Source organism: Mastacembelus armatus, chromosome 11 (assembly GCF_900324485.2).
Source record: "Mastacembelus armatus chromosome 11, fMasArm1.2, whole genome shotgun sequence".
NCBI lineage: Eukaryota > Metazoa > Chordata > Actinopteri > Synbranchiformes > Mastacembelidae > Mastacembelus > Mastacembelus armatus.
The window spans coordinates 20,205,721-20,274,062 of record NC_046643.1 but is presented as its reverse complement, the minus strand read 5'-3'; the positions used below and the strand labels follow the sequence as shown (position 1 = coordinate 20,274,062).

Below are 68,342 nucleotides of genomic sequence, written 5' to 3'. Positions count from 1 at the left end.
TGTTCTACCTACTGATCGTCTCATTCTTAACCCAAAGTGCCTCCACCTATAAATTCTGTCTTTTGTATGGTACAGGTGTTTAGGTGTAGTACAGTTATCTTCTCGGGCAGTGATTTTAAAAACATGATTAGAGGAGCTGTGAGCGCTTAGTCACAATATGTATGGTGGAAAATTTGGATTTAACTCTGTTTACCCATTTTCTTTTTGTTTCCTCTGTTTACATGAAACCAACCACAGTCATAGGAGCCATTCAGCCTCTGTTAAATTAGATACAGGCTAAATCAGTGTTCGTTCCTGTCTGTTCCTATACACCTGCTGCCTCAGATGTCAGTTGTGGTGGACCCCTCCATCAAAAGGAGACTAAAATGTTGTCGCTGTGATTCACAGAGGGGGGATGCGACCTCTCAACAGTCCTTGTATGAAACCTGGTCTGTTTGATGTAATTCCCCATGCAGGGCTGCAGAAAGGACACTAAGGGCTTCTTTGTCTGCAGCCTGCAGCCAGGGAGAAGCACTGAGATAATTTGACCTTACAGGAGGGCAGTAAACAAGAGAGAGGCAGGAGATGGTGAGGACATGAGACAAGTGGCGAGAGAAGAGAAAGATGGAAGTAAAAAGAGGCTTGGAAAACCTGGGGAGCAAGAGGAAGATGGGCGGAAAGAGAAAAAAAAGAATAGGAGGTGAAAGATGAAATGGAGAAAGTGAAGGAGTGGAAGAGACAAAGGAACAAACAGAAGGAGAGGAGAAAGGAGGGGATGAGACCTGACAGAGAGAAGAGTGAAGGCGTGAGGGGAGGAAGAGGAGGCAGAGAGGTGGCTGGTTAAAGGTCAGGTTTAAATTGGCTCTTGGGAAGCTGCTTCCATGGAAATGCTTTGAAGATTAAAGCGGCCTCAGTCTCTGCAGCAGAAAGCACAGAAACACTCTTCCACTATTAATGAACCGCACTAACTCTTCCATCCACGCCTTTCTTCTCCCTTTACTGTGTCTCTGTTGCTTTATTTTCCCATCATTCATGTCACCCCACCTCATTCTTCTCTCACCAACTTTCTTACCTCCCTGACCTCTATTACAGCTCTTTCTCTTTAGCCTTGAGCTTTATTCTTTCATGCCTCATGCAGTATACAGCGCCTCTGTCTTTCACCCCCCGTCCGTCCGTCTCTCTTTTTGCATTATCCATTCCTGCCACCTTCACTTCCAGTCCTCCTCTGAGTCACTCATCTCCATTTCACCTTTCACTGCATGTCTTCTACTGACATCTGTACCTTTTCACCTCTATTTTCTCCTTCGTACTCTTCTGTCTGTTTTCAAGGTATTTCCCCTCTTTCATGACACATGCGTGTGATATTTTCTTTGTTTGCAGATTTTTTTTATGCTTGATGTAATCTCTCTTTCTCTCTCATCTTTTTATTTTTGCCTCATTTCTTTGCCTTTTTATTTCTCATTTCTCTAAAGGTTCAAACTTCATCTTTGACTGAGAAAACATTCTCACCACCAGGTCCCTGTTAGTAGCCGTTGCCAAACGTTTGTTTCCATTGCATGGTGTTCATCAGCAGGTGGTTGTTTTATCTGAGCACTTTTAGAAGTTAGACCAACACTGATAGAAAGTGGCAGAGAGAAAGTCATCTACACTTTATCCACTGATGAAACTCATATATCATGACCGCAGCTCCAGGAGTTACTAAAATGGACTCTGCATGTGGTCAGACTGGAAAAGTCAATTTACGATTTTCATTTTTTTTCTCCAAGTCATTATCACAATCTGTCTGTCTCTCTCTCTCTCTCTCCAGCTTCTCTAATTTGCAAATTTACATCTTTTTTTATTTCTCGACTGTTGGTCAGGAATCGAAATCATCTAATTTCTTGAAGCATCTTACAGACATCACACAAAGTGTGTTTTAATACACACCTTATACCTTGTAGGCACAACAGTTGGGTTCTTTGTAATTTAATGTGAGACAAGATGTCGTTATACTAAACCTGCAGGTTGTGACTGAACCAAAATGATTTTGGTTTTTTTTTATGCAGCAGTCATTTTATTGAAATAACGAACTGACTTGTTAATTGATAAGAGAATCAACATAACTTGCAGCCCCATTTAAATATTGCACATTTCTTTTTCTCTGGTCAGAGAAAGAACTGGATGAGTACTACATCTCCAAACGTCGCTCCAACAACGCTCCACCCTCCTTCCATTCCTCCCAACACCACCTGCCCTGGGCGGGCGACTACACACTGGGATCCAGAGGCACGCTGCCTCTCAACGGCTCCAGGCCCCGGCTCCACATCCCCGCCTCCACCCCAAACCCGTACCCGCTGCCCACCCAGATGCAGTACGCCAGCTCCTCCTTCGACAGGCCACCGCGCCGAGTCCGTTCCCAGGACCAGCTGCTGGCACTCGGGGAGGGCAACACGCTGTCCCGCCTGTCTAAGAACCAGCAACACCAGTACTATAAAGCCATGATGAGCACCAGCAGGAGTTCCACTTCGCAGACGCTCCGCAGGTGAGATGTGAGATGAGAGAAGACAGCAGAGGTGAAGAGAGGAGAGAGAAAAAAATCAGAAAAGGCGAGAAGATGATATGCAAGATCAGAGAATATGAAAGGAGAGCAGAGATCACAGTATCAGGTGACGGGAGAAGATGGAGGAGAGATGAGAAGAAGAAATAAGAGTAAAGCAAAACAGAGAATATAATATTAAATCAATGTCAAGAGAAGAATAGTTTTATTAGAATATAAAGAGTCTGACAAGGTGAAGGTACAGTATTAAATTTGCATGATATGGAGACTCTCCAGTAGAATTTAAAACCTTTTACCTTATTTGACTCCGAGTCAAATAAGTAAAACAATGAGCTCCATAGGTGGAAACAGCAGTTCAGTCTTTGATGCTGTTGTTTGTCTTTGGATTAGGACAGAACAAACATCTGAGGGTGTCACCTTCTTATGTGGGAAATAATAAAAGGTTTTCTTTGTTTTTTTACTTCTCTGGAATTTTTTTGGCAAAAAATACACTGAAATATATTTAAAGGTAATTTAAAGGAATGATAAATAACCAAATAAATACTGTATTGTATTGCAAAAGTGTTACAGTCATAGTAATGTCAACCTTTGCAAAACTTTAACAACCACATATTCAGGCTGTTATCAACTTTCCTGATTGAGCAGCAGAGCAGATAAATGGGTCTGTGGTTCCAGGTCCCATGAGAGGCTCCTGGTCTCACCTGACCGTCTGGAAGACCGGATGATGGCGATGGGGCTGATGGTGGGTGGAGGTGAAAGAAGCGGGTTGGTGCCTACCATGGGCCGGCTCAGCCACCACCAAAAGGCCCAGTCACAGCAGAACATCTGTGTCACACCGTCCATGGACCGACACCACATGATAAAGATGAACTCCCACCCGACATCAGGCCACGACCGCAGCTCTGCCGCCGTGCCCGGGATGGGCATGCACGGCGGCTGGGACCACGGAGGCCACGGCGGAGGGGGAACGGGAACGGCCGGAGGCCACCCCAATGCCCGACGAATGGCTTTCGCCAGCAAGAGGCAGAACACCATTGAACAGCTGCACTTCATCCCTGGAGGAGGCGGAGGGCAGGGACTGCGGACTGGGAGTAAGAATGAGGTGACGGTGTGAGTGAAGGAGGGAGAGAGGAAGAGAGAGGCAGGAGAGGTGAAAGCTGAGGTTGTAATGAAGCTGAGAAATGATGAGATGAAACGGAGACATGAGCACGGAAACAAGGAACAAGTTTCATCCCCAGCCGGCTGCCTCACAGGGCCGCACTCCGCCCTGGAAACGAGCAGCAAACCCCCACCCCATAAAACTAGGTAAGATATGAGATGCCATGTGTCACCTGGGTGACAACGTTAATCTCATCGTGAGTATACCCAACTCGTCTTCTCCTCGTCACTTTGTGTGTTGAAGAAGAATATTCAGCCATTCTTTGTAAAGGGAAGACAGAAATGTCCACTTAAAAAGAGCAAAAAATATCATGACTGCGGTTTAAAGCCTGCTGGGTATTCGCTGTGACTTTTATTGAAGGATACCTGCCGAGTCAAATTTGTTGAATTGTCCTTGAGTTTTATTACACTGTCCTGTGAATCCTCAAGAGCTCTGACAGATTCATCTGTCTTTGAATCCACTGTGGAGGATAGAGCGCACCGAGGCGGAGACAGACGGGTTTGCTTGTCTTTGTATTTATAAGAAGTATTTAAACCCAGACATGTTGCTTTTGTATGACATTAACCTGACTACTAATAATAACAATAACAATAATAATGATAGTATTAACATTACTGAGCCCTGTAGGACTTTTGTGTGTACTTGGTTGAAAACATATTTATCCCTTAGCCAGCCAGTTTGTAACCTAAAGGCAGGACCTGCCGTCATTTCTTTCTCTAGTTGTGATTGGACGAAGGTAAAACTACTAAAATAATCCAGCCGAGTACAGTTAGCTGTCACATGATCGCTTTATGGCTTGATTCACTCTAGGTAGATAGAAACGCCATTTAAAGGAAGAAAAAAAAAAAAAAAAAGAACTGTACCTACATCGACACCAACCTCAGCCATAAAGGCCTAGTCACATCAACATTTAAAGTGGCAATGGGCAAAACAGATGCTGAGACATTGATTACACAGTGATATTAGCTTTTTCCAAACCACTGCCGTCCTTATTTAAACTTATGAAGGGAGACGCACGACATGGAGAAAGACTGTGTTCCAAGTCTGGATGTTTAGTTATTGTCAGTGGGATTTGGACTGGGATCTTCTTCATACTGGGGCAGAACCTGGAAATTCTGATTTTAAATAAATATCGTTAGCATATCCCACCTGGTGAGCGTGTTGGCAACTGGCTCACAAGCTACACAACAGTTCCAGTCACTCAGAATTGCTATTCCCAGTCAGAGGCCATTCAGTTGCCAGCCAGTGCCCAGATGCTTCCCAGATTCTTCCCAGTCGGCTTCCGGTCACATCCTGTTTATTGTTGAGTATAAATACAGATTATACCCTCAGATTTAACCTTAAGGACATGGAAGTTGCAAAAAAGAAGCTTTCCTGTATAATAAAAACTGTACTGTGTATAATCTTGTTCCAAGTCTTTGAAGTTAAGCCGTAGTTCACCAGCTAACCGTCAGCAGGCCCCTAGCTTTCTAAATTTAAATATTTCACAGACATTCATTTTGCTGTGCCACTTTCTGATGTGACCAGGCCTCAAAATCCACAGAAAAATGATTTGAGCTTGAACTTAAAGCCTTTGTACAGTGAACTCTAGTGGGTGTATATCATCTATAAAACATTGTGCTGTGACCCTTTGCGTAATAATCAGTGAATTGTTTTTAAATTAGAAGAATCAGCCTCACGCAGACTCTGTATGGATGAAACATTTTAATATCAAGCCCAACAAAGCAAACATCCCACAAACACTGTTTTAACCTTTTCATTGTGAGTTTGTAGAGAGTCAAGGGTTTTTCGCTCTGCGACTGGGATTCAGACAAACCCTCCTGTACGTCCAAGACACCACATGTGACCTGCAAGTTCAGCTGCTCACCTCGTATGAAGGGAGGGGGGCAGACGGGTTCAAGGCGGGGGACAATGGACACTTCACACCAAGGGCTATACCGATTTATCTTTGTGTGTCTGTGCTCTGTACAGTGTCTGCTTCTCACTTTCATTTCTTCTGCGTCGGTGTCGGAAGGCATGCTTGTGCTTATGCTCACTGATTTCTTTATTTTATTTTATTTTTCTTGTGTAAACAAAATATAAATGTAAGGAAATTCTGCAGAGGAAGTTTTGTGTAACATGTAAAAATCACACAAAGATGAGATGAGATACTTTTTTTTTTGGAATAGCGGCATTATCACAGGAGAAGTGGTGGCCATGTTGATGCCATATTTTGTAAAGGACCTTCAGCCTTCCTGGCTGGATTTGCCCTTTTTGGATGCATTTTAAAGGACTCATGAGGTCTCGCTTTAAGTTTTCAACTTCTCCTCTGAGCTGTATTTTAATACAGACATGTTTGCTGCCAGCCATTTTTGGTCATTTATGTGTTCACGTTAAATCGGTTTATGATCATGTGTGTATTCTCCCTCAGTCGGACGACGAGTGCTCTTAACGATCATTTTTCTCGTCTGAACATGTATTTATTTTTTTAATCTGTGAATTTTAACATGTAATCTTGGATTTTCGATATTCAGAGTTTCTAGTGGAGTTTAAAAAAAAAAAAAAGAAGAAAAGAACATTATTTGTATTCTTGAGAATTAAAAAGAGCCAATCAGACAAAAGAACGAACCGCATGACGATGTCAGAAGCCAGTGTTGATGATGTCATAGTGCTGACTGATGATGTCACGGTGTGTGTGTGTGTGTGTGTGTGTGTTTAAATCTACATGCGTCCGGTTTAGTTTGTGTGTAACTCTCGCGGTGTCTTCTACTTAGGAATGCCGAACCTCATTTTTGACCAAACTCGGGCCGTGTCTTCGGCACACGAAGACGATTTTTAACACTCGAGTCATGATCATTACTTGTTCATATCAACTTGTAATGACATTTTAAAGTCCTGCCACTGTATTTGTCTTTAATCTTTATGTTTTAAAGGGACATTGATTGAATCACAGCTTTTCTTGTCGAACTATATTCACCAAAGTGAGGATTTTTTTTCAAACATTTAAAAATGTAAATTATCGAAGGCTCATATTGTGTCAAATTTAGAATAGAGGTGAAACAACAGTGTGTTAATGTATCACTTGGTCTTGCTGCTGTGTGACTTAAATACAGTTTGTATCTGCTGCCAACAAAACTTTAAGGGCACAGAAGTGACTCAACTACAGCGTTTCAGAGCTGCAACACATGTGAAAGGGAAGAACAAACTGCATCCGGGTGTTTTTTTAGCGACAGCGGTTGTTGCATAAGGCTGGATTCACACAAACATTTGCTTTATGTCGGTGGGGTTTGGAGTTTCATGCACCTGAAGTCACTGGAATAGGATCCAGGAGGGTCCAGTTGGAGGAACAGATTGATGCGTTTAGTTTATTAGGCACCACAGCACAGTAGTTTGTATTCCTCACGCACAGTTGTACAGCTCTGGAAAGTTTTCACGCAGCAGCTGTTTTTGTCTGTGTGGGGTGAACGGCAGAACCGTCCACATCACAGACAAATCCACCAAGAATGCACGCTTGCATGTACGTGACTGGCCAATGCAGCGATTTTGCAGGATTACATCATGTTGCATTGCAGAAAAAGTTGAACAACCTCCGACTCCTGCTGCGTAAACGTACTTCCCCCTATTCAAATGAGAAGTGCTGCGGTTTTTCACACCGAGTGAGTGAAAGTCTGTGTGGGTCCAGCCTGAGTGGGCTTGTGAAGGAGGGATGCATTTGTGACTCGCCTTTTTGCTGACAGGACTGGAAAAGCTCTGTGGTTTTTACAATGCAAACATCTCAACTTTCAAAAGAGAGAAGCAAAAACGGGAGGGGAAACGTAAACGACACGTGAAAATGTAAGATTTTCAATGTCGCTCTCATTTCTCCTCATACCTTCAAAGGTCTGAGAGAGATGTAATCCACGTTCAGTTGATTGCTCCCCTGATAAAACTGTGCGCCTGTATGTGTGTGTGTGTGTGTGTGTGTGTGACCTCTGGGGGAGGCATGGGCATATTTGTATTCTCAAAGCTACTCTGCATACCTCAAATTGTAAGATAAATTTATTTATTACATCCCCTTATTTGTCTGTTTTCAAGAATATCCAAGCAAAGGTCTCACAGATGTGCAACCCTTTTGTTATTGGTGATCAATTCTTGCGTTTGTAGAAATCATACTGTTTAATTGATAATAACAATAAAAAAAACCCACTAAATCTTGTTTGAGTCTTGTGATTTAGTTTCGTTTTAGATCACCGGTGCATACTAGTGTGAAAATAATGAGTTATTAGTTGATCAATTGACAGAAAATGATTTCGCTCCAGTTTTGATCGATCAGTCAGAAATGCCTAACATTTGCTGGTTTCCTTTTTTTTTCTATATTATTGTAAATTATTATTTTGGACCATCTGGTTATTATTTGAAGACTTTGTGACATTTTGACAGTTACATCCCTGCAGCCATGAAGAATCGTGTGTTGTATTAACATTTCTATTAAGGTGGTGCAGATTTTTTTCAAATATTGGCAAAACTCGCAAGTTGTTTTCTGTGTATTTCAATCCCGTTTTAGAAGAACTGTCCCTTTAAATGTCACCATCAGCCTGTATAATTAAACAATAGCTTATTTTTATACAGATTATTATCAATTGTTAATATTTACACAACAGGGATGTTTTTTATTTCTTGCTTTGTGCACAACGATGTGCAAAACATGGATCCAGTAACACACTCGTGTAGAAATGCAGCCATTTTTCACCATTATTGTCTGTAACACACACACACACACACACACAGAGTGTAAACAGACAGATGCACACTTTCAAACACCCACACGGCAGAAATACTTTAACTGAATGCAAATTAGGTCCCAGGCACACAGCAATACATGCATGACACACTCACACACACACACACACACACATTCCAATGTTATGCAGCTCGCGCCGTAATGATATCTTTAATTGACTAATTAACATTTCACACACTCAGTGTGAAAACGAACACATTCACACACAGACGCACAGCCGTGTCTCACTGTAGTTGTGAGGACACTCATAGACATAATGCGTTCCCTAGACCCTAAAACCAAGTGTTAACCCTCAAACCATTTAAAATTCTGAGGACCGGCCAAAATGTCCTCACAAGGCAAAATGGTATCAGAGTAAAACGTGTCCACACAACCATAGGAAGATGTGTACACACACACACACACACACACACACACACAGGGCTTAATGACATGTAACGATGTCAGAATGCACAGTGATATATATATATATATATATATTTTTAATGGAGTGCAAACATGCATGCACACGCAAATACGTGCACGCGCACACACACGCGGTTTATTTATTCACGAGCATCATGCTGGATAGGATCCATATTTTGCAAACGGACGTGCAGGGGTGGATGTGAGCAGAGCGCGGCGGCGGCGGCGGGGTCGCGGCCGGACAGACCGACCTGTGCCTGGGTCTACCCGGAACCATTATGCAGACAGGAAACTACCATTTTACCGCTGGCAGCATCGGAGGAGCCGTCGTCTGCACGGGGGGACACCTCAATCTGACACGGGGCGGAAAACAGCCAGCCGAGGCGAGAAGAAGGAAAAACACGACGGAAACAAAACAAAGGCTTCGTTTGGGCGAGGACGAGCAGTGAGCCGGCAGACAATGGACACATCGGGCCGGGACGACGGAAACCGTTTTTGTTAGCGAGAGAAGCGCAGCCCTCCCGGGCCGATGGAGAACCAGGCCCTTCGCAGTGTTTTTCCATGGATGAAGGAAAAGGCCCCGCTAGCAGGTTGTAGGGACCCCGCTGTCCCGGAGCACGTCTACCTCGATGCTTTCTCACGTTTATCCCCGTGTGTCTGAGCTTTTGTTGCAGCCACGCCACAAGGTAAACAAACAAACAAACAAACAAACAAAATGTGTTTGGTGTGTTGGCTAATTTGTTAGCTGCCAGGCTAACTGCTGTGCTAAGCTACTAGCGGTGCTAGCGCCATGCTATTAAGCCAGTTAGTTAGTTTTTCTCATTAAAACACTGGCGCACACATTTAACCTTTAACCCACATTTAACCTTTAACCCACGAGTGTTGAGATGCGACTCGAGCGATGTGATTTTTTTAAAATCAGTTTTCGATCCTTTTTAAAAAGTCGCGTTTCTGCAGTTAAGCTAACGTGACGGTGGCTAGCTGGGTGACGATGGATGCTAGCAGGAGCTGAGTGGTCTCTGGTATCCGTTTAACCTGCTCGGTCATCGGTGCACCTGTTTCAGATTGTCCACCTGGAGTCACCGGAGAAAGCGGACTGTTCCCCTGCCTCAGCTGCGGTCCAGCACGGAGCTTCAGACCCGCGGATGAGCCGGTGAGATGCGAACAACACGCAGCCACACCGCAAATTGTGTCAGACCAAGTGTTGGTTTAATAAACCTCAGCTCGGCACTTCTGCTCTGCGCACAGACCGAAACGATCCACATTGAAACCGCAGGCTCTGGGACAGATAAGTAAGTGTGGGCTGTTTTCGGACTGTGCACACATTTTTGAGCAGCTGTTGCTTTTTGCACAAACTGATGCTGAGTTTGCTGATGTTGTGTGTCTGCCCTTTGCAAAGCACCAGCTTTTTAAAGACATTTTTATCAGACATTCACCAGCACCGCTTCATTAAAGCACTGCAACTAAATGACTCAAGTAAAATAAAAATAATAATAATAACAATCAGCCATTTTTATTTATTGTTTTTATTCCTTTGTACGTCTTAAGTAAAAATACTAAACACTAGTTCCAGCTTCTCCTTTGGTTTTCAACTTAAATACACAAAACCCTCTGAAGGTAGTCACCTGGGCCTCTGGGAAGTTACTCTACCTGTTTCTCCCCTATTTTCTAATATTTTTGCAAGTGATCAGTTAATTGAAAAATAATGATGAATAGATTAAGTAACTAATCATTGGTCCAGGTCTTTATCAGTCCTTCATGACGATGCATCATAGAGTCGAGTGTGGTTTTAAAGACTGTTATACACAGTGAAATTCAGTCCAGTTGATTTCTCGAATCATTAAATACTGAAAGAAAAAAGTAAATATGTCGTAACTATATTTTTATTGCACTACAATCTGTTATGGTCGGTGATTTTGAAAGTAGAATAAGGTGTTTACACCCACATTTTTGAGGTGCATCAGTAAATGCAGGATATTAGGAAGCTGATAGTGAAGCTGCAGAATCGTGTTGGTGTATCTGAAATTGCTGCTAAGCCAAAGGGTTAAAAGCTTTTTTTCCTCGAATGTTTAAATGTCTCTCTTCCGAGTGGCTCCATTGGCTTTTTAACATATAACAAATTCCCTGTCACTGGTAGAAAGGCATGCAACAGTTTACTGATCAACAGATAATTGAACTGTTCTGATAATCAGATAATCCAGTTAGCCTTTTTTTGAAATATTCTAAAATGTTAAGATGGTGATTGTTTTTAGAAAAGCTTATGGACGATGTTTCACTCTGAGGATGTGTGAAGAACAGAAGCGCCTTGCTTATCAGGGCCACTTCCTGTTTGTTCAGCGGTTAATCAGTTTTTACACGTACAGACGTTGATGATTTAAGTGACAGGAGGCCCAGCTCAGGAGGAAATCAGCATTACGTCTTGGGTTTCGTGCTATTTATCACTGCTCTATTTTGACGATTTCTCAGGATCCTCGGTTGTGACGGTGTGCACGAGGATGTTTGGCTTCTCTGGTTTCTGTCTCAGGATGATCGTTCATGTTGAGTGTCAGTGGAAAATCAGAGAAACTTTAGAATTAACCTCAATTTTTAAGAAGATAAATTGCTCAGGAATAAAGAGCAGCAGATCAGTGAGAAAGAGAATAGAAGTATTGTAATCAGAATAAAATTGCTGCGTTTTTATTAGAGATGTCATCTTTGGTTTTTGCAGAAGAGCTGACAGTTTTAAAAATAGGGAGATGGTACTAACCAGTTAGAAGTTATACTTAGCACAGTGAAGTTTAGAGCTAAAAAAGTGTAGGACACTTGCTTCTGTAAATGTGACTGTGGAGTGGAGCTGCAGCAATGAGTCCATCAACAAAAATGTCATGTTTGTCAGACATGTTGATTTGATACTTTTGTGTCGCACATGGGAGTAAATGGTGTTTTTTTTTTTTGTATTTGTGGGAAATTGTACTAATTTTACCACAACAAAGCAATTAACTGGGAAAAAATGCTACGTCTTGTTAATGTAAATTAAAACTCTGTCCTGGTCATGTTGCACAGCTGTTTTTAACAATGTTGGTTAAAAAAAAAAGCTTCACGTGTTAAAGCTATACAGAACACCAGAAGTAACACCAGGGAGTATCCATGTCTGTACCTGTAATAAAGTACTGCGGTCCAGGATGGAGTCCTAGTATCGAGTGGCTGTTTGTTGTTTTGTTTGTTGCTTGTTTATGAAAAACCAACCAGGAGGATTTGTACAGCTTGAAAGTTGATTCTCACCAGCTCCTGTTTCCATTTTTTTTTTTTTTTTTTTTTTGCGTTTAGTGTTATATGTGTGCGAGTGTGCGAGTGTGCGAGTGTGCGTGTGTTAGAGGCAGCGAGCAGCCATGTTTTCCTGCAGGAGCTCCACAAGAGTCTTGTGGCATTTTGAGCCAATACTCTTCTCTCCCTTTCCAGGCTCCGTTGTATTTATTGTGTTAAGCGATTCACTAGTGTCTCCATTGAGTGTCTCCCTCAATAAGGCACCCACCCACAGTTTTTTTTTTTTTTTTTTTGGTCTGTATAATGTCAGGAAATTGTCCAAGTTGAAGGTGATATCTCCAAATGTTTTCCTTCCTGGCAGTCTGCAGATATCAGCTATTTAAGGATCAAAAACACCCTCACAAATAGTTTTGCATTTCTTTAAAAAAAAAAAACAAACATCATGGGCAACTAATTTATTAACACAAAGTTTTTGCTCTGGTGTTGAAATACAATATTTCACTGGTGTTTAACTTCACACTATTAAAAAAAACAGAACTGTGGATCTGGAAACAGATTTGGAAACTAGTGGATAAATGTTTAATTTATGTCTTATTGTTTAACATTTGGTGGGCAGAGACACAGTTTATATAAAAAGTTATATCATCCTCTTTAAAACACCCAGAACAATGATAGTTTAATTACTTAATTAAATGCATCTGAAGTTAGTTTGTCTTTTGGAAGCTTTTGTGTAATGATTTTTTTCAAACTCAACCACTAAAACTGAAACTTGCACTTAAAAACAGGGACACATTTCAATAAAGATGCAGTTTGCCCATAACGAAGATCAAAATTAAAACACTGTGGAAAACAACTTGCACAAAGTCAAGTAGCAAGTTTGAAGCAGCCTTTTTTTTTTTAGCAGTTGGGTCATTGGGTTCATGCTCTCTGAAAGCCAGCTGAAGAATTTTACCAGACTGAACAAACAAATGCAGAAGATTTTACAAGGTTTAGAGTTCTATAAAAATCATTGTGCAACAGCCGAGTGCCCATGAAAAGGGTAGGCAGTGGTGCAATTTGCACTTGGATATCTTCAACATGTTTGGAGCCACAAATATTAGTTGTGGTCGCCAAAGCTATGCCTAATTTTCTTTGGGAGAATGTGTAAACTTGCTATATATATATATATATATATATCACAAATATTCTAGGAATATTTGGTACAGCATCAAGAAGAACTGCAGGCTCCTTGATGTTCTGCATCACGAAACATTTTTATCAACTTTATCAGTTTAGGTCTTTCGGGTTTCGGGTTGAGTTAAATCATTTGTGTTTAAACAGATGTGTTTATTTGTTGGGAGAATTTTTTTTTTTTTTTTTTGGTTTTGTTTTTTAAGGCTTTCGGCATCCGGCTTCAAGCACTGCAGATTGAACTCACTGTGCCAAAACTCTTCAGTTCCTCTGCCTAGTGTCAAGTCTCCAAATAAGTTGCTGACATTTTTTTTTTCTTCTTTTTCCCACAGGCTCTTCGAAGAACTCCACGAAGAGAGGTGGTTCATCCTCCACTGAAATAACAGTCACACTCTGACCGGACTGGACTGGACTGCTGACCTGATTTGAAGAATCTGCAAACGGTTATGGAACACTTTGAAGAAACACTACAGACTGTTTTTTAGTATAATTTAGTATATTTCTTATTTATGACCTTTTTCATATTATCCCACGAGAAGCACTTGAAGGCTTCACTCTCGAATGGAGAGTACAAGTATTAGTGATACATATATGTGAAAACTAAAAGACAAGCATCAGCTTTTTGTGGATTATTGTGGCTTGTTGCACGTTTGGGGTAGAAATCACAGCAGGTCTACCTCTTAAAACTGGACATTAGCTTCATACAGGGCTGACTTGGTGAACTGGGTAGTTGTGGACCCAGGACACTTTGCAACAGCTGTATTGGGAGATGTTCCAGTTCAGCAAGTACCCCATGGACATTTTAGAGATGCTAAGTGGACACCAAGCTCATCAATTCAAAGGCCTTGGATTGGAACGACAACTGAGCCACCAACAACAAGTCCAACTGCAGCATCAGCAGCAGCTCCAGCAGCAGCACCAGCCCTCCGCTGACACCTCGGGCAGCCTCCTGTCTGGTCTTGGGCTCGGATCCCTGCAGAGCTCTCGGAGTAACGCATTTGCTGACTCCTCATCATTATTTGCCAAAATGAGTGCCCCTCCCCCATCCATCTCCCATCAGAGCCAATCGTCCTCTTCGTCTCACAGCTCCAGGAAGTCCAGTAAGATGAGCAGTAGTAGCAGCAGCAGTAGTGGGAGTTCCTCGTCAGGGTACCCCCAGTTTCTGCGGCCTTTTCATCCAGCTGAGGCAGCGCTGGCCCAGGAGCAGCTCCACTCTGGAATGGGACGATTTGACTTTGGTGGGAGCAGCAGTGGAGGGGGTGCAGGGGTGATTGGGGGGGTTGTCACGCCTGCACCTCCACCTCCTCCGCTTCATCCAGGTCTCTCTGTACCCCAGCCCTCTCCTGGTCCCTCCTCTTCTTCACCCTCTCCCTCCACCTCTGCTTCAGCCTCCAACAATCCCTCTAGCAGCACGGCAGTGCCCTTAGTGGGTCAGTCTGATCCCCGCAGCCTCCACCAGCAGTTCAGCTGCATGCTTGCTGCCAACCAGTATTTTCTATCTGGAGTCCCCACCAACAGCAGCCTGGAGCAGTTTCTCGTCCAGCAAGGCACTCACAACCACTTGGGCTTAGGCCTTAGCCAGGGGGCCACTGAGTCAAACTCAGCCCTGGCACCTCCCCCTGCCCTGCACTCCTCCCACGGCCACAGCCACACAGCTCCACAGCCTCAGCAGCAACAGCAGCAGCTGACCCCTCATGCCTTATCTCATCCACACAGCCACACTCACCACCCACACCCTCTCCACCCGGCCCCCCAGCCTGCCCCACTAGGTGGCTTTGATTTCCAAGGTATTCCAGTCCTTTCCTCCAACCAGATAGCATCACTAATGCAGCAAGAGGCTGGCCTTCCCCTCCCCCTTCCCCTCCACTTGTCCATTCCTAAAGATGATGTATCAAAGTCAGGAGACAGCTCATCTACATCAGTTTCAAGTGGAGGAAGCAGGAGAAAGAAAGCAATGGCAGGCTACCTGCCCCAGAGGAAAACAGACAGTACTAGCCACAGCAGCAGTAGTGTTAGTAACTGCCATAACAGCAGCTCGAGTGGGCACAGTCAGAGCTCCTCATCAGGCCTTGTGGGAGGAGGGTCTGGGGGTGTTGGGATAAGTGGCATCAGAAATGAGCCACAGCATTCCTCTCTCCTCTCATCGTCCTCCCAGCAGTCATCTTCCACTGTCGCCTCCTCTTCATCTGCCTCTGCTTCCTCAAACTCCACCTCTGTGCTTGTGGCCAATGGTAACCAACAGTTGTCCAAATCCCAAGAGAGCCATAGTAATAGTTCATCTGGCCAGCCCGAACCCGAACCCCTTTACCACTGTGGTGAATGCGGTAAAACTTTCACCCACCTCTCCAGCCTTCGACGGCATCTACGCAGCCACGGTTTGACACCAGAAAGCCAAAGCAGGAAGTCGGACTGTAACTCCCCCAGCCCGGAGAGAATATTCTGCTGTGGCGAGTGTGGGAAAAGGTTTAAAAAGAGGGGTCACCTCATCCAACACAGTGTCACCCACTCAGAAAACCGGCCTTTTGTCTGCAGCATCTGCCAAAAGTCCTTTAACCGCCGAGAGTCACTTACAAGACATGAGAAGATCCACGACGAGAAGCCTTTTCGCTGTCCAGCTTGTGGGCGTTGTTTCCGTGAAAGCACCTCTTTGCTGAACCATGCTGCTTCAGGTGCCTGTGGCAAACCTCCCCGAAGTTCAAAAAACAGGCCCAGCCCCGGAGGAAGTCGATCATCCAACCCAAGCAGCAGTAAAATGGGAGGCAGTGAAGACAGGGTAGGAATTTCTAATGATGGGGCAGGGCTGACTAATGACAAGTATGCAACAGATTATTCAAGAAGTCGCTACCCGAACCCATCATCCTACAATAGTGGGGTTGTCGACTACAGGCGATCACAGTCCTCATCTCTGTATTCCTCAGATAGTACACTACCCAGTGAAATGACCAGCCAAACCCTCCGTAAAGCCCCTTTAGCTCCAACACTCCATCCCCACCCTCAAAGTCAGCAGCAGCAGCAGCAGCAGCAACAACAACAGCAGCAGCAGCACCACCACCACCAACAGCAGCAGCCACACCTCCCCCTTTCCTCCCTATTGGACGACTCGGAGGATGAGGTCACCAGCAGTGCGATGTCGGCCATTGCTGCTGCAGCTGCAGCCTCTTGTGATATAAACACAGAAAGCAGGGAAGGGGAGAGAAGAGATATTATCGGTGGCCTGCTGGGGGGGTTGGGGTTTGGTAACATGGGTGGACCATCATCCACGTCGAGCCTCAATGGTTCCACCATGCCTTTAACCCACCCCAGTCAGCCCCACGCAAAGCCTAGGAGGCCGAGAAAGCCAAGAGAGAAGAGGGACCCAAGCACCATCATCAGGAGGAGGAGAAGTCCCGCACCTCCTGGTGATGGCTCAGAGAGACCGTATGGATGTCAGATTTGTGGTAAACGTTTCAGAAGGGCAGAGACCCTGCGACGCCACAATCGAGTCCACACAGGGGAGAAGCCTCACGCCTGCGATGTGTGTGGCAAAATGTTCCGTGAGCCTTTCCACCTTACCAAGCATCTGACGGTGCACTCGGGTCAAAAGAACTACAAATGCAATCTGTGTGGGAAGATGTTTGCCTATGCACAGAGCCTGGTCAGACATGGCAAGCTGCACAGAAAAGGGGAGATCGACAACCAGGGGAGAAGAATAAAAGGTGCTGCTGCTGCTATCAGTCAAGTCGGCAACTCTGGAAACTCTGACTACTTCTCATCCTGCTCCCAAGGAGAGAAGTCTCCAACATCTGGCACTCCCTCCCAACGGCTTTATACCTGCACAGTTTGCTGGAAATCGTTCCGCCACTATTTCCACCTGACGGCACATCAACAGACTGTCCATGGTGGTGGGGTAGGGCTGGAAAAGTCCTTTCGTTGTGAAGTATGTGGTAAAGCTTTTGCCTACTCCAACAGTTTGGTGCGACACAAACTGTCGCAGCATGGCATCGATCGCAACGGCCAGCGTGTCAACCAAGCCCAACCTTCTGGATACTCTCCCCTCTTCTATGATTCAGCATCAGGTTCTAACTATGCTGGGTCGTCTCACATGCAGCAAGGGAGCTCGGGGCAGCAACATCAGCAGCAGCAGCAACAGCAGCAACAACAACAGCAGCAACAGCAGCAGCAACAACAGCAGCAGCAACAACAACAACAACAACAACAACAACAGCAACAGCAACAGCAACTGCAGCACCCTTTTCACTACCGCGCAAAAAACTTCCAAAAGCGGCATGGGCAGACAAGAAAGCATCGAAAGAAAAAAAGACGAGTGGTAATCCACAGCATTATGAGAGATGGAAAGCTGGTGGGTGTACCTCTGAGTGAAGACACTCGCAGGAAGCTGATGATCCTGAGGAAAAAGAGGGGCAAACTGCAGGCACAACTGAACAGAAAAAAGCTCCTGGCCCAGCTAAGGATAAAGGGCGGTGTAATGAAAGTGAAGTCCTGGTGCGGAGGTGCGGTTAGAGTCACAGGCCTCAGCTCAATGGATGTCCCTATCAAGCGTTTCCCCTGCCCAATCTGCCCCAGCACCACATATGCCAAGCAGGGTTCTTTGCTGGTCCACCACGCCGTCCGGCACCCACCTAGAAACTCAGGCCGCCACGCCCGACTGCGGTGCCAGGTGTGTGGAAGACGCACCAGCTCCTTACACAAAGCCTTGAAACACAGGGGCCAGCATCTTAAACAAGCTGCATTCCAATGCCACAAATGCCGACACCGCTTCTGGAACCCTCGGCTCCTGGCCCGGCACAAGTTCTCCTGTCGTGCTATGGCCATGGGCAGTGGGGGAGGGAACTGGGGACTGATGAAGATGAAATCTCCAGCATCTCATGACCAGTCAGATAGTGACCATTCATCAGGCCAACTAACGGTTCCAGCTCTGGTCCAGCCTGAGAGATCAACTGCTCTTACTGAGTACAGTCAGTAAAAAAAAAAAAAAAGTTTTCTAGACTAGATTGTTTTAATGTTTTTTTTAAATAATCCAGGAAGCAAGCAAGAGCTAGCAAGTTTATAACAAAGAGGAGGCACGGGAACAGGGAGGGTTAAGTGAAACTGCCCTAATATCCCCACGCCCATCCCTGGATAATGATCCACACAGTCCTAACTTACTACAGCAGAGGTGGTTGATAAATTAATGTGGACTTCAAAAGACCCAAAATCAAAACCACCTCAGTTTTCTCTCCCCTTACCTAAAGGTGAAGGAAGTCTAGATAATTTGACACATTTAGTAGCACCTGTCTGCAAAATTCATTCATCCAGTTTTTCTTTTCCATAATTTTCTGTTTTTTGGTTTTTAATTTTCCCATGAACAGTATTTGCACATAAATATGGATTTGGATGCCTGTTGTAGAAGTAAGGTACCTTTAGTACCAGATTATTTTTTCAAATTGAGTTTGCATTACTCACAGTTGAACAGTATAGTCTGTGTCTCTTGTTCTGTGTTTGTTACCCCAGTGGAGAATCTCTCCATTTTTTTTATACTGAGACATCTGCCCGTCAGATAAATTTATCTAAGAAACAAAAATCCTGAGTTGACAGAACTTCATGAAAATGACTTGGCAATACTAGTTTTTGCTAAAGTGACTGAAAAGGAAAAAATGATGTGAGGACGAAACAGAAGTCTTGGTGACCATGTTTTTAATGTACACTACTTTTGTCATTTTTGAAGAGTCGTGGATGGAGAGACAACATGACTCAAACTGTTAATGCGTTCAGGATTTGAAAAGGACATCACAAATAACCGGAGTGTACTGTACAATTCGTATTATATTTTATTATATATTGTTTATTTGCTGTTTTTTACTCCAAGTATCATTTCTTTTATCATTGTTGGTATTTTATGGGTGGGAGGGAATGAGTTGGGGACTATCTTTGTAAAACAGTGGGATGAGTACATGTATCGATGTGATAATTTTTTTTTTTTCCCCTTCCCTGAGCCTCTTTTATCTACTCCCTCATCGCCACAGTTATGCCCAATTTTTGTAACAAAAGTGTGTACACATAGTTCATTGCTTAGGTCCTGTCCAGACGTGTTATTTGTTTTTTCTGTAAAACTAAAACATGTAATATTATTACTAAATTACTATCATTTTCTTGGCCTAAAAGTGAGTTGTTGAAAACCCTCAAATCAAATAAAAAAAAAAAAAATCTGAAATAGTACGTCTGTTTGGTTTCAGGTTATGTTGAAAGTTTACGTCAAAGACTTATGTCATGTTTTACAGGTTTATAATCAGAACCCAAAAAGTTTCAAGAAAATTTCTACAAGTGAATATTCCTAGAATGTTTTTTTTTTTTTTTTTTCCCAATTCTTTGTGCATGTTGAATTGTATGCTGTCCTGAAGACACAATGACCTGAACTCTGATGACAGATGACATGGGTATTTTAAGGAAATTTGGTAGAAATTATAAAATACTAAGATAAGTCTGTTAAATGTGTTACCAAGACAGTGAAAAGAGTAATCGAAACTGGCCTAAATTTAAAAAACTCACTTTCCTTGGAGGTGGTAGAGGACTGTCTGATTGTACCTCAAGATGAGGCCAAACTGAGAACCTAAAGTTTTAAAAACAGTTAATTTAGTCCCACAAATGAAGAACTTCCAATTCTATGCTAAAATATATACAGCCCCAGTTAACTGCATTTTTGAAATGTTATTGTTCATCGGGCCTGTGCCTGGAATTAAAACAGGAACTCTCCTGCCTTAATCATCAGGACCATCACACCAGTAAATTGACAGAAACGTTGTGGTGCATTACAGGTATATGGCCACTAGATAGCGCCAGTTAGGTGTATTATAAACGATGGCTGCTGCCCAAGTCTGCAGGGAAGAATCAAGAGGAAATAATTTCATTTGGAAATGGATCATGAAACTGGAATCGCACATTAATGGAGTCAAGCTGCTGCTCTACACATTCCCTGATGCATGTCAGCATGTGCACACTCTCATTTTGGCCTCTCACTACAAGCACATGCTTGTCATGTATATTTGACAGTATTCTGACACCAGATAGGACTTGTAGAACTTCCAGGTCCTTCTAGGAACTGCTGTTCCCACAGTGCTGCAGCTGCATCTGATTTAGTGAAATTAGTATCAACAGGAAACGTGATGAGGCTTGTTTATGTAGGATATACACTTCTAGTTTCTTCATAGGCTATTAGTATTATTAGTAATATTATTTATTGTCTCAAGAATAGCAATGTATCTATTAGACAACTCTGTGTGAAAAATAAGCTTTAATATTATTCCCTTATATTTATTTTGAGATATATAATCATATATATTTTTGTAATTTTGTGGCAGCAATTTTTATGTACAGTTTTAAAAATTATTCTATTTTATTATTTGTAACGGTATTCAGTGTAGTAATATGATTAATATATCTAACATCCCTAAAACCAAGTCTTAACTCTCACACATGAGATTGAAAAAGTAAGGACACGCCAAATGGGCCTCACAAAGACAGAAGTACAAGTACACACACACGCACGCACCTCCCCCCCCCCCCCCCCTGGTCTGTCACGCTCACGCGGCAGTGGCATGGGGAAACTTGTGGGCGGAGATTGTGACCTATTTTTAGCCAATAGAAAACCGAGAGAGGCAGCGAGTGACCTAGTTTCAGCCAATCGCGGCGCGGCACAATCGCCGGTAGGCAACAGTCGGCGCGTGCCGGGGCCATGTGCTTCCTTGGTGTTGTGAGCGCGAGAGGCAGATAGGGACAGCGAGAACAACAACCGCGGGTCCTGTCCCGGGTTTTATCGACGTAAACATCATTTAACCGGTTCAAACGTGACGATGGCCAAACTGTAGGAGGCACAGCTGCCCTATAAGTGCAGCGCCGCATGAAGAATCGGTAGTAAATACTGTTTTCCTGCGCAGGTTCCAGACAAGTCACAACATGGCGGTTGTATCAACACCTGTAAATGCAGCAGCGTTACATTGTGCGAGAAAATGGAGTAGATAAGGTGTGACAGGAACACCTGCCGCACGTGTGTGCTTTGTACCAGCTGCTTGTTGTTGATTCTTTGGACCCTGACGCGTCGTGGGTAAAAATAATCACATTTTCCCACGTTTGTCAGATAAGAATGGTGGAAACAGCCCTGACAAACAAACATCCTCAGAGCATCTCGTTCTGCTGGACTCAGTCACTGGTCCTCCCTGTTGTGTTGGCCTCTGTTTAAATAACAGGGGCGGGCTGCGTTCACGGTCCGTCCTGGAACGACTTCAGAAAAGGGGGGTATGTGCTTTGGTGTGCAACAGTCCCAGCAGCCATTGGATAATATCATAACAAGGGGGCGTGTGGAAATGTGTTGTGTGTTCACGAACTATGGAAGCAGACATGTTGGATTATAGAACAGGAGGCTTTGAATCCATTAGGACTAAATCTAAATTGAAGTTTTAATTAAGAATTGCTTTCTTTTGTTAAATCAAAACATTAAGTGCCAACATTATGGCCTAGTCACTTTGGTGACATTTACAAGCAGTAGCCTGAATAATATCAATATGTGTATCATTTCTGCTGCATGGAAAAGCACATACACAATACTACTACTACAATACTACTACTACAATACTTTTGCACAAGGACAGCTCTTGCACTTTTGGTGAGGGAGAAACATGTGACCCAGTACAACAGTGTGACTCGCTGCTGTACTTTTAATAGTTTGTCAACAACAATGGAGGTCCACAGCAGAGACCAATAAGATAAACCAGGTTCTGGACTGAGGAGACGTAACAGTGATAATAGCCTACACTAGGACTGCCACGGTCCCGCTTGTACCCCTACTATACCTATTGATTACGTGGATTAGGTGTGTTCGGTCAATCAGAACCTGGAACATACCATCTAAGGGGAGCGAAGCCAGAGTGAAATGGTTCTGGTGCCCCAGCAGCACATAAGGTTATGTGGTATTTTTGTCAGCTAGACCCTGTTTTCATGTTGGTTTTTCTCATGAGTTCATAATCAATGTCTGATATTCACATGAGACCAGACTAGGAAATAAATAGTATGCAGTTAATTTTAAATAAGTATGTAGTAAAAATGTAGGATCTTTATCCTTCAGTCAACACGTCCAAATATTTCCACAGGCCCCCCTCACTATTAATTATTAACTATATAACCTTTTAAACTTGGGAACTCATTTTTACCAGTTTTCTCATGCGCCCTGAACGCAGTTAAGAGTGGCTGTGGGAGAAGGGGGCGTCGCCGGCGGGCGTGGCTTGTGTATGCAAACGAGCCACGCCCCCAAGCCCTTTCCCCCGTGAGCGGTGACGTCACACGCGCGGCCCGTGTTGGTTCCAGCTGACTGGGAGAGAGGGAGGGAGGGAGAGAGAGAGAGGGGGAGGAAGAGACGAGCCATCAGCCCCATCTGACTCTCATACTATTGGATATTATTATTTTGGGGGAATCTCTTTATTTCCTTCATCTGTTTTTTCGCTTGTTTGTTTTTGGTCGTTTTTTCTGTCTCAGAGACTCGCAGCGCCGCCGCTCCGATTTATTTCTAATCCGCCTGCTCCACTCATTGCATGGGACTACAGATATCCGCGTTTATCTCTGCTTTGATTTTGTTTTTTTTTCTTATTCCCCCCACTCTGGAGTAAAAATCCCCCGGGGGATCGACCAACCGAGCCACGGACCGGACGGAGCCGTGAGCCGCCGTTTTATCCCCGCAAACTTCCCGTGTGCGTCTATCAGTGCGGAGTTTGTTAAATGAGACAGGAGGGCGACAGCAGCTCCTGGAGGCTCGGACACCCTGACAGGATGAACTAGGCTCCTTCAACATGATGCCACTTTGGAGATAAACCCCCCCATCAGTTTTATTTCATATACGCGTCTCTCTTCATGGGACGGGCGGGAAAGCGGGACATCAAGTGGAGATATTGAGCGCACACACGCGTCAACTCTCCGCGCACCGTTTGACAGCGCGCCTGTCAATTACTGTCACTAATTGGATTGATTTGATCTTGAAGGTAGAGTCTGCAGGTCTCGGTACTCCACCTCCTCTCCCCCCCGGGCCTCCCCCACCTCCCCCTTCTCTCCCCTGTGGAAGTTATGTCAAGGCCTCTGGCCCAGCTCTTACCGCCGGATCTCCCTGCCGGGGCCACCAGCCCGCAGTTCGGGGCCAGCAACCCGGCTGGAAGTGCCCCCCAAGGTGGACACCTGACCTCCATGACCAACCTGAAGTCCCTGCTCCAGCTGCCGATCAAGGCCGACCAGAGAAGCACGAAGGACTGCTGCGAGATGAAAGGTGCGTGCGTGTGCGCGTGCGTGAGTGCGTGAGAGGGACCCTTTAGGCAAGACACGTCTTAAAGTGACACTGGTAGAAATAGTCCAGCCAACAAGTCTCTGCATAGAAACATCAGAGAAATAAGCCTTTTATGCTCTTATGTTGGATTTTAATCTGCTGTTAGTCCAACTTCAACTGTAACTGCACTTTGGGCAGAAACTACTAATGGACTAACCACAAAATGATTTTCAGACTTTAAAGTAAAAAAGCTCAGACCTGTTCTAGTCCCAGCAGCTTAAATGTGAGGACGCTCTGCTTTTCTTTGCCACATGTGATATTAAATAGATTCTCATTATGGACCGGTTTGGATTGTTAAACCTCACGTTGTGCTAATGATTGGATGCATTGAAAACCAAAATAGATATTGATTAAACAGCCTCCTATCAGGAATATTCATTGTGTGTGTGTGTGTGTGTGTGTGTGTGTGACTGAGTGGGTAGGTGTGATTGTTAAAGACACACATGCACACTCTGTTTTCACTTCAGTCTTGCTCCTGGCTCAGTGTCGTAGGTTTTTATATGAAACGTTTCCTTTTTGCATTTGCTGCTGAAGTGATGAGGTGGAGGAGGATGAGGAGGGGAAGATGAAGGAGTAAAAAAAAAAAAAAAAAAGGCAACACAGTCTGGCATGGATGCCATCAAAATGCAGCCGGAGCAGGAGCAGCAGTCGTTTGTGTTGAATCAGATTTGCTGGGTTGTTTAAAAAAAAAAAGGTGACTGAGTGGGATTGAATTGTTTCCCATCCACCAGCTGCCATGACAAATATTAACCAGCCTGCTTCTCCTTGCTCTCTCTGCTGCCGTCAGCTGCCGTGTGCACACACTCTGCTTTCAGTGGACGTGCAGAGACATTTTATTGACTTATCTTTATGTGCTCGTGCTATTTTAACCCTAGAATCTGCCTTTTTGTTACTGGGGGGGGGGGCAGACTAAAATGCCCCCTGAGGACCCTGCTCTGCCAGGAGTCAGTCCTCACAGTTATAGGTGATGGTGATCACTGAGAAGGGTCTTCTTGGTCCAGTCGCTCCCAGCTGGTTAGTGGACCCTGGTGGTCTCTTGGTGCAACTGCAGCTCCTTTCTCCTCAGTGTTTTTGGTTGGTTTGCATGAAGAGGAGGAAGATGCTGAGTCCAGCTGACAGGCTTGTCTGCGCAGGCCCCGTGCTACAGGCTCGCTGTCAGCGCCCATAGAGCACATGCTCTGCTAATGATAGGTGATGCATTCAGGGGTGTAAAAGAAAAAAAAAGATGTTTGTGTGATGCGTTTGCAGTGGCCATGGTTCTCTTTGCTGCGTTCCCTCTTCCACAGTCCAGAGTGGATGCTTTTCCCTGGCTGGCTTTGTTTCACGCCTTCGCAAACACCCACTCTCGCTTCACTGTCGTTCTCTCACACGTCTGAGTTTTTCCCTCTCGCACTTTCCTGTTTTGCTCTCTTCCCATCAGATCACGCCGTCACCACATCTTCCACGTTCCTCTGCGGTCCCTCTGCTCATTTGCATTTTCTCAGGCTTTGTCTTCCATCCTTTGCGGCACACGAACATCTCACTGTCTGCTCCTAACTCAGTGTTTGCATTCAGCTCTTCACCTGCCCTCTAACATCAGCGCTGATCCTCTTCCTGTTCCTGTAACGTTACCTGTCCTCTTTTCTCTGCTTCCTTCCGTCGATCACTCTAATCATTTGTCCACTTCAACTGAAAGTGTCACCATCACTTTTATTAAACTGTGTCACTTCCAATTCTTCCTGCTGCCCATTTGCCCTCTCTCACTTTTATTCTCTCCCCTTCTGCTTCTTTACACCCATTTTCCTTTCCTCTCATTTCCTTTCTTCTCATTCCTTTCCTTTCCTCTCATTTCCTTTCCTTTCCTTTTTTCCTTTCCTCTTATTTCCTTTCTTCTCATTTCCTTTCCTCTCATTTCCTTTCCTTTCTTCTCATTCCTTTCCTTTCCTTTTTTCCTTTCCTCTCATTTCCTCTTCTCATTTCCTTTCCTCTCATTCCTTTCCTTTTCTCTCATTTCCTTTCCTTTCTTCTCATTTCCTTTCCTTTCTTCTCATTCCTTTCCTTTTCTCTCATTTCCTTTCCTTTCTTCTCATTTCCTTTCCTTTCTTCTCATTCCTTTCCTTTCCCTTTTTCCTTTCCTCTCATTTCCTTTCCTCTCATTTCCTTTCCTCTCATTTCCTTTCCTTTCTTCTCATTCCTTTCCTTTCCTTTTCCTTTCCTCTCATTTCCTTTCCTCTCATTTCCTTTCCTCTCATTTCCTTTCCTTTCTTCTCATTCCTTTCCTTTCCTCTCTTTTCCTTTCCTCTCATTTCCTTTCCTTTCTTCTCATTCCTTTCCTTTCCCTTTTTCCTTTCCTCTCATTTCCTTTCCTCTCATTTCCTTTCCTGTCATTTCCTTTCCTCTCATTTCCTTTCCTTTCTTCTCATTCCTTTCCTTTCCTTTTTTCCTTTCCTCTCATTTCCTTTCTTCTCATTTCCTTTCCTTTCTTCTCATTCCTTTCCTTTCCTCTCATTTCCTTTCTTCTCATTTCCTTTCCTTTTCTCTCATTTCCTTTCCTTTCCTTTTTTCCTTTCCTCTCATTTTCTTTCTTCTCATTTTCTTTCCTCTCCTTTGCTTCCCTTTCCTCTCATTTTCTCCCATTTCCTTTCCTACCAGAAGAAGGAGACAGGAGATATCATATTTATTTTTTGCTCAGAATTATTCATGTGCTGTTTCTCATGTGTCTCTGCTGGTTTCTTGATTAATTCTCGGTGGATTGTTGATGCATTTAGTTCTGCATTAGTTTGGGGACATTTTAATTAAGATAGATTAATGAGATCATTGCATGAGATTATTAGCTTTTCACTGCAGTGTTTTTGCAGCACAAAATACTAAACCTCTCTCTAAACACATTTTATTTCCACATTTCTGGTTTGCACAATTTCAGCTTTACTTGATCTGGTCAGGATTCGGACTAATTGTTATCGGCTCTTATCTCCACTTCTGCCCTTTAACACAAACACAAGACGAGGGTGGTCTGAGGTTCCTCACGTCTTTGGTCTGGACGGTGAACATGTTGGCGATAGTTCAATGTGACAAACCTCGTGTTCTTCCTTCTCTCCAGACAAAGACAAACCCCTAGACTCTGATGAAGACTCGCTGGGTGTCAGTGCTGGAGGGCCCGGTGGGGTCGGAGGAGCCCCGGGCTCCGGAGCTCTACGGCCCAACTCCCAGTCGGCCTTCCTGGGCCCCCTGCTGTGGGAGAGGACCCTGCCCTGCGACGGAGGCCTGTTCCAGCTACAGTACATGGACCTGGAGGAGTTTCTGACTGAGAATGGGATGGGGATGCACAGCAACGGGCCCAGCTCCACCAGCGCCCAGATCCCCTCCCAGGTGAGACAGATCGGACCAGACCAGTCACCAGGCTACAAGAACAAGTCTTCTTAATGAAGCTGTAGCTGTGGTTGTCAGTATTTTCACTGATGCTGCATCAGGAAACATTACAAATAAAACTAAATCTCACTACTGCGTATAGATATGTCTTATTAAGTTTTTTTTATATGTCTTGTCTCCTCTGCTCCCAGAGCTCCCAGTCTGCGGTGCCCAGCCAGAGCTCCCAGTGCCCTCCCACCTCTCCTCCACCCTGCTCCTCCTCTTCCTCCTCCATGTCCTCTTCATCTTCCTCTTCCTCGCTGCTGGGACTGGAGACTGTGCAGCCACAGCCGCCTCCGCCACCACCTCAGCAGCAGCAGCAGCAGCAGCAGCAGCAGCCGCAAGGCATGATGGGAGGACCTGAGTGTCTACATGGTGAGTGAGTGAACATCACAGGAGTGAGCCAGGAGGAAATATGGAGGACGCGGGGGTTTGATTCTGTTTTGACGTATTAAAACGGATCTTTGAGGAAACTTGTCCGTGGGTTATTTGTTTTATCCGTCGCTCCGAAGATGTTTGAGCAGAAAGAGGCTGTAAGACGAAAATCTTTGATATCAATAACATCCTAAATTGAACGATAATAAAAAACAAAGCTTTTCTCACTGTAGCTGCTGAGAGTCAACAATGAGATTAAAACTGACATCTTCATGTGAGAAGATGCTTAAGTCTCAATATGAACCGGCACTAATAAAGACACAGACGCCTCATACCTTAATCCCACTTCAACACTTTCAACAATAACCAGAGTGGGATTTTCTCTAATTATATCTGTGTGTGATAAATGGCTGCTGCTCTGTTCTCCAGCCCTCCTCCACGCTCTCTGACAGCCTGTTTTCATCTGCTGTATATTCATAATTTAGTGTTTCCTCCCTCTGCTGCTTTTTGATGTGAACCAGAGCTGCCAGAACATCAGCAGAGTCTTTCTGTCTGTTCTGTCTGTTCTGTCTGTCTTTTATTTTATCCATTTATTTATTGGAGATTTCACAAGTCTGACAACTTTCAATTTGGGCTGATTGAAACCACAAAACCATTCTTTATGACGCTGACACTCACGTTTTTCATCGTGTGAGCCAACGAGTGAATCATCACAGCTGATTTGTGGATGATTTATCGATGACAGGTTGTCACATCTTTGGAAATGTTCAGTGGTTGTACAGACGTTTGAAGGAGTGAGACAATGTGTGAGTAAAGTAGACGATTAGAGACGGAGCGAGTCTTTGTGATCTGTGTTGGAAATAGTTAGTTTTTACTTTTTCACGTGTCACAAGTAGCTCCATCATTTTATCTTGCTATCGAAATTCCACTGAAATGAATTATCATCAAATCATTTCACGTATTTAAGCGAAGGGTGGTGCTGGTTACTTTACATACCAGCAGACCAGGTTAATGTTCTGGGCTGTTAAATGTGCACAGGAGATATTTTGTGTGAGGCTTTAAGGCGGTTCCTTGGTGAGCTTACCACGCTAAGCTGGGAGACAAACACTTGATTAGTGATAAACTTACATGACACAAGTTCCCTCCTTTCGCTGTCGTTCCAGAACCTGCAAACTTTGCAGAGGAGCATGGGATGATGGGATAGGATGGGGCACAGCTCTGGGAACAGCTGGTCAATAATTTGCTGTGGTTCGATCGGTCTGAGGAACATGTTTCATTTTACAGAATAAAACTTTTTTTGATTTATTTTTGAATATACAGTGAGTGTGCAGTATTACCACTAAGCACCAGTATAAGACGGAGAAAACTCATATTCTAAGAAATCTAACTGGGACAGTGTTTGTGTCTTTTCATTCTGAGCCACAAACTGTTGTGCTGTGTCAAAGAGCTGCAGAGAAGGTCGTAGACAAAATGAAAACCACTAAAAAAACAGTAATGTGAACAAGTGATGGATGGAAAAAAGCAAAGCCCCAGCCCGGGTAGAGCTGCTACAGAGGAGAATACCACTGGATACTGCTGCAAGACTCTGAGTGTGTGGGCACGTTCAGGTCTGAGTGCTTCTGCAAGTGTCTATGAATACACACCATCAGTGTGTGTGCACATGCATGCCTTTATGGCCTTTATATGAGTGTGCGTGTGTGTGTGTGTGTGTGTTTGCAGTATGCTGAACTTCGAACAGGCATATGAGTGTCCTCTTTGTTTTGGCATTGGCATGCAACTGTGTAGGCTTTAATGCTTTCATCTGTGTGTGTGTGTGTGTGTGTGTGTCTGTGTGCACTTTATTCTGAATTATAAACACGTGACTGGGTTGAGCATGAAGCATCCATCCAGAAATCCCTCAGGTCGTGGTGGAGCTGAAGTGTTACTACAGAGCTGCAGCAAGAGAGACTCAAGCTGAGATACATGGAAAATAGACTGGAAATAATAGTCCCGTCCACATGCATATGTTTTAGTTTGATTTGAATTCATCCTGGAACAAGAAGAGCTCAAAGGAAGCGAAAACAAACACTAAATGTGGAAGCAGCTGTGGTTTTCTGAAGCGCTTTGATAACGTTTTTCACCGGTTTAGTCCGTAAATGTAATGAACAGTGATGTTGGTGAGGACACTGACTGAGGTCAAATGGGATCAGCCGATAACGAACGGGGACTAAACCAGACTAAACCTCGTGAGCTCAGTTTTACAACATGGTTGTGGACGTTGTAGATTTCTATCGGTTTTTTTTAATACGTGAAAGCATTTTAACCCGTCACGTGCATGTCCCACCTGCTGAAAATAGATTCCAGCGGTGGAGAAATTTTCTTGATCACAAGCTGTCAGACAAAGTCGAGGTCTGCCTTTGTCCCATCAGGTGTAGGAGCATTTTTTAAAACCTTAGCAAAGCCAAGACTTTTTCAGATTGAACTAAACGTCTACACCCACTGAAAATGACCTTTAAATTGTGGTTTAAACGAGGCTGCAGCTTCGACACCTTCACGTACCTTATTAACCAAAAACTGATTTTTAACCTTAGGTTCCCGTGTGCCTGTGCAGGCTTGAGGATGCGTGAACTCATTGAACTGAAAGCATCTGCTGCACAAATTCTTTAGAGCTATTATACACACAGTGCCTTCACAGCACAGAGAGCTTTCTGCACTTCAGTGTGCACGAGACACAGTTTGATGAATAAACACAAAATTTAAATTTGACAAAAACTAAATGAGGCATCTGGAGTCCCTAATGTGAAAAGTCACCTAAGTTTAATCAGGTTTGCCGGAGGCTGTTGGGTTTTCCAGAGACATAAAGAGACTGAGGGTGAAAGCAGAAGTGCTGAAGCTTCAGTGGGAAGTACAGATAAAAACGAACACGCTGATCAGAGAATATTTCCATACTTCTATACGTTTATAGTAGATAAAGTGGCCAGAAAAAAAACAATGTTTCCACACAGCGGCATAAATTGGGAACTAGAAACTTAACTGACGGTTTATATTTGATGTGGTTTTACTTATTATGGACTAGATTTGATCATGTTTCATGCCAAACGGGAACTTTAAAGCGGGAATACGCAGGATGTGTTTGTTTTTGTCACCTACTGATATTCTCAGCACTTAGAGCCTTGTTTTTGTTTGTTTTTGCAGTGAATCACGTCTTTACTAAACCAAACTATGTCGTTAGCTTAGCTGGTTTAGCTGCTGCCATGTTATGGCTAATAAAATGCAAATACTGCTGTTTGTTTGTTGTTATTTTTAATACAAAACAGCAAATAGTAGTGAAATGCGAACAGCAGCATTATTTTAACAACACAATCTCATCTTATCTTCAGCTTTTAACATAAACACGTCGTCATCATCAGCAGGTGGAGTTTGTTCAGTTGCTGCTGAAGTGGATCTGTGGACTCAGCAGCTTTAAATCAACACTTGAAGTCGTAAAACTGCGATGGATGGAAATCAAGGCCTTTACCCGTCGCTGTCCATCCATCTCAGTGACAGCACAGCAAACTCCACCTGCTGAGGAAAACCAGAGTTCAGTCAGAACTGTGACCAGAATACACACTGAGTGTGATGTTTTACACTGTAAACACTTGTCACTGCTGCTGTTCGCTGTTTTATAAATTCTCCTAAACCTGGTTTGGCACATTCGTCCAACTCATGACGAGGTGCTGTAGCTGCATAGCTAATAATCAACTCTGGGATTTCTTTGTTTTTTTTTTTTGTTTTTTTTTGTCAAACTACTTTTCCTAAAGTCTAAAACGAACCAACTCCTTAGCTCATTAACAGTGACACGTGCACATAGGTGAGCTGGGTGAGTCCTTCATCCTTCAGTTTGATCAGGAATAATGAACAGTGGCAGAGTTAATGCAGATATTAGTGCAGATGTTAGTGCAGATGTGCACTAATATCTGAATTTAAGCAAACTATTTGTTGCACTGCTCCTTCATGTGTTGGTTTTGTGGCCCATAAACCAGAGCTAAATATTAGATTTTTCTCTCTTGAATCTCCGTGGTCAAACTGCTATGCCGACTGCTTATCACAGCAATCAGTGTCTCTTACAGGCGGACAGTCTGATCACTGATTAAACCGTCCTTGACCTTAGAACGACATAAATTGTGTAGCTCATTTTTCTTCTGAGTTGATCTGGACTGGAATCAGATAAATCTTCCAGTAATCATGAAGTGACATGAGACACGTGGAGTTTATTTCTGATATACGTGCATTCAGAGTGAAATCAGATGAATCTCTGATGTGCATTGTCGAGGATGTTCTGCCTCTTTAACAGAAGAGAGAGTGCAGGATAACGCAACGCTGAGGCAGGGGCAGATTTAACATTGAGGCCTGTGATTAATCCCGGTGAGGGAAGGGTTAAAGCAGACACTGACTCTGCACTCTAACACTGCACACAGGGAGAGAGAGCAGCGCCCAGTCAACAGTGTTCGCTTTGCATGTTCTGAGATCGCTCTCTCCGTCTCTCACACGCTCGGGCCATGTGCGGCCGCCACGTCACGTGCCTCTGCAGAAAGCATCAGGGAGAGAGGGGAAGGGAGGGGCTGGAGGAGGAAAGAGCGAGCGAGGTAGCAGCAAAGTGGATGGAGAGAGAGGAAACGGTGAAGATTACAGAGCGAATAAACACCGAGCACAAAGAGAAAAACAAAGCCTTAAAGTGAGCAAGGTTCAGAGAAGGGCAGAGTGAGCGGTGATTCAGACAAAAGTGATTTTTATTGTCAGCGTATATGTTGTTAAAGTGGACATGACAGATTACAAATGTGCACAGAGAAACCACCACAGTCCTGAATCTAACAAAAAGCCCATATGAGGGTTTTTCTGACGCCCTGCACCTCATTTGTTTGTGACTTCCAAAACTGCAAATGACCTTTAGAGAAATGACCTTTAGAAGAATGACCAAAAACATTTGAGCCCCCAGAACTTTCTCCTGACTCTGTCAGTCCTGTAATGATGTGTCTGGGTCCCATCTGTATTTGTATTATATTTTAGATTCCCAGGAATCTGCAGGTCCTGGAAAAGCTTCAGACACTGAGTAAAGAAAAAGAAGGCTTCAGAAAGTATTGAAGTCTTGTCTCGTGCCTCTTTTCTGCAGCAAAGACTTAGAAACTTAAATCAGTCAGTCATTCTAATTGGTTAATCAATATCTCAGTTTTTCCTGTTCAATAAAAAAAATTAATTAAAACTGGAGTTTAAATCATTTCTATGGTCCCTTGTGGTTTTATTTTCACTACCAGTGTGAAACAGGTATTGAATTGCACTTAATATGGTTTCATGTATGGTTTAACTTGCTGAACAAGCACAGAGTCCACATTTAACAAGTTCAGTGCTTTGAAAATATTCACAGCGGGAGAGAAATCTAAACGAGCAGCGTTTCTCCTGTGGTTTTCTGTTTTCTGTGTTTTTATGAGCATCGTCAGTGTCGTATTTAAAGAACAAACAAACAAAATGCAGAAATTCAGATGCAGCTTTCAAACAGCAGCAGCAGCAGCGACATGTGTGTGTTACCTGCAAGATTTCATCGTACACGGTGTGTGTGTGTGTGTGTGTGTGTGTGTGTGTGTGTGTGTGTGTGTGCGCGCACTGGCACAGGGCGTGCAGAGATTCAGAAAGACAAGAGCGAGTGGGAGGAGGTCACTACTCTCCACACTGGTGACATAACTCACACACAGTTTGTTGACATAAGGAACAAGTCACCTGGGGTGTGTCACCCGGTGTCACCTGGTGTGTGTGTGTGTGTGAATGTATCTACTGGTGGTGTCACACTCTCATGTGACTGTGCACGTGCCTGACGGTGTGTTTGTTGATTTTGCAGAGGCGAGACAGCCAATTTCTGTACATGGACATCCGTCTGTGTGTGTGTGTGTGTGTGTGTTCAGTGTGAAACTGAAATTACACAAAGACAAAAACCAGATGTTACAGATGCTAAAAATAATATCCAAACCATGTTTTAAATTATATGTATTTATAAAAATGAATAGAATTAAAGATTTTTACTTTGAAAAATGAGGTTTGTGTTACACTTTAGATTCAAACGCAGTATTTGTACAAGAGAAGTACAAATATTAGGCAAACGTGCTTATTTCCAGTCGTTTGTACTTATTTGTGAGCATCATTTTTAAACGCACCCAGAGAAAGCGCTTCCCGCCGAGGAAGGACTGGACATGTGTGAGGCCGAGAGGAAGCGGCCAGAAACTTCAGGGAGCGGCTGGAGGAGCCGCCTCAGTGTTTGGGTTACAGGGGGCGGAGTCCTCGGTGTGTCACGCACGTTCCCACATCACACACAAACAGCTGCTCACATTTCACGCTGAAAGACACAATAGACCTACACATGGTTGCAGCATCAATGCAACTGTTGGTCTCTGATCCCGGATGCAGTTTTCCACTAGAATAGAGAAACACATCAAGTCCAACACAAGCTATAGTTTGTGATATCAATCCAACTCAACTTAAAGTCTCTTTAAAGTGTGTATTTTTTAGCAGTTTATTAGTTTTTCCATGGATGTTATGATGCACGGGACAGAAAAGTGTTGACTAGCTAACACCCATCCCTTCACCCGTGGGTTACAGTGTCGTTCTGTCGTTCGTCCTCTATCTGCTTTTTGCAAAGTGCTTCAAGTGACCAGGGATCTGGTAAAGCCAGTATCAGGGTTGTGTAGTAACAGTCTGTCGGCTTCTAACATGGAAGAAATGAGAGAATATCTGTGTAGTACTTGATGTTTTTAGACAAATAAAGGTCTGCTGAGCTGCTGGGTGGCTCTAATGTCTAACAGGCTGCTGTTCTGGCCTTCATGCATCTGTTGCATCAAAAGATTTCTCAACATGTTGCAGGTGCTTTGATTATTTCACATGAAGTAGAACTGATGTCATATTAGTCGAAATGAAAATTCGGAGCGGGTTTTGATTCTACTGATGGTACTGCAGTACTAATACTGACACTAGTACTGCTGCTGCTACTGCTGGTACTGTGATTGCTGATGTTCGTATAGCTGCTGTCGCTTTTTGTGTTACCATTAATCGTACTACTGCTGAGGGTACAAATACTACATTTCCTGTCAGTACTAATGCTACTGCTACTTCTAACATGACTGTTACAATAACAATTTGTATTTCTATTTCTGCTGTTAGTACTTCACCTGAGGCTTCGAATACTATTGTTACTGCTGGTGCTGTTGTCAGTATTGCTGCTGAAAGTACTTCACTGCTACTATTCCTCATATCACTACTGTTGTTGTTTGAACTACTACAGTTAGTACCGCAGGTGAGAGTATAGCTTCTGTTTCCACTGCCTAGACTATAGTACTACTACTGGTAATTGCTTTAATATTCCAGGAAATAATACTACGATTGCTGCTGTTAGTGCTGCTACTTCTAGTACTACTGTTATAACTATAAATACTGCTCACAGTACTGCAATAACTGCTAGTACCATATGTCCTACAGTTACAGATACAAAGGTTATCTCTACTAGTGCTGTTACTACTAATACTTCCAGTACTACTGATATACTACGGCAATTATGTTATGGCTTGTACTAGTACAAATACAACTACTGCTGGTAATACTACAACTAATGTACTACTTCTAAGAATACTCTTAGCATTAGTAGTGTAGTGTACTGTCCATGTTTCTGTTGTTACTACCTTTCTACAGCTGAATACCAGTACCACAAAGCTACTTTTACTACCATTAGTACTAATACTGTTACTCTCAGAGTACTATCATTAAAGCTGTAATCCTTTATCCACGTCCTTCATCGTCACACAGTTTAATAAGTTGCACAATATTTTTCCTTTGTGTGAGACTGTTTTTGCAGATCGAAGTAAACAGGGTGAGTCGGTCGGTTGCACTAAAAAAAGCCGACACCAACGATCATGTAACTGTTTGATGACTAAACGCGATAGTGTGTGCAGGTCCTTCATTGTTGCACCTGCTCTGATGACTAAATCAGCCTGAAAACGAAGGCAAACATCTAAATATAAAAATGGCAGCGATAGTGCTAATGTTAGCATAACAAACATCTTTTTTTTTTTAGTCTAATTGTTTACAGTCCAGTTACAGTCACGGTCGATAACTGTTCCATGATGAGTCTGTGACCGGTGTTCGTGCTGTAATTACATCTGTCGTTTCACCTTCTCCCCACATTTCCACTTCAGCTTTTCGTCTCCTACATTTCCCAGAATGCCTTTCCGGGGAGCAGCTGTGAGTTTGTTGCGTTCAGCTGTTGGTTTGATGTGTAGGAGGATCAAGTGAAAGTGTCGTTACATTAAACGAGTTGCTCACCTGACTCTCAAACCTCGACCTGTCTATTTTCAGCCTGCGTGGGCGTCTCTGCCCACTGCAACTCCTTTTCCCAGTTTGACTCGAGAACACTGGAGCGAAACGGCAGCTCGAGACTGAAAGTGTTAGAATTTAAAGGACCGAAGCCAAATCTTGACATTTCTTTCAGACATTTAAACATTTTCTTCTTAGATCAAAACTTTGTTGGGCCTGAAAATAGCTTCGCAGAAGTTTGAGAGAAAGGACTTCAACACGTTTCCAAGTCCCATCACCCAAACTGATCAGCACGTTCCGTCACACACCCTGAGGCGAATCCTGTGATGGAGAATTTAAACAACACAGCAGCTGTTTTTAAAATGAAGGATTTCGACCAGGATGGTCTGACTTGGTTATGAATAAGAAAATGAGGCTTTAATTCTGAAAACTGACTGATCATAACCTGTTTACTCAGATTGAAGGAGGAAAGAGATCCTTTGGAAATGAAGTGGAAGTTATTATACTGTCATATTCAAGTTTTTAAGAAAAAAAACTAGGAAATTATAGGTGAAAATAGTCCATAAACGCATGTCAATAACTCTCACAACAAAAATGAATCGATGGTAACTCCATTTCCCTCATAATGAGACCTGATTGCTCAGGCCTTTCTTAGAAATGTCCTTATAATTAACTGCTAAATACCAGGATATTCAGTTTGCAGGAAATTAGACGGGACAACTAGTGCTAAGCGAGTTTAAACATCATATTAGCATAATTGGGTTGCTTCATTTCAGAAATGGGTACCACAGTATGTCGGTGTTGATAGACTGGGAGAGAGGAGCAGAGACTGACAGCAGAGCGACAGGCGGGAAGAGAAAAACTCTTAAGCTCAGTTAAATTAATGGAAGCAGAGAGGGAGAACCGAGAGTCGACGGCAGCCTCCTCCAAATGGCTCCGCTTGGCGGCTGTTCACCCAGCAGCAGCGGGAGCCGTGGTTTTGGAACGGTTTCCACTTTTTGCCCAAAATTTTTTGTGATTAGGACGTGGCTTTAGGCAGACTTATCCAGGATCAGCCTCGTCCAGCTGCCAGTGCATCCAATCAACCAGCATCAGCTGGTCCGATGGAGTCGCTGCTTCACGGACAAACAGATGGAGCAGAAGATGCATGGACAGATAAAGGGGGGGGGGGATATACGTCACATCATATGTGTGCAGTTTGTATGAGTATGCATGAATATATGTAGGGCTGCAACTACAAGGAATAAATCCATAATCTAGTCCTATATTCATGTTTTTGTATTGACCATCTATTAAAATCCTAAAATATTCACGTCACATCATCATCAAAAAACAGAGAAAGCACCAACTCTTCATGGTGACCAGTCTGCTCGACAAAGTTCAACCTGCGTTCATAGATTTTTAGCCACAGAAGCTCTAAACATGGACACTATGACTGAAATTGCTGATTAGCAACCGGTTTCTTATTTCCACCTGCTCATGCATGTGTCTGTGTCCACCCTCAGTTTGAGCTCTGGGTTTGGTCTCCACCGCCTCCTGAGGGAAACCTCTGGCTCCACTATGTTCAGCAGCTGGTCTCTGGCTGTGTCTGTCTGCTGTTTGCTGCTGAGCAGGTCGTGTGACTGAGCATTTTGTTCTGAAAGCAGCAACAAAACATGTAGATCAGTGCTTTTCCAATTACTGTCAGTAGAACAGAAGAGCTCTGTCTCCAGCAGTTTGGACAAAGTTAAATTTAATTTCTCCATTTCCTTGAAAATCATTTTTTAACTCCTTTTGTTACTAGTTTCCCAGTATTTTATTGATAATTCAGCTGAGTTAGATGGAGGGAAGGATGTTGTCCTTCATTATGGGTTTATAAACCAGAGAGTGCCCAACTTCCTGGGCAGCGTCCAGACACTTTGCATTAAAAAACACACACACAGTCTGAGCAGCAGGCACAATAAAACACAAAACAGACAAGAGCAAAAACAACAATCAATCACACCCTTGGTATTAATGCTGCCACGCGGACAGACGCTTTGAAAGGGACAGGAATCTGCATCAGGTTTTGTTCCCTCTGCAGGATGACAAGTCGCTAAGAGTCCATGTGACTTTTGTTTACAGGCTCTGGTTTGAGTGCAGTTGGAAACAATGAACCCAAAATGAAAGCACAAAGTCTTTCCCACATGGGGTTCAGACTAAAAGAAAGCAACTCTAAAGGATAATAACTAGAAAGCAGGATGGACCTTTTGTTGATCAAACTCTAATCTGGCGAAGAACAACCTTGGGTTCTTATAAGCAGCTCGGAATCACAGAGGAGTGATTGGACAGAACACAGTCTGAAGAAGATGTTATCTCACAGTTAAACTTGAAACAACCAGTCATAAAGTTTACATACCCAGAACTTCCCACTTATCCACTCGTTGGGTCTTGGGGTGAACACGGGGCCACATCGACCGGCTTTTTCTCCTCAAACATCCCGTGCCCAACCTGCCACGGGCTGTCAGCTTCATTTCTCAGAGCCCGTGGAGGATCTGGTTGAGGTATCGTGGTTGACGTGCATAGTACAGTGACTGGCAGCGGTCGAGTGTTACTGATGCTCCGGTTGCACAAAAGGCCTGATGACTGACGACGTTTGTCTTTCACACGTTGTTCTGTGATTTGATAAATGTAGAAGATGGTTTTTCTGGATGAAATCAGGAGACAAACACTTATAATTTCCCCTGATCGCTGCTCCAATTAATTACTTCCTGTAAACATTTTGTTTTTTCTGATTAATTTACTCAAGTAGTTGAAATCTTCCCACCACTGTTTCAGGCAATATTGGTCACCAGCTCTGTAGTTATTTATAATCGGTGGCTCCGAGCCCAGAGCTCCAAAAAAATGTCTTACAAATGCTGCCACAGAAGGCGGCTGACTGATCCTGGATGACTGCTCAACTAACACGTCTGTGCCAAATGCAAAATATTTGGGAAAATCAAGTTTTTGTGTTTTTAACCAAAATTGGATCTGACTGAAAATAGACTCACTGTTCTTGTTTCTGGTCCTTTACATGTTCAAAAGCTGAGCTAATGCAGAATAGCTTCAGGGCACAGGATTATTTTAATATTATATTATGTACCAAAATGTCAAATCTCTTAAACCTGTTTTATTTATTTTTTTTACATAATCTTCATTTTGCTGCTGCCACACCAGCTTAAACGTGACCTGCTGTCTTAAACTGAGCTTTTTAAAATGTAATCAGGTACAATCATTTAGATTTTGGACCAGACTTCTCAAGATTTCCTTGTTGTGGCTCAGATTTGATCATCCTGATGATCATTCTGTTCAGCGGCACAGAAATTCTCCCCGCGTCGAGCACCACGAAGGGTTAAACAAAAACCTGCTCTGGCCTGCTTGTTGTAAATCCAGCAGGATGTGAACTCGCCGCCCTCTCGAGTGTTTCTGGCTCGGTGCTGACGCTCGGTGGCGAGTGTGCGTCACTGCAGCGACTGTGGGCAAGATGCTGTTTGTTTGTAGAGATTTAAGGGTGAGCGTGAAGGGTTACAGGGTCCGCTGAACAAACAAGACGCAGCGGAGAAGAGGAGAGGTGGGTGGTTTTAATGGAAAAACATATATTCTTCCATCCCTGCCTCCACACTCGCTTCAAATTAAACCTGCACATATTGTCCACTGTCTATAGGGTAATCCTCTTTATAGCAGCTCATCTGAGGGGCCTCATTCTTGGCTCACCGCTCTCTGGATGAAGCAGGAGAGAGAAGCACCGTGTGCAGCACATGTGACTCTGCAGCCAGAGGACGGGTAGATGGAAACATAGTCCTGTACAGGGTCTGACCTGTGTGGGATGTAAACACCAAACCAGAGCAGCTGTCTGATATTAGATGTTACATTTAACTTATGTGGCATAACAGAATATACATTGACCATTTCGGATCCTTTGCATGGGAAATTAGAAGAAATACGACTAGTACTGATGTGCATTATGGGTAATACTCTACCTGTGTTTGTGCACTCGTTATAATAATAATCTTATAAACCGAATGTCCTCTTGGCCTGGAGAATTAAGATTCAGAGATGTGTGCAGTCACCACTTTTAAGGCTCCGTTAAAGGACTAGTATGCAATAAATTATTAATAGTTAAACTAGAGCAACAGTAAGAATTAGAAAATATATTTTTTGTGTTTTTACTGGTTCTGGTGGGGAAAATAATTCACTTTTCATTATACAAAAAACAGTAAATGTGCAAAGAATAAATGAAATGAAACTGACCTTGTCCAGCTGCCGTAGAGTGTAATCTGACATTTAATCATGTGTGTCCACTCGGCTGACGCCAGTTTTCTTTGCTGCTGATTTGTTGCATCTTCAGCACCTTTGGCCATAATCTGCAGATAAAACTAAACTACATGATGATGATGACTGGACAGTGGAACAAGTAATCAGTAATCAGTAATCAGCAGATTAAGCTTCAGTGGAAATATACAGTTAACCAGCACTCGTTAACACCTCGCTCTCTTTATTTATCTGCTGTTCTGTGTGGGATCATCACAGAAGCTGATTGTTTCAAATCCAAACTAAATTCATCAACTAAAGCAAAAACACAGCCCGACCTCTGACCTTTCACTGACCTTCAGCAGCGCTGTCACAAATCTCAGCATGAAGTATGATTGTATGCAGCTGTGGAAACTGGTGCCTTTAGCTCCTCCTAGTGGTTGTAACTGAAAACACATGACAGACAACAAACTCTGCAGCCTAATCCTCCCCAGGGGCAAAGCCACAAACATGGAACTGGCTCACGTTTTTTCAGTTTTCCCCCTTTTTTAATGAAATATTAAAAATCTTCTCGCCTCCATTGCAGCTTTTTTAAGATTCTCAGAGATTGTCTCTAAAGAAGAGTCATCACACGTCTCTCTTTTCCCCTCTCAGGTGGCCAGGCAGCGCCTCAGGACCCGTCACCCTCCTCTACCTGCCCTCCTGGGCCTCCTGGACCCCCAGCGGTGGCCAACGGCAGCAGCGAGCTCATGGTGAACTTTGACCCTGACCCAGCGGACCTGGCGCTGTCCAGCGTGCCGGGCCAGGAGGCTTTCGACCCGAGGCGGCATCGCTTCACCGAGGAGGAGCTGAAGCCCCAGCCGATGATCAAGAAGGCCCGCAAGATGCTGGTCCCCGACGAGCAGAAGGTACTACATCTCCCACAATCCCTTGCTTCCCTAAAGCCTCTGACTGTTTCCACTGTGGGATTGTGAATGATGTGAAATGCTGGGATGGTTGTTGGGTTTGTAGGGAAATAATGAGCTTTTATGTGGCTTTAATGGTCTGTCAAACATAAACAGAGACACAATAAAAGTAAAAAATAATAATGTTAGAAAGATCTTGAAAAACTGGAAATGACAATCAACATTTTGTGTCATGACCTTAGAAAGATTTAATTATTTATATGGACAGATAGATAGATAGATGGATGGATGGATGGATGGATGGATGGATGGATAGGTAGGTAGGTAGATAGATAGATAGACAGATGGATAGATAGATAGATGGATGGATGGATAGATAGATAGATGGATGGATGGATAGATAGATAGATGGATGGATGGATGGATGGATGATAGATAGGTAGGTAGGTGGATGGATGGATGGATGGGATAGGTAGAGGATAGGATGGAGCTGGCTAGCTCAGTGGATGGATGGCTGGATGGTAGGTGCTGGAGGCATGGCTTGTAGGTAGGTCGCTAGATAGATCAGACAGATGGCTGGCTGTCGCTCGCTGGCTGGCTGGCATGGCTGGCTGCTCGCTAGGTTGTAGGTGGATGGGCTGGCGGGATTGGCTGGCTACGGTCGGTCGGTCGCTAGTTCGCTCGCCCGCTGGATAGCTCGCCTCGCTAGGCTGGCTGGCTGGCTGGCTCGCTCGGTCGGTCGGTGGGCATGAGCTGGATGCTGGCTGGCTGGGTTAGGTCGATCGCTAGCCGCTGCGCTGCTCCGCTGGCTGGCTGGCTGCTCGCTCGCTGGCTCGCTTGGCTGGCTGGCTGGCTGCTGCTCGCTCGGTCGGTCGGTGGCTGGCTGGGCTGGATGGCTGGCTGGCTGGTCCGGTCGTCGGTCCGCTCGCCGCTGCTAGCTGGCTGGGCTGTGCTCGCTGCGCTGGCTGGCTCGCCCGCTCGCTCGCTCGCTGGCTCGCTAGCTGGCTGGCTAGGCTCGCTGGACTCGCTGGCTGGCTCGATCGCTCGCTCGCGCGATCGCTCGCTCGCTGGCTCTGGCCTCGCTGGCTCGCTCGCTCGCTCGCTGCGCTGGAGCTCGCCCGCTCGCTCGCTCGCTGGCTCGCTCGCTGGCTGGGCTGGGCTCGCTGGCTCGCTCGCTGCGCTGTCGCTCGCTGGCTGGCTGCTGGCTGGCGGGCTCGCTCGCTGGCGGCTCGCCCTGCTGCTCTCGCTGGCTCGCTAGAGCTCCTGCGGCTGTCGCTAGCTCGCTCGCTCTCGCTCGCTGCTAGGCTGCCTGGATCGCTGCGCTCGCTAGGCTCGCTAGCTGGCTGGCTCGCTCCTCGCTCCGCTGCTCGGCTGGTGCTGATAGCTGGTGCTGGCTAGCTCAGCTGAAGTCGCTCGCTCGCTCGCTCGCTCGCTGCGCTGACTAGCTGGCTCGCTGGCTGTCGCTGGATGCTCGCTTGGCTCGCTCGCTAGCTCGCGCTGCTGCTGGCTGGCTCGCTGGATCTGGCTGGCTGGCTGGCTCGCTCTGGCTGACTTCGTCGCGGAGCTACTGATCGCTGGCTGCGGTCTCGGCTCGCTCGCTCAGCTGCGCTAGATGCTGGCGTGGCTCGCTGGGCGATACTGGCTGGCTGCAATCGCTCGTGCTGGCTGCTCGCTTGGGCGATGGCTTGCCTAGATCGCTACGCTCGCTGGCTCGCCCTCGTGGCTGGCTGGCTCGCCGCTGGCTCGCGGCTGATCGTCGCTCCTCGATCGCTCGCTGGCCGCTGGCTGCGCTAGCTGGCTACGCGGATGGCTGGATGGCTGCGCTGGCTGGCCGCTCGCTCGCTGCGGCTGCCTGATCGCTCGCTGGCTGGCGCTTGCGTCGGCTGGCGGTGCGCTGGCGGTCGCTCGCTGAGCGGCGCTCGACGCTCGCGCTCGCGGCTCGCTCGCATGGCTCGTGGATCGCTCGCTCGCTCGCTCGCCTCGCTGGCTGCTGGCTCGCTGGCTCGACTCGCTCGCTCGCCTGGCTGCTCGCCCGCCGCTCGCTCGCTGGCCGCTCGCAGGCTGGCTGGCTCGACGGGCTCGCTCGCTCGCTCGCTCAGCCGCTCGCTTGCGACTCGCGCTGGACTGGCTGCTAGCTGGCTGGCTCGCCGCGCTCGCTCGCTCGCTAGCTCGCTAGCTGCTCGCTGGCTCGCCTCGCTCGCTCGACTCGCTCTGCTCGCTGCGCTGCTGCGCTCGCTAGCTCGGCTGGCTGGCGCTCGCTGGCCTGGCTCGCCCTCGCTGCTCTCGCTCGCTGGCTAGCTCCAGGGCCTCTGCTGCGCTGGCTGGCATCGTGCTCGCTGGCTCGCGTCGCTCGCTCGCGTCGCTGCGCTGGCTGCTCTCTGGTGGCTGGCTCGCTCGCTCCCCGCTGCTCGCTCGCTCGGCCGCTGGCTGGCTTGGCTATGCTGGCTGCGCTGGCTCGCTCGCTCGCTCGCAGCTCGCTCGGCTGGCTGGCTGCCGCTTGGCTGGCATGCTGGCTGGCTCCCCGCTGCCTGCATCGCTGGCTCGCTCGCTGGCTCGCCTTGCTCCGGCTCGCTGCCGCTGGCCTCAGCTGGCCTCGCTCGCTGCTCGCTGAGCTAGGCTCGCTCCTGGCTGGCTGCGTGCTGGCTCGCTCGCTGCGCCTGTCATCGCTGCCTCCTGGCTGGCTGAGAATCGCAGGTACGCTGCTGCGCGTCGTCTCGCTGCGCTCGCTGCTGGCTGGCTGCTCTTGGCATTTCCGCTGCGCTCGCTGGAGGCTCGTGCTCGCTAGCGCCTGGCTGCCTGTCGCTCTGTCACGGGCTGACCGCCCGCTGGCTACTGCGCTCGCGCTTATGGCGTCTCCGCTGCCGCTGGCAGTCGCGCTGGCTTGTCGCTCGCGGTACGGCTCGGTCGGTCATTCGCTCTCGCGTCCATCCCCGCCAGCTCGCTCGACTCGCTCGCGCGCTAGCTGGTGGCTGGCGGGCATGGCGGGCTCGCTGGCTAGGCTCGCCCGCATTACGCTCGGCTCCCGCTGGGCTACGCTCGATGGCTCGCGGCTGCTTCGCATCAGCTCCTTACGCTCGATCATGGATGCTGGCTCGCTCGTCTCGCTGAGCATCGCTCGCCTGGCTGAGCCTCAGACCTCAGCTCGCTCCTCGCTGGCTCGCGTAGCTGGCATGCTGGTCGCTGGATACTCGCTAGCTCGCTCGCTCGCTCGACTGCTGGCTGGCTGCTGGCGCGCTTGCCTCGCATCGAATCCTCGCTACAGCTCAGCTGCTGGCTCGATGGCTAGCTGGCTACGCTCGCTCCCGCTTAAGCTGGCTGGATGAGGCTGGATGGCTGGCTGGCTGGCTGGATCGACTTCCGCTGAAAGCTACGCTGGCGCGACTCGGCTGGCTCAGCGGATGGCTCGCCCGCTGCTCGCTATGGCTCGCTCGCTGGCTGCGGCTTGGCTCGACCGCTGGCTCGCGGGCATCGCTCGTGGCTGGCTGGCTGGCGGCTGGCTCGCTCGCTAGGCTGGATGGCTGCTGGGCTCGCATGGCTGGACTGGACTGGCTCGACTTGCTCTCGCGTATCGCTCAGCTCGCATGGCATGGCTCGCCCGCATGGCCTACGCTGCTAGCGGCTGGCTGGCTGGCTGGCTGGACTGGCTCGCTCGGTCGGTTCGGATCGCTCGCTCGACATCGCCCGCCACGCGCGTGCTCGCTCGCTCGCTCGCTCGCTAGGCTGGCTGGCTGACTGCTCGCCGCGGCGGTCGGTGGATGGCTGGCTGGCTGAGCTGGCGGGCTAGGCTGGCTGGCTGGCTCGGTCCGGTACGGTCGCTCGCCTCGCCGATAGCTCCTCGCTGGCTGGCTCGCCCGATCGCTCGCTCGATGGCTGGCCTCGGGCTGGCAGGGCTCGACCCGCGAGCTCAGCTCGCTCTGCTCGCGCCGCCTGGCTGCTGGCTGCTGGCTCGCTGGCTCGACTAACGCTACGCTCGCTCGACTCCGACTCGCTGCTGCTAGACTGGCTCGCTGGCTCGCTCGATCGATGGCTGGATAGCCAGCTAGATAGATAGATGGATGGGATAACGGCTAGTTAGATAGCTGGATGGATTGGTAGATGGAATAGATCGCTAGATCATAGACGCTGGCTGCTGGCTCGCTGGCTCCTAGCTAGCTACGCTGGCACTAGCCCGCTAGCTAGCATCCGCTCGCTAGCTCGCTGGCTCGGCTCCGCCGGCTCGTTTCGCTCGTGGCTCGCTCGCTGGATGGCTGGCTCGCTGGCTGGATAGCTCGCCCGCTACGCTACGCTCAGGCAGGGCATAGCTCAGCTGGCTGGCTGGCTCGGCATAGGACTCGCTCGATCCGCTCGCTGCTCGCTCGCTGGCTGCTGGCATCAGATGGCGCGCTAACTCGATCGTAGCTCGATCGCTGGCTCGCCCCTTCGCGCGATCCGCTGGAACTCGCTCGCTGGCCTGCGCTCGCGGCTCGCTCGAATCGCTGCGCTCGCTCGCTGGAGGCTGGCTAGCTGGCTCGATACTCGCTGGGGCGCGGGCTGAGCTCGCACCCGCTCTCGCAGCTCGCTGGATCGCTAGCTGGCTGAGTCGCCGGCTCGCATCGCTAGCTGCTCCTCGATGAGCGTGAGCATGGCCACTCGCGGGCTCGCTCGCTCGCTCCTGCGCGTCTCGCTCGCTGGCTGCTCGCTGCTGGCTGGCTCGCATGGCTGGCTCGACGATCAAACTCGCTAGCAGGGCTCGCTCGCTGGCTGGCTGGCTACTGGCTCGCTCGCTCGCTCGCTCAGCTACGCTGGCTGCTGTATAGCTGGGCTAGCTCGCTCGGCTCGACTAGCTCGCTGGCTCGCCCGCTCGCTCGATAGATAATAGGATAGAGAGAATGATGATGGATGGCTGATACGATGGATGGATAGACAGATAGCTAGATAATGGATAGCGATGGATGATGGATAATGGATGATAGATAGATAGCTAGCTGATTGGATCGATAGAGGGCTAGATAGATAGATAGCTGATAGCATGGAGAGACAGATAGATAGAATGATGGATAGATAGATCGATGATAGATGGATAGATAACTCGATACGGCGGATAGCTGGATGATAGATAGCCTGGCTGGATCGATCGCGATAGGATGCTCAGATCGATAGATGGATCGCGTATCTCCGGTGTAAAAGGTGAAGATTTGATTCTGTTATTCACCTCAATACTTTGGATACTTTCTTCAGTATCCAGCTGTGCTGTTTAGTTTTAAACCCTGAACTCTGACACCTCCTGTGTCGATGTGGGGAAAACCAGAAAGAGCTTGACGTTCACTCGTATCGACGCTTCTGATGAGAGTCCTATAATATTTTATGCTCAGCTCGTTGCACAATAATGAGAGGCTCTGATCAATGGCTCCTGCTTTCACAGTTCGGTGCCGAGCAGCTGCAGCTCCTGAGGCGTTTGTAATTTATGGAGAGATGAAGAGGCTCACCTTCGGTGTTCAGTCATGGACACGTTTATAAATCATTTGTGTGCAGGTTTAGAAAAAACGATCTCAGGCCAAAGTTGAAGATGAAGCTTAGATTACTGAGCAGCTCCTGGTGTGAGCTTTCAGCAGGAAAATCATTTCAGGTTCACAACAAGGAGGATTTGAATTTTTCATAAACGCTGATTAAAACAGTGTTTTAAAAACAAAGACGTCCCAGCACTGACGACCCCGGAGCTCTCGTTACGACGATAAAGGACGAGGGTTCTGCTGCTGAGATTAATGATGTTAAGACGTAAACACGGGCACAACAATTTAGGTTTCTGCTTTGCTCTCAGAGTCCAAAAGTTTAACACAACATCTCTGTTGTTTCCAATCTTCCCCTCATGAGACCCCAACCAGCCAAGAGAGCTCTTAATGCCAGAAAAAGCAATGGACCGTACAGCTGCATTCAGGAGGAGCTGCTTTCTTAATTATTACAGATTTCACTTGTCATTCTGTTTTTTACTCTGCACTGATTCCCATCCTGCATATTTAATATTATTGAGTCTAACACACTTTTAAACTGATGTGTAGATGCAACGTATCGATTGCTAGAAAACGACTCTGTCCATCTCCGTCTGTTTCTGTGTCTCAAACAACAATGTGGGAAAGTAACAGATGAGACAGAGTCTGTTATTTTCTCAGTCTGGAGTATATTCCTGCTCTTACGCCGAGGCAGAAAGCGAGAGACTGAAACTGGAAAAGCTGTAGCTGTGGTTTAAAGGAACAGTCCAGCAATTTAAAGTCACATAAATGCCAGTGAATCATAGCGTTGACACATGTTTATGGTGAGAAATGTGCCAAAATAGCCATAAGACATATCTCACATCATTATAATCTGTCTCCACTGTCCCACAGTAACCTCAGCATCCCAGGTTTAACTCTACAAAACTTATAAGGCCTTGATTGATGATTTTTGTTTGCCATGGTATAGAAATAATAATTATTATATTATTAAAATAATGATTTTCTGTTTTTGTGCAGTGGATCTCACAGTCCATGCTTTTAGTGTCTTGAAGTTGCAACTATTCACCTATTTCCACCTTTCCTCCTTCCTTTCATAATTTCCTGCCATCTTCTCTCTCTCATCACATGACTGACCCTTCTCATCCCTCTCTCTCCTCCCTCCCCTCCACCTTCCTCCCCACACACCCCAATATACCGCCGCCGATCACAGGATGAGAAGTACTGGAGCCGGCGCGTCAAGAACAACGAGGCCGCGAAGCGCTCGCGAGACGCCCGGCGGCTGAAGGAGAACCAGATCTCGGTGCGCGCCGCCTTCCTGGAGCGGGAGAACGCCACACTTCGCCAGGAGGTGGCAGACATGAGGAAAGAGCTGGGCCGCTGCAGGAACATCATCAACAAGTACGAGAGCCGGCACGGAGACTTGTGAGGCGGAGGAGGAAGAGGACGAAGGAGGAAGGGGTGGGAGGGGAAGTGGAGCTGAGGAAAGGGGACAAGGAAACCCACCAACAGCAGCACTTTAGTTGAAGTGGTGAGGGGGAAGGCCGGCGTAGATCTGCAGTAAGCGCCGTGCGACACCGAGCGCAAACACAAAAAGTGTGTGTTTGAGTGTGTGCGCTTGTGCTCCGGGATGTCATGACAGGAAAGCACAGCGATGGCATTTTTTCCCAGCTGGACTCTCTCCATAGATGCTGCTTCGCTGAATCCACACACCGTACTGTATCCGCCACCTTGTGTCGCCACGGCAGCTCACGTCACCCTCGGTGCTGTGCTTACGCCCGGTGTCGCATGGAGTTTTTGCAGGTAGTGCGTCCCGGCCGCTGCTCTGGCCAGTTCAAACAGGGTGTTGAGTTCACATTATGCCAGTGAAATCTCACTTTTTAAGCTCAAGGCACGGACGCAAGCCAGGGGAGGTCAGACGTGTAATTTTTTTCTATAAATAGGACAAAAACATGTATATTTTTGAACTGGGCAGGAAGGCAAGACTAGTCCAGCAAAGACGAGGAAGAGGTGCAGGGTTTTCATCCATGACTCAAAGAAATTTTGACATAGGATTATTGTATATTTTTCTATTAGCAGAGATATTCAGGAGGAGGATTTGGAGATAATCTTTTGTATATTTTATATATGGGGCAGGGAGGGGCTGTTAGCTGGACAGTCATGGGGCCATACGAAGCGCTTTTCCTCACAGCTGTTTATTGCTGAACGATGAAAAACCTATTTTTGATTCGACGGAGTTGGTTTCGTTGGAGGCGGAGGTGTAACAGAGAATGTATCACGGTTGAATCAGGTATTTCACATGGTGCGAGATGAGGGTTGGTATTTTAGTAACAACTGTTTCCGGCGTCAGGGCTGTAAGGAGGACACCAGCGGAAGAAGAACCGTTTTGAGAAACTTTTGTGTTCACTTGTTTTCTTCTCCTTGGGCTTGTTCAAGCACTTGATTTGTTATCTTCTCTTTGATTCCGTGTCTGATTTTGAAATAATAGCAGGGCTTTTATTTTCAAAGGTGAAGGCAAAGGAGAAAGAGAGAGAGAAAACCAGGGCGTAATGAGCTGTCGGAACAGCTGGATGTGAGCAGATGTTTGCGAATAAACAAGGCAGAGAATTTGGTTGCCAGGTTTGCATGTAGTTTGCCAAAAATGACATGCTCACACATACACACTCAGACACACAAACACGGTCACGGTCTTTCTCTCTCTATTTGCTCCCCCGAGCGGGAAAAACGAAACGCTAACTGGTTCAGGGCTGATCGGCCCAGAATGAACAGTGACTGAAACCTTTCAGTGTGCAGACACACACCCAACACACACACACGCACACACACACAGACATGCACAGCCCTCACCCAGGTTTTAACCCTGTTGTTGTTGATGTTGTTGTTATGGACTTTTATGGTGCTGATCGGATTTGATCCTTCACCTGACGCGCACAAACACACACACACACACCTACACACACATGCACATTTTAACTAGAATCATACACACTTAATGCACACAGCATCTCCAACACAGTACTGAACTGCCTATAATATTTCTTTGTCTTTTCTTTCTTCCTTTTAGTTGATTTTTCTTTCTTCTGTTGCATATTGTATTGATCGTATATAGATTTACACACAGACACTTGCCTATACCTCTCCTTCAAACGAAAATGCACCCTACTGCTACTGTACCATACAACTGTACTATTGAATATTAAACTATTCTCTCACTAGATATATATGTGTATATGATATATGCTTGAACTATGTGATTATAGTTGTAATATACATAATTGAATATATTACAGAAAAAACCCATTGGAATCATTTTGTCAGTTTTTTTTTCTCAGGTGGTTTTGTCTGAGGTATTAAATACACATATTAAAAAAAAAAACGCAAAAATCTCATTGATTCAATCACAGAATTTGTGGTTTAATTTCTTTCTATTTTATATTCCTGTTGCAAAGTATTTCAGAGCTGTTGGGTTTTATTGTCATGATTCTTTTTAAACCCACTTTATTACAAACTGCAGCGGCTCAGACTGACTTATCTTTGAATCTGTCATCTAATCCTGTTGTTCATTCGCTATTTGTGTTTTTACTGAACACAATTTCCCATGAACCCTAGACGTTGGTGGCCCAGTGCTGCGTTCAAACCGATTTAAAGTGTAGGCTAAGTGTAGAAAGACCATTCATACCAGCCTCGGGTATTTTCTGATAATATCACAGACTGATAGGAAAAGAACAACAAAACAGATAAAATCCAGTATTAGCACCTTTTGCATTTGATTCAGCTCATTTAGCAGGAGTTATACGCTGTTTGCATCTGGTTTTGTTGAAATTAGGAATGTTGTTCTGGTTCTTCCCGTTCGGCTGAAATCTCAGAGGACTCCTTAGTTCAGATGTGTAATTACAGCAGAGATGGAGACAGAGAGGACACAGTGCTTTTTATACAGCAGAGATTACAAGTGTTGTCAATATGGCCGGTTCCCGCGCTGCTTCTCCATGGGAGCTGTATTAAAATCCAAAACATTTACATTTCTTTTTGCTGATTTGTCTTGGAAAGTAAAGTCCAGGAGACAAGAGAAGGATCTGTACGCTGTTCCAATCTGTGAGCACACAGGTCACGGGACTCATTCTGCACAGGTGAACCAAAAACCGCTTCTTAATTTGGGTTTTTGGTTTTCTGACGATTTTAATGGCTCAGTAGCCGACTAGCAGATTATCAAGAGGCTCTTGGCGTCTGCGTTTCATGACCACAGATTTGATCATGCAAATTTAATGCTGTGCAGAAACCAAGTGTTGCTCACAGATTGTACCAGCTGAGGCTTGCAGGCTGATGTCTGACTTACTTATTTTTCCAGTGGCTTGTTTTGAAATGAGGCCCCCCCCCCCATAGAAGGCTTCTTTATATACATGCACTTGAAGGTTACACACAAGATGTCATGCTAAAACACAGAGGTGAAGAGCGTTAGTGGATTCAGAGGCGTCGTGTCTTTGTTTAGATATTGCAGCTGGATCTTATTTAATTTAATAAAGTTCTTGTTACCGTCTATTCAGTCACACTTGTGGGTATTATGATTGCTCTCTTAATAAATTCTCCTTCAGTCCTGTCATGCTTGTTTTCCCCTTTTGATTCCCAAGAATGACTTTTACTTGATTTCCCATGAGCCTGTTCGCAGAGACCTATCCAAGCCCCAGGTGTATTATGGGAGATGTATTTCTGCCCTTGATGTGTGTGTTTTTCCTTCTTCTTCTTCTTCTACTTCTTCTTTGGGAATATGTTGAAACCTGCTACACAGATAAACTTTTGAATTTCAGTCCCTGGAAGAAAAGTCTCAGAGCTTCTCGCGCTCCCGTCTGCAGATGGATGTGGGAAGCCATGTGCTTTTTTTTCTTTTTGATATCTGGGGGTTTGGGATTTCTTCACGGACATTTCAGAAACTTTTTTGACAGTGCTATTTTTCTATGTAACTGTGTTGTTGCGCGGGTGTTTGAGGCCCATTTGCTGCTGTGTGATAAAACGGCATTGCGGGTAATAATGACAACAGAAATACTAACCATGATAACAATAATGTACACAGCCTTGTTATTTCTCCTTCAACTTTGTGGATTTTCAACTAATCTCTCCTTGTTGTGACTGTTATGAACTACAAGTCCCATGAGCTCAGCACTACCCTGACTTCTCACCAGTATTGTCCACAGGGATGATGATATATGTGGTTTGACTTTTTTCCTTCGAACACCAATAAAGGCTTATCCTTACTCACCATCCGAGCTTTTCTGCTTGTCTTGCTGTGTGATCTGAAAGTGTGTACGGACGATGTTGACGATACAGGTTCGCCAGAAACGAGGAATTCATTTGAAAGCGAGTGAGAAACAATCAAACAACCCAGAAATGTTAAAGACTAAAAGTTTGATTGAAGCTAATGAGACTTTATTTTTACTTGTGCTTTTAAAATGTGTTGTTTTGTAAGGAAAATGATAAGAGTTAAAGAAAAGGATAAGTCAACACCAGCCTCCTGTTGTACTAATCCACTGCTTAAAATAGGTCCCAACCAACGTCTCCGCATGTCGGAGTAACGTGTGTTACACCTACTGTGCCCAGGAACTTCATTTATTTTTGTGAGTTATTTTTAAGGATGAACATGTTCAGTTGGAATCAGCTCAGCACCACATTTCCAGAAGGAAAGTCAGACACGAGAAACTTAAATGAAAACATTGTTAGTTTATTGTGTTGGGGGGGGGGGATTATAGGTGATAGGAGATTATAATGTCGGATTAATCCTTTAAGAACAGCTGATTATGAGCTTCACTTCATTTTCTTCTCCCCAGCTCTGAAAATATATATTTCAGATGTCAATAATCCAACTCTGTGGGAAAGTAATGAAAGTCAGACGAACTCAAACTGTGGTTCTGGGTTCTAGGCCCTGAACAGGAATATAGAGAAATATCTCAGAAACATTATTAGCATTAACATTGAGAAACCAACAGGGACTAAACAGGACTGGACTAAGGTCTGATTCTTGCATTAACACATTTTCTGGAATTTACTGTGAATTAAATTTAGATTATTCCATCCATCCATCATCTGTACCTCCTTAGTCCTAACCAGGGTCCCAGGGATCAGCTGGAGCCTATCCCAGCTCTCTTTGGGTGAAAGGCAGGGGTCCACCCTGGACAGGTCCCCAGTCCATCACAGGGCCACATAGAGACAAACAACCTCACACACTCACACTCACTCCTATGGGCAATTTAGAGTCACCAATCAACCTGACATACATGTTTTTGGACTGTGGGAGGAAACCAGAGTACCTGGAGAAAACCCACACAAGCACAGGGAGAACATGCAGACTCCACACAGAAAGGCCCCTGATGGGTTTCAAACCAGGAACCTTCTTGCTGTGAGGCAACAGTGCTAACCACTAACCCACCATGCTGCCCTACATTTAGATGGTTTTCTTTTTATAAAACCACTGGTGTAATAATCTGTCTGATTCTGGAGTATTAAATGTTTTAAACAGGAAGTGCAGCAGCAGGCCATTGGGAGGCACTCAGACCCTTCTGGCAGCTCGGTTCAGACACCAGATCTGTTTGCAGCTCATCTCCCCTGTGTGCACGTACACTTTGTGTGTTTCATCTACACGCGTGTGCGCATGTCTTTGTGTGTGTGTGTTTCCATGGCCCCTGCTATGAGCTGTGGTTCTCCTACAGATTCGGGAGCAGAGCCCCTGAGCCTCAGTTATGTAACACACACCAGCCTGGTCTCTGCGCCCCCTGTGTGTGTGTGGGGGAGTGGATCGCCCGACCACCTGTGTGTGGTGGGTTGTTTCAGCTGTTCGGTGATGTTTGCGTCACCAGCTCCCCCCTTGTCACTCTACGGACCATCTGCCCAAGCTGGTGCTGATACTCCGAGCCAAAGCGTGCCACGTCGACTCAGTCGGATCCATACCCTGCTGAGCTGTGCCAGGCCCCGTCACCCTGCCGCTGAGTTTATTTACAGGCCGAAGAGTCCCAGAGAACTGGGATCTGAAATGAATCTCCTAACATGCAGGTGAATTAACATGAATCACCAAAGCAGGCATGAGTGTTATGGTGTTAAAGGTCACCCTGTGTTGTCTGTGCTCAGGCGCTGCTCACGTTAATCAATCAGCTAATTGTTCATCTCACTGATCGTTCAGGCTTTAATTGATCAGCAGACTAATCAGGAAAAGTTGCCATTACAGCATCTCAGGTGTGAACATGAGCAGAGGATGGAAAAGATCTGATTAAAAAGACACAGGCACATGTTTAACATCTCCACAGGAGGGCGCAATACATGAGGTGAGAGTGTGAGGGGACTCTTCTAACCCTGCTGCGGCCATATTTGTAGTCCAAAGCCCATAATCAGGAGTACTTTTTTTTTTTTGGTAACATGACCAATGCTTCTATTCATCCGATGATTTTTATTGAATAATAATAATAATCAATAATAATCGATTTTTCTCATGTCAGTATGTGTGAACAAGCTTTTTAAACCCACACCACAATTTGTTAACCTGGTTTGACGTCACAATCCAGTCACATTAACGCAGGTGTGTAGGGCGGACGTTCTCACCTGACGCTCCTTGGTGTTTCCTGATTTGGACTTTTTGCGGGTCTTTGTTGCGGGTCTGTCTGCGTCCTGACCTCTCGGAGCTCAGCTGGTCGTCGAACATCCTTCACTTCAGGTGCTGCAGGTCAGAAAAGCCGAGTTTGCTGACCCGACGTCAGGATCCCGTTCCCCGGATCTCCCCCTCGCCTTCACGCCGAGGTCCAAGGTGAGTGCGTCCAGCGTGTTTCGGCGGGTGAAGTAAACAGGCTTTGACTGTTGTTTCCTGCTGCTGCTTTGTGATCAGGATGAATAGTTTGGTGTGTTTGCAGGTGATGCTGCTCAGTTTGCATTGAAACTAATGTTCCTGTGGAGTCTCCTGCTGCTGAAGTGACTTTTTATGTTTGGACTTTATTTGGGGTTTTCCTCTTGTTAATGTTGTGGGAAAGCTCAACTTCTCTCTGGTGATCAGGTGTCCACAGGAGCAACATGCTTTTCTATACCAGTTCAATGAATGAGTGAGTGGTAGTGTCAACATTCATAGAAATATAATAAATATAATCATTGTGGGGCTGAATGTGGATCTGAGACTAATCTGTATTTTGGAGGTTTTGCTAACCGCATGTTCCTGCTTCTCACATTAGATCCAGTCTAGTTTAAAAACTGGGGGAACTGGACTTTTCCTGTGATGTGTCTGAATCAAATGTTGTTTATTGGCTCTAACAAGCAGGTACAGGTGAAACGTAATGAGGCGAATAGCTGAACATTGAGAGTCTGGACATGACCTGTAGTCCGTATGCAGGTTTTCACATAAACTCAAACCCAAAGCTCTTTCACACGTTTCAGCCTGAAAACACAGACAGTAAAATGCACTTAACCTGCGTCGGTTCGACTCGACCCTCGGTAGCTCTGGCACTGAAATGTCACCGGCAGCATACTGATGAGAGAATAAGGGTCTGATCTAATTGTCTTTAGATGATGAGAGAGAAATGCATCGTGGAACCGCGGTCCCTGAGGGATGCTGCCGTGCATGTGTGCCCCCCTATTTACTTATTGAACACACCTAAATGTATTTGAACACAGAGCCTAAGCTGTGCTGTGGCAGCCTGAGATGTAAACAGGTCAAAGACATGCACAGTCTGGAACCTGAATAAACCTGGTCTGTGTTTGGCTTCAAATCTCCAAAAGCCATGTGAGTCCGTGGAGCAGGCAGGAGGTAGGACGTGCTGCACAGCCTGTGCACCTTTTGTTCTGTCTTTAAAGTAGATTTGACTAACCTGTGGGTTTGTTTACAAGCTGTCAGATTTGGGATGTTGCCGTATGCTCAGATTTCAGCCAGTGTTTTCACGACGGACAGAAACTGGGTAAATCTTCAGAGGTGAAAGAAAAATGAGATCTGAGGTTAAAGTGACATTATTTTAATGTGCGGGAACATTGCAGCTCAGTGAGCGACCTGCCAGAGTCAGATCTTTGCTTTGAAGGAGCCAAGACCTGCTCTAGGTTTGGCCTTTTCACTGCAGTGATGTGGCCTTGTTAGGACCTGCTGACATTTGGTGGTTTCCCTGGCAGGTGGAGAGTTAACAGAAAGGTGAAGCGTGATTAATGAGAAGATGGATGAAGGACGACAGCAGGGGGGGGAGGGATGGCTGAGAAGCAGCAGGGTGCTGGTGCTGATGTGCGGAGGAGACAGATGTTTTGTTCTGACAGCCCGAAGCACATTCGCATGTTTTTGTTTAATGTGGCTTTTTAGCCTCATTGATGCTGTTGACATCACAGGTTTCACGCTCAGTCCTGATTCGCTGACCTTTACGGATGGTGGAGTTTGTTTCTCCTCTATGATCTGAATCTTATTTCAATATTTAACGACAGCCTTATCAAAATGGCACCTGTGTGTTTGAAATTCCTGTTCCACTTCATGGATGTTCATGTTTTGGGCGAACTGGTCTCCCAACTAACATTTTAGAAACTTTATCACAGACATACTGAGATTAATGTTGATTCTTGATCAGTTGTAGTTATTATTGTGTCTTGTCTCAATCTACACTAAAGTCAAATGCAGAGGCAGTTTTCCAGTTGTGTGCTGGTTCTAAAACCTTGTGTCTGGGCCACAAGAGGAAAATCTGAGTTTGGACTCTCACGGCTGCAGTCTGACTATATTATCTATATTATGCAGCACAGACTGGGGGATTGTCGGTGTGTTCAAATTACACTACTGGAGGTCATGAATTTTTATTCTCAGACATGGTGCTGGCCTGAAAGTTCAGACGGGAATCTCTGCAGCAGCGTCTCATAAATTGGGCTCAGCCTGGTCTCTGTGATTCTGGGCTTCATTAAACTGAACTGAACCCAGAGGTGGTTCTCTGGTCCTCATCAGTCCGGCTTTAAGTGTGCACACATTAACACTTCAGTGTTTAAAGCAAGTAGCCCAGGTCCTCTGAAACCCTGCAAATCCAGAGCAGTGAGCTAAACCTGAAACCAGTTGAAACTATTGATTATTAAAGTATTGATTCCTAATAATAATGATCCAGTGACTGGTCCCGTTATGACCAACCATGATCATAACAAAAGGGATTAGTGGAGGGAAACTGCACATAAAGTAAACACAAGAACTGAACCGGTGGAGGAATGGATGGGACCCAAACATTAATATCCCAACTCTGCATGTGGTGAATGGAAAATCACTTTGTGTAATGAAACTAAATGAGATGAAACACCGTATGAATAAAAGAACATGCGTATGTGTCCTAAAGACAGACACACAGAAACAATCTGCTCCAAACTATCGGTGCATTTAAAAAAAAAAAAAAAAAGATGCTGCGGCAGGAGGATCCCCCTCCTCTTTAAATCCTGCACCTAAAGTCCAGTTCTCAAACGACACAGAATCTGTGTTCAAGCTGAAACTTTCCACGTCGAGCTTCAGTTGCTAATAAAATTAGCTGCCGAGGTGATTTTTGTGCATTGGTGCACATAAAACCTTTTGTTTCTGTGGCTTTAAATCAGAAACAAGCTCAGGAGCTGACAAGTTTATTTTCCATGGAGGTTTCATCCATTACAATCTGACAGAAGGATCGGCCGCAGCTCATTAGCGCTTCAGCTGGGTCGGGCACACAGTCAGTCAGTCTCATACAGTCTCATACTTGGAGTAGTCTCTGTACCATCCCTCCATGTGACCGCACACAGATCAATGGTCCTTCTTTCGCCTGCTCTCTAACTTTTGCCCCCGAGCCTCGTAGCAGCAGCAGCAGCAGCAGCAGCAGGACGGACTTGGTTTGGTTCGGAGGCTAACGATGTGTTGGAGCTTGTTGTCGCTGCAGCTGTAGGAGGCCTCGTTCCCTTTGATTCGTCCTCATTAGCTGCACTGCTGAAAGACTGTGGCTGAAAATGTCTCACCAATACAGTAAATAAATATCACCAGTAGTTGTTGACAAGAATTATCATACACAAGCAGAGAGAGAAATCTTTAATTAGCTCGCTCTTTTAGAGTGAGTTCAATTATATAAGTGAATTATGTGTCAGGTGAAGGGAACTGTACCCCAATACAGAACATAGTCTTCTGTAAGTTCACCATAATATACTTCAAGGCTGAATGTTCCTTAGACAAAATATAGGAAACTTTTAAATGAGCAGGTATGGCCAGCTTGGTGTCGATTCTTCTCCTGAGTTTTTGTGCAGCTCATCCAACCGTTTCTTTGCTGAGGCACAGCGGAGGTGACTCAGCATGTAAATTATTGATAAGTTAAATGCTATTAGTGAAATTTAATAATGGATTTTATGTTTGGCCCCTTGCGGTGCGGTGCCGTTCTTGACATAATATAACTTGATGCATTTGCACGTCCAGCTGATACGTAGCATTTATCTGTAGTTTCTGTCAAATGAAAACGAACCTACAGAGGCTGCTTGCCTCTAAAATGTTTTTCCTGTCACCAGTTAAGGACTAAACCTGTGCTGGGTGGACGTCCCTTCTCCATTTTCACCATATTCCTGTCCAAACTCACAATTAGCAGTGGTGCATCCTAATCACCTGCTACTTTTTTTTACAGTCAATAGATGTTAAGACGCTCCTGCTCAAAGACTGGACTCTGGAACATGACGGTAGGTGAATGGCTCCTGCAGCACTGAATGATTTAACCCACGTCGTTATTATTCACCACATCTGGAGGGTTTCGGTCCAAAGTGACCAGTTCTGGAGCACAGCTCCTTGGGAAACGATTTAACACCGAGTGGATTAAATAAAGTGAGAGGGAATAGGGCCGGTGGGATCGCTCTGAGCAGAGAGAGAGGATACTCCCCAAGTTAGAGTGTAATTGGTCCACAGGGGCAGCAAAGAGCATCATTTAGAACAGTCATCTGCTAAAAGCCTCGTGGGCTGGTGTTTGTGGGGAGATCCTGCTTTGACCTCTGAATCCTGAACTTCAGCTTTTAGATCTTTACCTACGAGAGAGTCTGAATTTGGCTTATGGCTTTTCAACAACCTGCTGTATGTATGAAATCAACAACTGAATGGGATGTATCAGACTTTGTGCACACACACAGTACTTGTTAGGGTCCATTAATTATCTTTATTTTTTTTAGTTTGATTTCTTCAGCTGAATGTGAACACTTGATGAAAAGACCCATCGTTGAGATTTGAATCAAATGTGACATGATGACAGATTTGACAAAACTCTGTTTACAAGCCCTGATTCATTTTAAATGAGGTGGTAATTAGGCAAACAAACCAAACGCAAATGCACCAAAATAAATGTTTCCTCAGTGGAAAACAAAGAGAACAAACTGTGTGATTACACTACACAATGTCTTCATCCAGGGGCGTCTGGCAGGAGAAAGAGTAAAGTTTGCAGACTTGAGCTCTCCCGCAGACTCGAAGTATTTATTTCATACAGCGTTTGATAAATTTTCAAATTAAACTGGTGACTTACGAGTAGAGCCGTGATATGAAGTGTGCAGAGGCTCAGTGATCCGGCATTAAAGTAAGTGTTCCTCCTCTAATGACTGTTTATGGAAGGCTGCCTGTGTGAATGAATCTTAATGATTTTCTGCAAAAAGCTTTTTTGAAGAAGCTGTTGCCTCCTGTAAACACAAGAGCCCTTAGCCTCGCATGCCCACACACACACACACACACACACACACAGCATAATATATGTGTGCTGTTCATGCGTAGCACTTTCACACATGGTCTTGCTGTATGTAACGTGACACACATCTCCTTTGGGCACCCACACACACTCAGACGTTGAGTATACTTCACCCAGTTTGCTATGGCCCATTTAGCGTCTCATTTACTCACTGAACCGTGTCTCTGGTTTTCCACACACTCTAATTAACGTGCTGTGCCTCTACATCACCACTATGTGCTCTGGAGCTAATTACATGGCACAGAGATATAAATGGGGGGTGATGCAGGTCAATACTTTGTTGTTACAAAGATGTCAAAATCAAATTTGCACATTGCCGCCACCGCAGGGTGAAGACGTTTGATAACGGCAGTTTTCTTTGCTCGATGTTTTTAGTGTGTCACGTGACAAAACCGTCGTAGTGGATTATTATTCACATTTTCTCAGTTTACGTTTTTATTCTCCTTTTCCCTCCTCTTGTGTCAACACTTTGTTCTCCTCTCTGCACTTCCCACCTTCTCTTCTTCTCTCCATTGAAATTCATCAGCCTCGCTCTGCTCTGAAAGGCGACTGGCTGTTTCTCTCACCTCGGATGCCGATTGGACGTTGTCATGGAAGCGAAGCGTCCACGTGGGGAGGGGGTGCAGATGCAGATGTGGATGATGTGATGCTCCGTCATGCATGTGTGTGTGAGACAAGTTGGTGTCGGTATGACTGGTGTGTTGGTGTGTTTCCTTCGCTTATGGGCCCCCGGTCGTGTGCGTTTAGGTTTGACAGCCTCGTCCCTTATTCGTCGTGTTTTGTTTCCAGCAGCTGGACCTGCTGTTTTTAACCACCAGCCTGTTCACACGTCAGTTTTCAAGCATGTGACAGCAACCTTACATTTCTGCTAAATCATAGTTTCTGCATCCCTGTGTGTGTGGGCGGGGGCAGCTTACTCACACACTTAAGCTCCTTGTCCACATCAAGGAGCAGCTCAGCTGGAGCTGTGTGTGTGTGTTTATGTGTGTGTGTGTGTGTGTGTGTGTGTGTGTGTGTGGTGTAACTGCTTTACTTGCCAATCAGTGACCAAAGAAAAATTGAGGTGAGAGGAAAAGCTACCGATGGACAAAAACAAATGCAAATCTAGGTGAGAAAGGCTTGTAGAGACTCAGAGAGAGCGTGACAGCCGTACTCCTGTTTCCCACGGGATTAAAACCAACATTTTAAAGGAAGTACAACATCCTTAATCCTTTAAGTGACAAAACCGCCTGTGCAGAACAAATACAACTAAAAGTTCTCTCATTTTGCATTTGGAGAGTGTGTTTCACTTTTAATAATGAAGTGGAAACATTATAAATGATAATATGAAGAACAACCATATTTTTAGAATAGAGCAGGATGGCCTGGAGGAAAGAGAGTAAACCAGCCCTCCACGCAGACTGAAGCAGAAATAGGATTTGAAGTTGTAATCCGTTAGATCCTCTTGTTTCTGTCTCCATATTTGTTGCTTGTAGTGGACTCCTGTGTCTGCGTATCCAGGGACTATGCATGAGAGATCACCAGACTAATCTGTTTACCTGCAGCTAAACATGTCGGCAGACCCACACAGTGAAAGGTATTATGGGTAACTGTAGGCCACAAGAGGAGCTGATGATCCAAACACCAACCTTCATGTTGGGGCAGGTTCTTTTTGAGTATAAGGCCCAGTCGCTTTCAAGTAGAGTTAATTCTGCTGGTCTGGTTAACCAGATGCTTTAGGAGTCAGTTTATTTGGTGCATTGCTCACTGGCAGTTTAACATGAATTATTCATTTAGTTCACTACTTCATGTTTCCAACCGGATGGTTTCTGTCCAGATGTTGAAATGCTGTTGTGGTTCTCCAGTTCTTCTTATTTAAGTTGGAAATGATCCCAGACTTTGGACATTTTCTGCCTTTTACAGACGGTTTCTCTCTCTGACATAGCGGAGACTTTTGAGACTGAATATACGTTGTGCGTCAGTGATTACGGTCCGTGTGGAACGATGATCTCCAGGTGGAGCAGCTCTGCTTTAAAGCTCCAATTTTCTCTCCTAAGTGCTCGGCTGGGGGTGAGGAGCTGATGGTGGAGGGGTGGGGATGGTTGCGTGCGTCGTTACCGGACTGTGTTAGTGCCGTCTAAGTTTAGTTTATGGAAAGAAAAAAACACAAAACTAAGTGTCTGCGAACCCTTTGAACTCTTCTGCCCTTATCGCCCCTCCTCATGTGATCCTCATGTGATCCTCATGTGATCCTCATGTGATCCTCATGTGATCCTCATGTGATCTGCACAGGGAATCAAAGAGCGATTAGGAGAAAGCGATGTTGCACGTCTTGTTTGGGCTCTGCGGTGCAGGCGGCATCATCACCGTCATCATCATCATTATTACGAGCAGCAGCGGTGTAGTGCCAGGCTGCTGCGGTTTAATTGGCTGCTCTGCTACATGAGGTTAGCCCCATTTGCAGGCCTTGTTATCTAGCTGAGCCAGTGTGTGTGTGTGTGTGTGTGTGTGTGTGTCTCGTTAAGGTGAAGCTGTTGCCAGAACCAAGTGTGTCCGTCTGGCTGGTTGGCCATCACGGTGACTGACAAGCGGATGGACTGGCTGACTGGTGGGCTGTGTTGCGGGACGAAAGTGGAACTGGGATTGTGTGGTGACCAATTCCAAACCATTTCACATGCTTCATCACCTTTTACCCTGCACTGTTAGTCCTCACACACACACACACACTGTTAGTCCTCACACACACACTGTTAGTCTCGCTGTATGGTCCATGGTGGCCCTACACTGGAAGAGGTTTGGTCTGGAGCTAAGCAACGCTGGATTACCAACCAGGGATGGTGGGAAACGCCGAGGGGCCCAGGTTGAACGTGTTGGTTTAATTACATCCAGTCAATTTTAACAGAGGCTCCTCCACAGCTGCTTTTTCACCGGGTTTAGCACATTAACCTGCCGTGTACAGCTGCCGAACCAAACCATCGGTTTTTCTACAACCTAAAAACCGTTGCTGTGGTAAAATGAAACATAATGTAAGAAAATAACATAAATTCAACCCTTTGTGGAGCTTGTCCATTGGTGTCATTGCTGCTTGTTATGACTGATGTGGGGAAAAACAGCCATTACAGCACAGGTTCCCATCACTGCCTGGGGGCTGGGGGGGGGCAGTAAAAGACCCATCATGGCTCGGTGGAGCAGAAACAGGCCACACTATAAAACGTCATGAATACCCTGCGCTGAGCTGAGATTTATGCTTTGCTCAGTGTGTTTTCAAAGGGATATTTCAACTTTACGAGAGAAGAAGCTTCACAGTTTGGAAAATGCAGCTTGACTCTCCCACTTCTCAGCCATATGGTTTCCTGAGCTTTTCCACGAGACGCATCCAGGTCTCGGATTAGGCTCATAAAACACTTAGTTAACTTGTTTTCCACAAACAATAAAGCCATTGTTGACCTGTAGGACATGAATTGTTTCGCGTGCTCCCTGCAGCATGATCTCTTCTGCAGCTGTTCTCTCATCTGCTCAGAAACCATGAAGAGCTTCTCATGGTGGTTCTCTTGACTTTTACTGTGGCTGTATGTCTCCATCGCACGGCACACGTGTTCTTTTCTATTTCCCTCCTCACTGCCAGGGTGAGACCAGGGAGCTAATTATCACCCAGAGGTGAGAAGTGTTGGCAGAGTCTCAAATTTGAAGGGGCGTTCACCAGCTGCACACGATACGATTGTTATGGTCCGCAGGAAAAGGCCTGCAGCCAAATGTCACGTTACATCCTGTGTTGCACTGAACTGTCCAACATGAGGACGTTTTGGGATTTGAGGACAATGTAGGGATGATGGATGGTTGGTGGACTGTGTGACTGGCTATCTGTGTGTTTGTTTCCTTTCAGAGCTGAATCTGGTAGGACTTTGGGATATGGAGAGAGGGAGAAGACGGCAGTCTCTGCATCTGTTTCTACATCGCTTCTCCAGGACTCTGCCATGTTCTTTCATTCACTCTTCATCACTGAGTCCATCTCCTCCCATCATGGCACCTCATGAGCCTTCAGCTTGCAAACCACATCCTCCAAAATCCTCCTTCCATCACTTTCTCTTTTTCTCTGCTTACATCTGTCCAGATGTGTCATATTTCAGCTGCTCATTACCAACAGCTGGACAGTTTTCCTTCCTCTCTCTCTCTCTCGCACCCACAAACACATTTATGCACAAACATCTGTCTTACTGTTGCTCACAGTCTTGGCTCTGCTGGGGGGACCGTCACTGACAATGCATTTGCAGTTCAGATTTCTGTTTAGAAATTCTGTTAGCTAAAAACCGAGGACCGTGACGTCGCCCGGCATGGCGAAGCCAGGGCCCCACCCTGGAGCCAGGCCTAGGGTTGGGGCCCGTTGGCGAGCGCCTGGTGGCTGGGTCTCCCCCCACGGGGCCCAGCCGGGCAAAGCCCGAAAGAGGGAAGTGGGGCAACCCACCACCCACAGGAGGATCCATAAGGGGCCGGTGCTTAGTGGGATCGGGCAGTGGTCGAGGACGGGGACCTCGGCGACCCGATCCCTGGATGCTGAAACTGGCTCTAGGGAAGAAGATGGATGGAATTCTGTTAGCTGTGTGCTAACATGCTAATGTTTAGCATGTTGAGTGTGGTGCTCCAGTGATCAGAGCCATCTAAGTCAGTCTGCTGAAATAAAGGGCACTGGATGGAAGAGCTGGGATTGCTCCTTCACTTCTGCACACCAGTCTCTGTGTGAAGGGGCCGTTCTTATCAGATTATTGGTTTTTAGAAACTTATGGATGTTGCTGGCTGCAGTCTGATGTTGGAAAAGTGTGAGCGGAAACAGATTTTAGATGTATTTTGAAACTTATGGCACCGTTTTTCTAAAAACTGTTCCCTCCTCCTTGGCTCCGTCCTCCCCATTTTATTCCCTTTTTTAAGTCGTGTAGTTTAAAACGAGAACCATGACTGTCTGAAAGCTCTTTTCTGATTGTGCTCAGTTTGCTCCGTCATCCTTCATCGCCGTTTCCTTTCCTTGTGCTTAATTTGATGTTTTCTCATTTTTTAAAGAGAGTTTTGTCATTAACACAATTAAACTGTCTTCACATCGCAGCGCCTTTGTCAGACGTTGTTCTGAAGAGCTATTATGATTCGATTTTGATGAGACTGATTTGATTGCACTGCAGGGTCCTCCACAGAACATCGCATCCCTCTTCCCTCCTGACAGTCAGTCAACACGGCCGATGCTGTGTATGTCTTCTGCTGCAGCCATCATAATTTCTCAGACCCTCTTTGCATAAATTCTGTCTCTCCCATTTTCTTGCTAATGTGCATCACCAGCCTGTGCATAATTGTGCTCATTTAGGCTTTTCAGACGCTCCGCTGCCGTCCGCCCTTCCATCACTGGAGTGCCTGTCTTTAGAGATTTCATGTTTCTGTGTGGTGAAATATTCTACATGGCAGCAGTTGGGGCCATTTTAGCATGTAAATGAACCCCCTGTCTCTGTCTCACAGCCTCATCGCTTCCTCTCCTTATTTGCATTGCTAACTGCAGCTGAATAAATGTGATGATGTGTCAGTGAAGTTGTCATTAAACAGCCACTAGCACCCTGACTGAAAGGGACCTCACCTTTCCCATAGTGCTTTTTGTTTTTTTTTTTTAAAGCTAGTCCAGTGTTTTTGTAAATAGAAAGAGACTTTTCTCATCCCTTAAGGTGAACAGTTCATTTTTATGGTCCTTATAAGAAGACAATAAAAGATATTTAGCAGTGATTCTCACAGTTTGTGTGGAAACCTGTTGCCTGCAACCTGCACCTACCAGTAGGCCAGATCTGATCAGGCAACTTCTAGCTTAGTATAAAGAGCATTTGGAGGTGGAGTCAGGCCTTCAAGGCCTATTCACACTCAGTGACCTCCATTGTTGTCCAAAAACTATTAAAAACACAGCAGGGAGCCACAAAGCTGGACTGGCTCACATGGTTCTTCCTCACCAACAATGGGAGGCTCCAGACTCTGAGAACGGTCGTCATTGTTTACCGTCTCGTGCTGTTATGAGAGGCGAGTGAAGTGGTGTAAGGAGAGCAGAGATCATGCACATGTGCACCTGTGTTTGTGCATGTGTGGTTAACTTCCTCAGCTCAGACGAAGAGCGGCGCTCCCTCACTTCCCTAAACTGGAAGCATCCAGGAAGAAAGTGGTGCAGCCTGCAGGCTCTAAGCCAGATTTTGTTCTGCACTTATTTTCCTTCCTACAATACACTGTTTCTGAAACGTGTTTCCTCTTCTCTGTCAGTGTCTCTTGTCCCTGGGCCCCCTCCTCACTGCATTTCTCCTCTTTGTCACCTCTCAGATTGCCGGGCGTCAGCCTGGAAGCCAAATCTGGCGTCGGGCCCATCCCCTCATCCCATCTGTTAGAGGGAAAGTGGCTGAGTGAGAGAACGAGAGAGACGTTTGTGGTTGTGTGTTGGTGTCAGTTGGTTGCTACACCAGGTGTGTGTATGTGTGTGTGTGTGTGTGTGAGTGAGTGTGAGACAGACTGGCTGTAACATATCAGACCTGCAGGAGGGCTTCAGTGTGTGTTTTATGTATTCACGTATATTCAGGGCTGCAGGAATATGTATGAATGGATGTGCATACAACTAGGCACCTGCCCAATGCAGATAGTACACACACAGCTATATGCGTGTGTGTGTGCGTGTGTGTGACAAAGCGTGAAGAGACCTTAGGTGGGAGAAAGTTTTTGTGATGGAAAACCAACTTTGCATTTGCCTTTATGTCTGCAAGAGTCTTTTTCTCTCTCCATCTCCACACACACACACACACACACACACACACACACACACACACACACACAGAGTCTGCAGGAAGCAGCAGCCCATGGATCAGTGTCTGTGGTGACTCTGCAGCACAGTGCTGCCACCCTCTGTTGTCTTCTTTCCACTGCACAAACCCTCCAGTCCACAAACTCCCTTTGTATCATATTATTACACTGAGACGATGTTACACTAAGCAGACGACCCTTTAACACTATGCTTTGATTTACTGTGAATCTGTAAATCAATCAGCCACAGAAGTACACTGCAAAAACATTAGCCTGTAGTTTGAGTCCTTATGCAAAGGTCACAAGCTGCACTGCAGAAAATAAATTAGTTTGTTCTTTAATAAAAGTATATTTTCATATTTTGCCCTCACACTGCACCAACAACAGTGTTTTGGGGTTTATATAGTGTCAATCCCAGGATAAATTTCACAGTGATGCAGTATTGATGTGGGACTCTGATATTCTGCTCCAGGGCTGGTCCTGTTCGTGGACTCTGAGTCTGTGTTGCAGTGCAGGAAGACAGAAATGCACAGAAAGACGTCCTGGTGAAACACAAATTTGCTTCAAAGTAAAAGGTGGATTTTTGCAGCTGAGGTGAAGACCTAAAATAATTAATACCAGAGGCTACTGTATGTGATAAATAATAAGTAATATACTTTTTGACAAAACACCCTTAAAACCAATAAATGTGCAGCTTCAGTGTGGTTCTCTCGCGCTTCATCCCAAATTTGAACATAATTAGTGGATGATCAGATTTTAATTGATTGCAATAACAATAATAATTGATTACAGGCCTTTAAATTCACAAACTAACATTAGAATAAAAGGAGGATTCGCGTGCGTGTGTGTGTGTGTGTGGCGTCTCTTCACTTGTGTTTTTATTTCACTCTTGAATCAGTAAAGAAAATGAGCTCTCTGCGCTGAGCAGTGGATCACATCTAATGTGATTACTCTACACTATAATCAACTTGGATTACAGATTCTCAGAAAGAGTTTACTGGTGGAATTGCTCTGAAAAACCACGGGATGAGAACAAAAGTGTTTTGATTGTGTGATATGATATTATAGCTCATTATTGCTGTAGATAACACAACGTTAAAGATCATAAGATGTAAAACCATCATCGTTTTCCCCGCAGACACAGAGTTCATGACTGAACCTAATGTGGAAAATCAGTGGCATGCCGTTTTAAGTAAACCACAAATGCATCACTTCTGGAGTAAATGCACTAGGTTGTTTTCCACGACTGGCTCCTGCACGTTTGTTGGGCTGCGTTTTATTATGAGACGTCCACGTGTAAACGTCTGGAAGTGTTTTAACGCAAACCTGCTGGAAATACAGGTCGAGCCAGTGAACCCTGGCTGGTTCCTGAAGGGGGGAAAGAAAATGACACGTGTTAAAATTCGAAAAAGGAACCTTGAAACCCCCCAAAAGGCTGGTGAGCATTTGTTTTGTGGCTCTGTACTTGATGTCATAATCACCACCTGACTAATATCAGATATGAACAGGTCAACACAAAGCTAATGGGAGATGATAGCTTTGTTTACCAGAGGACCACAGTTGGGAATATGTGCGTGTTGTTAGATTATCGGTGAGGTTTTGTTTTGGAACCAGCCGGTCTCTACAGACTTGTGCGCGCTAGCGTTTATTTTATTTGTTGCTTGTGTGCGTGGAGTTGCATGTAACCTTTGGACCAAATGATTGAGGTAATTATCCTGGCTGCTCGCTGCATGCTAATTACCCTGATGTCTTGTTTGGAACAACGAGGGTACTCAAGCTTTAAAAACATCGCAGCTCCAAATTTGATTGGCAAATAATTAAGACTTCCTGTGCTTTATTTCTGATCTCTTGCTATTAGCTCTTGGTAATAGATCAGGACATATATGCTTGGCCTTTGTTTTGACTCTTCTCCTGAATTTTTTGGTGACATGATGGTTGGTACCTGCTTTGTGTCGCTGCCAATCAGCTACAGAGGCAGACTAGCATTGGTGACCCCAGTGGATGGAGAGCTGAGGTTTATGGGACCGTCTCTGTTATCAGCTGGTTGATCATTATCTGGACTCATGAATAGAGATGGTTTTTGTTTGCTACAGTCCCTGTTTTGTATAATGCAGGATGCAAAGAGCACAAGCTGCCAGTGACTCACCGAGTGCAGTCACGGACGTATTAAGGAGAAGTGGGTAGCAGATTGCAGCATGGCGCCTAAATCATTCCAGTGAAGTAAATCAGTGGCTTTGTTGGCCGGTGTGAGTCACGGGATGAATGTGGAGGTTTGGCCTCTGCGCAAAAAAAAACTGCTTCCCAGTCCAGCCCCTGCTCCTGCTGGACCAACATGAATGAAACGTTATGTCAGTGCTAATGCTAAACAAACTAGGCTAAGGAGTGGAACAGCAACTTAACAGCAGGGTGGGTCCTCCCAAATGTCATACCCCCCCTCTGCCCCAAAACAAACAATGATTTTCTTTCAACCCATGTGAGACATTCAGTGCTAACCAGACTCCCACCACCACAGGAGGTGCCAATGAGTCAGTGAGTTGAAAGTGGGTTGATTGTTGCAGTGCGACAGATGGCTTACAACGCTAACAGCCGACACCGTGCGTCG

General features: G+C 45.6%; 3 protein-coding genes across 6 annotated transcripts in view; all 3 read left to right on the top strand.

Moving 5' to 3' along the window:
* The window catches only part of shisa7b (shisa family member 7), a 13,406-nt gene extending 7,621 nt beyond the window's left edge, over positions 1-5,785 (top strand). For both annotated transcript variants that reach the window (XM_026301043.1, XM_026301044.1), the window contains exons 6-7: positions 2,128-2,500; positions 3,191-5,785. In XM_026301043.1, the coding sequence (XP_026156828.1) occupies positions 2,128-2,500; positions 3,191-3,629 (812 nt within the window). In that variant the 3' untranslated portion in view covers positions 3,630-5,785. The remainder of the gene's footprint in view (positions 1-2,127; positions 2,501-3,190) is intronic.
* A 3,213-nt stretch (positions 5,786-8,998) lies between these two features.
* On the top strand, positions 8,999-19,441 carry LOC113126844 (uncharacterized). 3 transcript variants are annotated; one of them, XM_026301031.1, is made up of 3 exons: positions 8,999-9,524; positions 9,903-9,991; positions 13,584-19,441. In XM_026301031.1, exon 3 carries the CDS (start codon positions 14,021-14,023, stop codon positions 18,212-18,214), a length of 4,194 nt encoding a protein of 1,397 aa, XP_026156816.1. In that variant the 5' UTR covers positions 8,999-9,524; positions 9,903-9,991; positions 13,584-14,020; the 3' UTR covers positions 18,215-19,441. The 3 variants fall into 3 exon arrangements, with proteins under 3 accessions (XP_026156816.1, XP_026156818.1, XP_026156819.1); XM_026301033.1 differs by having other exon boundaries at positions 9,903-10,130; XM_026301034.1 differs by lacking the exon at positions 9,903-9,991.
* A 2,252-nt stretch (positions 19,442-21,693) lies between these two features.
* dbpa (D site albumin promoter binding protein a) lies at positions 21,694-49,574 on the top strand. The gene is made up of 5 exons (XM_026301059.1): positions 21,694-23,530; positions 26,667-26,935; positions 27,127-27,349; positions 40,559-40,812; positions 47,488-49,574. The coding sequence occupies exons 1-5, from the start codon at positions 23,335-23,337 to the stop codon at positions 47,701-47,703; spliced, it is 1,158 nt and encodes a 385-aa protein (XP_026156844.1). The 5' UTR covers positions 21,694-23,334; the 3' UTR covers positions 47,704-49,574.
* Positions 49,575-68,342: the final 18,768 nt, after the last annotated feature.

Coding starts and splice junctions, on each gene's coding strand:
- dbpa (XM_026301059.1), top strand. CDS start 23,335: ATGTCAAGGCCTCTGGCCCAGCTCTTACCGCCGGATCTCCCTGCCGGG. Junction 26,936..27,126: donor GCGCCCAGATCCCCTCCCAG/GTGAGACAGATC, acceptor CTCTGCTCCCAG/AGCTCCCAGTCTGCGGTGCC. Junction 40,813..47,487: donor TGGTCCCCGACGAGCAGAAG/GTACTACATCTC, acceptor CGCCGATCACAG/GATGAGAAGTACTGGAGCCG.
- LOC113126844 (XM_026301034.1), top strand. CDS start 14,021: ATGTTCCAGTTCAGCAAGTACCCCATGGACATTTTAGAGATGCTAAGT.